The sequence below is a fragment of the Bufo gargarizans genome, chromosome 2 (genome assembly GCF_014858855.1).
Source record: "Bufo gargarizans isolate SCDJY-AF-19 chromosome 2, ASM1485885v1, whole genome shotgun sequence".
Lineage (NCBI taxonomy): Eukaryota > Metazoa > Chordata > Amphibia > Anura > Bufonidae > Bufo > Bufo gargarizans.
The window spans coordinates 11,733,546-11,805,634 of NC_058081.1; the positions used below are offsets into that span (position 1 = coordinate 11,733,546).

A 72,089-nucleotide genomic window follows, 5' to 3' on the forward strand; every position below is an offset into this window, starting at 1 on the left:
GATGGACAGGTCCTGTGGGATCCATGCTTGGTTCATTTTTATGAACGTCAGCTTGTCCACATTGGCTGTAGACAGGCGGCTGTGTTTGTCTGTAATGACGCCCCCTGCCGTGCTGAATACACGTTCAGACAAAACGCTGGCCGCCGGGCAGGCCAGCACCTCCAAGGCATAAAAGGCTAGCTCTGGCCACGTGGACAATTTGGAGACCCAGAAGTTGAATGGGGCCGAACCATCAGTCAGTACGTGGAGGGGTGTGCACATGTACTGTCAGAATATTTATGCTGTCTCCGATTGACAGTCTATATTATTTATGTGAATAAATTAAAATCTGTAATAAAGGAGATTCTAATTTATTATCATAAACATCAAGCTAAAACAAGCTCGTGATCTGCGTTGAATTGAAGACAAAACCCAGTTACAGACAAAATATATAAGTAATTTATTAATACAATTTATAGTGCAAAATAATATATATAATAAAATTGGCGATAATAAAATTCAATCAATGATATGCAAAATAGTGATAAAGTCAAAAATAATTGAGAATATATATATATATATATATATATATATATACACAATTATGCCTTCTTATAATGATACCCCTCAATTATATTTTAAATCAATTAAATACTTGATTTCTCTCAGCCGACAAATGTCCGATTAAACCCAAATCTGGTTTATCTTTTATCTATACAAATATATATATATATATACAGGGAGTGCAGAATTATTAGGCAAGTTGTATTTTTGAGGATTAATTTTATTATTGAACAACAACCATGTTCTCAATGAACCCAAAAACTCATTAATATCAAAGATGAATATTTTTGGAAGTAGTTTTTAGTTTGTTTTTAGTTTTAGCTATTTTAGGGGGATATCTGTGTGTGCAGGTGACTATTACTGTGCATAATTATTAGGCAACTTAACAAAAAACAAATATATACCCATTTCAATTATTTATTTTTACCAGTGAAACCAATATAACATCTCAACATTCACAAATATACATTTCTGACATTCAAAAACAAAACAAAAACAAATCAGTGACCAATATAGCCACCTTTCTTTGCAAGGACACTCAAAAGCCTGCAATCCATGGATTCTGTCAGTGTTTTGATCTGTTCACCATCAACATTGCGTGCAGCAGCAACCACAGCCTCCCAGACACTGTTCAGAGAGGTGTACTGTTTTCCCTCCTTGTAAATCTCACATTTGATGATGGACCACAGGTTCTCAATGGGGTTCAGATCAGGTGAACAAGGAGGCCATGTCATTAGATTTTCTTCTTTTATACCCTTTCTTGCCAGCCACGCTGTGGAGTACTTGTACGCGTGTGATGGAGCATTGTCCTGCATGAAAATCATGTTTTTCTTGAAGGATGCAGACTTCTTCCTGTACCACTGCTGGAAGAAGGTGTCTTCCAGAAACTGGCAGTAGGACTGGGAGTTGAGCTTGACTCCATCCTCAACCCGAAAAGGCCCCACAAGCTCATCTTTGATGATACCAGCCCAAACCAGTACTCCACCTCCACCTTGCTGGCGTCTGAGTCGGACTGGAGCTCTCTGCCCTTTACCAATCCAGCCACGGGCCCATCCATCTGGCCCATTAAGACTCACTCTCATTTCATCAGTCCATAAAACCTTAGAAAAATCAGTCTTGAGATATTTCTTGGCCCAGTCTTGACGTTTCAGCTTGTGTGTCTTGTTCAGTGGTGGTCGTCTTTCAGCCTTTCTTACCTTGGCCATGTCTCTGAGTATTGCACACCTTGTGCTTTTGGGCACTCCAGTGATGTTGCAGCTCTGAAATATGGCCAAACTGGTGGCAAGTGGCATCTTGGCAGCTGCACACTTGACTTTTCTCAGTTCATGGGCAGTTATTTTGCGCCTTGGTTTTTCCACACGCTTCTTGCGACCCTGTTGACTATTTTGAATGAAACGCTTGATTGTTCGATGATCACGCTTCAGAAGCTTTGCAATTTTAAGAGTGCTGCATCCCTCTGCAAGATATCTCACTATTTTTGACTTTTCTGAGCCTGTCAAGTCCTTCTTTTGACCCATTTTGCCAAAGGAAAGGAAGTTGCCTAATAATTATGCACACCTGATATAGGGTGTTGATGTCATTAGACCACACCCCTTCTCATTACAGAGATGCACATCACCTAATATGCTTAATTGGTAGTAGGCTTTCGAGCCTATACAGCTTGGAGTAAGACAACATGCATAAAGAGGATGATGTGGTCAAAATACTCATTTGCCTAATAATTCTGCACTCCCTGTATAATCAACCATACTGGTCTAGAATTGAATTCAATTAATTGGAGATAATACCGTGTTTTCACCAGTATATTTTCAATCTCCCTGTATTGGATTAATTTTAAGTATGATGCTGCAGGTACACCCCAATCTTATTCCAAAACAGATACTATACACAAGGAATGGTTAATTAAATATATATAGATATGTATTATAATAATTAATTATCCTATAAAATATAGGTAAGGTTATACTATACCAAAATGTCAGCTAGCAGAAATCAGTTTCAATGGTTCTAAGATGGCTGCCTCCAATGACTGAAAAGGTGGTCAGGGCTGGATCTGGTCTTTTGAAGATGGTCAGAGAGAGAGCTAGAGAGCTCTAGAGATCGATCCCTTCTGTCAGCCCATACCATCTTTTTATCCTATCTTAGAAAGGGCTTGGCCAAGTTTTATCATTAACTAGTGACCTCACTTTATAATTAATAGAACCTCCCTCTAGTATTTTCCCTCTAGGGGAAAATACACCCTAGATCTTTGTTACCCTAACACTAGATGGCACTAGTATTCCATACAAAAATCGAACCACTCACTTATTTCTCTTATTTATATACTAGCAATGAATGTTATCTAAGGTTTCAGACAAAACCTTGAGAAGATCTTGAATAGACAATGACTTTTATACTTAGTCAACCACCTTGTTTATCCTTAAATCTTTTGACCAGACCTAATTAAATCAAGATAAACAGGGCTATCTCAATTCATTGTTCTTGGAAGCGACAGGGTTTGTTCATGATCACCTGTGTCCACATTTCTCCATACAAGAAAACCTCAAGGAAAGAAATAATTAATTTGTGTGTTACACTGAGGGAGATTCTAAAAATGACAGAGGAGTTTGTACCTCGTTTCTAATCTTAAAACTGAATATAGCTTTAAGGACCATACTCTTTTATATATATATATATATATATATATATATATATATATACTATATATTCAGTACACCTATTAAACTTGATAATATAAAATCAATCTACTCATACATTGATTCATATAAAACCACAAAGAAAGATTTGAGTCTTTCTATTCACTGAAAATCATCAGAACTCAGCACATTTCTAATACATTGTCTTATCTAGGCAATTACATTTCATTAGACCTTGGGACATTTCCTTCTCACAAAAACAGACTTAGGTAAACACTTTGGTACATATCGTAAACCTTAGGTTAGCAATTTCAGAGTAAAATATCCTGAACTCACTCTGCCTTTTAAAATAAGACAAAATGGTTGTCCCTTAGGCTCATGTCCATACTCTTATATAGGCCTTATACTTATGGACTTTATTCATACCCAATAGTTCTGACAGTACTGTTCCACCATGTTAGTGAAATGTTGCCTCCTGCTAACACGTTCCGTATCAGGTGGTGGTGCAGTTAGCTGTGGCGTGGTGACAAAACTTTTCCACATCTCTGCCATACTAACCCTGCCCTCAGAGGAGCTGGCCGTGACACAGCTGCGTTGGCGACCTCTTGCTCCTCCTCTGCCTTCGCCTTTGGCTTCCACTTGTTCCCCTGTGACATTTGGGAATGCTCTCAGTAGCGCGTCTACCAATGTGCGCTTGTACTCGCGCATCTTCCTATCACGCTCCAGTGCAGGAAGTAAGGTGGGCACATTGTCTTTGTACCTGGGATCCAGCAGGGTGGCAACCCAGTAGTCCACAGACGTTAAAATGTGGGCAACTCTGCTGTCGTTGTGCAGGCACTGCAGCATGTAGTCGCTCATGTGTGCCAGGCTTCCGAGAGGTAAGGACAAGCTGTCCTCTGTGGAAGGCGTATCGTCATTGTCCTGCGTTTCCCCCCAGCCACGCACCAGTGATGGGCCCGAGCTGCGTTGGGTGTCACCCCGCTGTGAACATGCTTCATCCTCATCCTCCTACACCTCCTCCTCATCCTCGTCCTCCTCGTCCTCCAGTAGTGGGCCCTGGCTGGCCACATTTGTACCTGGCCTCTGCTGTTGCAAAAAACCTCCCTCTGAGTCACTTCTAATAGACTGGCCTGAAAGTGCTAAAAATGACCCCTCTTCCTCCTCCTCCTCCTCCTCCTGGGCCACCTCCTCTTCCATCATCGCCCTAAGTGTTTTCTCAAGGAGACATAGAAGTGGTATTGTAACGCTGATAACGGCGTCATCGCTACTGGCCATGTTGGTGGAGTACTTTGAAACAGCGCAACAGGGCACACAGGTCTCGCATGGAGGCCCAGTCATTGGTGGTGAAGTGGTGCTGTTCCACAGTGCGACTGACCCGTGCGTGCTGCAGCTGAAACTCCACTATGGCCTGCTGCTGCTCGCACAGTCTGTCCACCATGTGCAAGGTGGAGTTCCACCTGGTGTGCACGTCGCATATGAGGCGGTGAGCGGGAAGGCCGAAGTTACGCTGTAGCGCAGACAGGCGAGCAGCGGCAGGATGTGAACGCCTGGAAGCGCGCACAGACGACCCGCACTTTATGCAGCAGCTCTGACATGTCGGGGTAGTTGTGAATGAACTTCTGCACCACCAAATTCAGCACATGCGCCAGGCAAGGGATGTGCGTCAAACCGGCTAGTCCCAGAGCTGCAACGAGATTTCGCCCATTATCGCACACCACCAGGCCGGGCTTGAGGCTCACCTGCAGCAACCACTCGTCGGTCTTTTGTTCAAGACCCCGCCACAACTCCTGTACGGTGTGGGACCTGTCCCCCAAACATATGAGTTTCAGTATGGCCTGCTGACGTTTACCCCGGGCTGTGCTGAAGTTGGTGGTGAAGGTGTGTGGCTGACTGGATGAGCAGGTGGAAGAAGAGGAGGAGGAAGCCGAGTAGGAGGAGGAGGCTACAGGAGGCAAAGAATGTTGCCCTGCGATCCTTGGCGGCGGAAGGACGTGCGCCAAACAGCTCTCCGCCTGGGGCCAAGCTGCCACTACATTTAGCCAGTTTGCAGTTAGGGAAATATAGCGTCCCTGGCCGTGCTTACTGGTCCACGTATCTGTGATCAGGTGGACCTTGCCACAGATGACGTTGCGCAGTGCACACTTGATTTTATCGGATACTTGGTTGTGCAGGGAAGGCACGGCTCTCTTGGAGAAGTAGTGGCGGCTGGGAACAACATACTGTGGGACAGCAAGCGACATGAGCTGTTTGAAGCTGTCTGTGTCCACCAGCCTGAATGACAGCATTTCATAGGCCAGTAGTTTAGAAATGCTGGCATTCAGGGCCAGGGATCGAGGGTGGCTAGGTGGGAATTTTACGCTTTCTCTTAAATGTTTGTGAGATGGAGAGCTGAACGCTGCCGTGTGACATGGTTGAGATGCTTGGTGACAGAGGTGGTGGTGTTGGTGGTACATCCTCTGTTTGCTGGGCGGCAGGTGCCAACGTTCCTCCAGAGGCGGAGGAAGAGGCCGAGGCGGCAGCATCAGAAGAGGTAGCAGGGGGAGTCTGAGTGAGTTCCTTGTTTTTAAGGTGTTTACTCCACTGCAGTTCATGCTTTGCATGCAGGTGCCTGGTCATGCAGGTTGTGCTAAGTTTCAGAACGTTAATGCCTTGCTTCAGGCTCTGATGGCACAGCGTGCAAACCACTCGGGTCTTGTCATCAGCACATTGTTTGAAGAACTGCCACGCCAGGGAACTTCTTGAAGCTGCCTTTGGGGTGCTCGATCCCAGATGGCGGCGGTCAGAAGCAGGCGGAGTCTCTTGGCGGCGGGTGTTCTGCTTTTGCCCACTGCTCCCTCTTTTGCTACGCTGTTGGCTCGGTCTCACCACTGCCTCTTCCTCCGAACTGTGAAAGTCAGTGGCACAACCTTCATTCCATGTGGGGTCTAGGACCTCATCGTCCCCTGCATCGTCTTCCACCCAGTCTTCCTCCCTGACCTCCTGTTCAGTCTGCACACTGCAGAAAGACGCAGCAGTTGGCACCTGTGTTTCGTCATCATCAGAGACGTGCTGAGGTGGTATTCCCATGTCCTCATCATCAGGAAACATAAGTGGTTGTGCGTCAGTGCATTCTATGTCTTCCACCGCTGGGGAAGGGCTGGGTGGATGTCCTTGGGAAACCCTGCCAGCAGAATCTTCAAACAGCATAAGAGACTGCTGCATAACTTGAGGCTCAGACAGTTTCCCTGATATGCATGGGGGTGATGTGATAGACTGATGGGCTTGGTTTTCAGGCGCCATCTGTGAGCTTTCTGCAGAAGACTGGGTGGGAGATAATTTGAACCTGCTGGATCCACTGTCGGCCACCCAATTGACTAATGCCTGTACCTGCTCAGGCCTTACCATCCTTAGAACGGCATTGGGCCCCACCAAATATCGCTGTAAATTCTGGCGGCTACTGGGACCTGAGGTAGTTGGTACACTAGGACGTGTGGCTGTGGCAGAACGGCCATGTCCTCTCCCAGAACCAGAAGGTCCACTAACACCACCACGACCATGTCCGCGTCCGTGTCCCTTACTAGATGTTTTCCTCATTGTTACCGTTCACAACAATAAGAAAAAAATTATTTGGCCCAATGTATTGAATTCAAATTCAGGCCTTTTTTTTACAGGCACCTAACACTATCTGGCTATCTATTTAGGTACCGTATTACACTAATACAGGCACAGCAGAAACCACAGATTTAGGGAATTGCTAAGTTGGGAATTGTATTTCAACCCAGAACAAAAACTGTGCTTTGACGGACACTAAATAACTTGACAAGTCACAGCAATAACCACAGATTTAGCTGAATATAAATTGTAGGCCTAGTATTTAGGCCCTGGATGACCGGTATACGTTTTCGGACAGAATTAGACTTGGAAATGCACAGTAGTGTGTGTGTGAAGTTATTGAGGATGACACTATCCGCACCTTCAATCTAATATACCCTTTTATGGATAAATTTAAACTTGGCCTGCTACAGCAGGAAACCACTGATTTAGGGAATTGCTAATTTGGGAATTGTATTTCAACCCAGAAAAAAATATATCCTTTGCCAGACAGCAGACAGTATTACAATTGGCTGGCCACAGCTGAAACACCCGATTTAGGGTACTGCTATTTTGGCAATTGTATTTCACCCCTCAATAAAATAGTAAGCACAGCCAAGCCCCTGATATAGGATATAGCAAAAAAAAAAAAAAAAAAACACTATTGGTTAAATGTACTTGGTGGCAGCTTGTGCTGGCGCACCACAAGACACATAATGGCCGCCGATCACCCCAGAAAAAAGTGACAGAAAAACGCTCTGGGCAGCCTAAAAACAGTGAGCATTTAAATAGCAGAGGTTGAATGATTCACAGCTGTAGATCGATCACTTCATTAAGTGTTTTTGCTGAGTAAATCCCTGCCTAATCTCGCCCTAACAGCAGCAGCTGCATCCTCTCCCTACACTGATCAGAGCAGAGTGACGTGCGGCGCTACGTGACTCCAGCTTAAATAGAGGCTGGGTCACATGCTGCACTGGCCAATCACAGCCATGCCAATAGTAGGCATGGCTGTGACGGCCTCTTGGGGCAAGTAGTATGACGCTTGTTGATTGGCTGCTTTGCAGCCTTTCAAAAAGCGCCAAGAAAGCGCCAAACACCGAACCCGGACTTTTACGAAAATGTTCGGGTACGGGTCCGTGTCACGAACACCCCAAAATTCGGTACGAACCCAAACTATACAGTTCGGGTTCGCTCATCCCTACTTGAGACTCATCGAGTTTCTATGCACTAGAGTGATGATCACAGTTATTATATTTTAGCGGTGAGTATTGCATACCACTTTCCTGTGAATCACCCTACTGGATAATATATACATACCTGACCCGTGTTCCATCTTTTTGGCGGGTTACAGAGACACTGGCCGGGGGACTGCGGCATCCGGGTTTTTTGCTGACTCTTCAAACTTTTTTTGTTATCTCTAATAACTTAATAATCAGGATCTGTTTATTATTATGAAATAAAGTATATATTTTTTTGAATACATTGGGCATTCATTTGTTGTTTTTATAACAACACTTTAGGTTTATAACTAAAATTTAATGTTGATAAGTGCAAGATAATGCACCTGGGACGTAAAAACCCAAGAGCAGAATATAAAATCAGTGATACAGTCCTAACCTCAGTATCTGAGGAAAGGGATTTAGGGGTCATTATTTCAGAAGACTTATAGGTAGGCAGACAATGTCATAGAGCAGCAGGAAATGCTAGCAGAATGCTTGGGTGTATAGGGAGAGGCATTACCAGCAGACAGAGGGAGGTGCTCATGCCGCTCTACAGAGCACTAGTGAGACCTCATTTGGAATATTGTGCTCAGTACTGGAGACCATATCTCCAGAAGGATATAGATACTTTGGAGAGAGTTCAGAGAAGAGCTACTAAACTGGTACATGGATTGCAGGATAAAACTTACCAGGAAAGATTAAAGGACCTTAACATGTATAGCTTGGAAGAAAGACGAGACAGAGGGGATATGATAGAAACTTTTAAATACATAAAGGGAATCAACAAAGTAAAAGAGTAGAGAATATTTAAAAGAAGAAAAACTGCTACAAGAGGACATAGTTTTACATTAGAGGGGCAAAGGTTTAATAGTAATATCAGGAAGTATTACTTTACTGAGAGAGTAGTGGATGCATGGAATAGCCTTCCTGCAGAAGTGGTAGCTGCAAATACAGTGGGGGAGTTTAAGCATGCATGGGATAGGCATAAGGCCATCCTTCATATAAGATAGGGCCAGGGGCTATCCATAGGATTCAGTATATTGGGCAGACTAGATGGGCCACATGGTTCTTATCTGCCGACACATTCTATGTTTCTATGTTTCTATATTCAGAGGTGCAGTTATATGTTCTAAAGCCTTCTGTGGTGTGTATAAGTGGTAAAAATAAGGGCCTATTTGGCATTCAGCAGTGCAGTTATATGTTCTTTTTTGCGTGCATTAGTGGGGAAAAAAACGGCTTATTAGCCGATGTGTGGTAAAGTGAGAAAATTATAGACTTTTTTGGGTGTTTTAATTTCCATTTTATTTATTTATTTGATCTAACAGTATGTCAGACATAGAAGTGCCAGGCCCTGCACAGGGGAGTGGCAGAGTCCTAAATGTTTCTGGCTCAGGCACAGGTCGCAGCAGAGTGAGGGGCCGTGGCGCAAGGGGTCACTTCGAAAGGTCTGAGTGTCAGCTAGCGGATGTGTTTTGACCAGCAACCCAGCGGTTCTTGAATGGTTGACTCGATCTTCGACTTAGTCGCAAGTGACATCAGACACCTCTAGCCAAGAGTCGGTGGGTTTGTCAGACCCTTAGTTGGCAAGGCCCGGGAGCAGTCACTGTACTCTCACCTGTCATCAATCTGCCTCTGTCCTATTCTGTGCCCTCAGCCTGAGATGTATTATATGCTGTGGGCTCACATCCAATATACAGCAAGGAGAAGCTGCTAGAGGACAGTCAGCAGCTACTGGCTAGCCAAGATATAGTGGAGACATCCGCCGCTTGCTCCGCTAGGCCAGCAAGTTGTTATGAGGAGAGTGGTGTGGGTGCTGGTGTTGCGTGCAGTGAGGTTCCTGACCCAGAAATGGTTGAGGAGGACATCAGTGACGTGCAGATTATGATGATGTAGCTGATCACACTTGGGATCCGGGAGACGAAGGGGATTCGGCATCGGGAGAAGATAGTGGCAGCTTGCCCGTGAGGCAGCGGCAGAGTCAGCAAGTGGCTAGCGTGGCCGGGAGTCAGCAGGGTGGCAGAAGTGGGAGGTCGGTAGCCAAACGTGCCCAGGATAGACCTCCCACTTCGCAGGAGCCTACCTGCACAAGAAGTAGTGGTGCATGGGTTCACGGAAGCAGCGGAGGTAGCAGTCAGTCAGTGAATAGTGCTGGGAGGTAAAATCACCTACTCAGCGATGTGGCAGGCGCCGGAGGAGGTGAACATGACCATATATAGAATCTGTGGGCAGAAATTAAAGCGGGGCCAGGGTGTCAATGTTGGCACAACCGCCCTGCATTAACACATGCAGCATCACTGTTGAGGGAAGTGTTGGATTTAAATATATATGTATATATGCCCTTACATATATGCATATACACTCACCTAAAGAATTATTAGGAACACCTGTTCTATTTCTCATTAATGCAATTATCTAGTCAACCAATCACATGGCAGTTGCTTCAATGCATGTAGGGTTGTGGTCCTGGTCAAGACAATCTCCTGAACTCCAAATTGAATGTCAGAATGGGAGAGAAAGGTGATTTAAGCAATTTTGAGCGTGGCATGGTTGTTGGTGCCAGACGGGCCGGTCTGAGTATTTCACAATCTGCTCAGTTACTGGGATTTTCACGCACAACCATTTCTAGGGTTTACAAAGAATGGTGTGAAAAGGGAAAAACATCCAGTATGCGGCAGTCCTGTGGGCGAAAATGCCTTGTTGATGCTAGAGGTCAGAGGAGAATGGGCCGACTGATTCAAGCTGATAGAAGAGCAACGTTGACTGAAATAAACACTCGTTACAACCGAGGTATGCAGCAAAGCATTTGTGAAGCCACAACACGCACAACCTTGAGGCGGATGGGCAACAACAGCAGAAGACCCCACCGGGTACCACTCATCTCCACTACAAATAGGAAAAAGAGGCTACAATTTGCACAAACTCACCAAAATTGGACTGTTGAAGACTGGAAAAATGGTTTCTTGAACATGACAATGAGTTCACTGTACTAAAATGGCCCCCACAGTCACCAGATCTCAACCCAATAGAGCATCTTTGGGATGTGGTGGAACGGGAGCTTCGTGCCCTGGATGTGCATCCCTCAAATCTCCATCAACTGCAAGATGCTATCCTATCAATATGGGCCAAGATTTCTAAAGAATGCTATCAGCACCTTGTTGAATCAATGCCACGTAGAATTAAGGCAGTTCTGTAGGCAAAAGGGGGTCAAAATGGTGTTCCTAATAATTTTTTAGGTGAGTGTATATTGGCCCTTTTGCATGGGCCGGTCCAGGTGGTATGGGTGTATACATGGAGATGTATGTATGCCCCCTTGTCAGCATACATCTCTCTGTATAATATATCCATAGGCAGGTGGGCTTAGTACTGCCTATTTATGCCCCAGGATTATATTGTGTATATGTACATGGAGGTAGATGTGCCCCAAACATCTATATGGATGTATATACCTAAATGTGGGCCCAGTATATGGATCTGTCCAGGTTGTGTGTATGTATATACATGTATACCTAAGTGCCCCCAGGTTGAGTGGATATATATGTATATACTGATATGATCCTCAGGTTGTGTAGTGTGTATATGTGTACATATGTATATATTGATCAGCCTGGTTCTGTTATGACGTGGGAGTGTGTGATGTTATGGTGTAGCAGCTGGGGGGGGGGGGGTGCTCTCATTTACAGCTTGGGCAGGAAGTCCTTTGTTTCAGTTCAAGCATTCCGTCACACGCCCACGATGATGTCATCACCCTCCTGTTGAAGCAGGGAGGGACGAGGTCAGTGGAACAGAACAGAACAGAACAGAACTAAACACAAGTCAATTTCTACAGCAGAGAACCTAAAATCTTTTCTGATTTTTGTGTATGAACGATTTTCTAAAATGCCTTGCACGCCCACTGAACACTGGAGATAAGTCGTCACATGCGTGACTGAAGAGAGGACCATCACCGTCGGAGCTGAACAAAGAAGTTCGGCTGGACGGGAGAAGGAAAGGACCTCCTCCACGCAGCACACAAGGGACAACAAAGGACAGCACCAAGGAAGATGGCCTCTCATAAAGACGTAAGTATGAACTTCTCCACACTACACCACCTAGCTAAAAACAGCACATTTAACCCCATCCTCCCCACCACTTACAAGTCAGCAGAAATGCTGTGGTCCTATTTGTTAGCACAGGCTTGTAGTTACGACAAGCTATGTGCTAACAAACGGACGATGTTGAACAAGGCCACCAAACGGCTTCGGATGCTAGCCAAACTTGTGCATACATTTGAGATTAGCATCTGCAAGCCAAAGGATGTTGCGCTGGTGTCAACGGAGACAATTCCTCCAAACATTCACTGCAAATGCTGTGCCAGTAATTCGGACCAGGTTTTGGCATTGCAGACAGAGCTGGCAGAGAATGTGCAGTCTACTGTTGACCGAGATGCGCAGGTGGCTAGGATAGAGTCACAGTTAGTAGAGCTGCAGAGGCAGAAGGAGGAAATTGAGGGTAAGTTGACTCAGCCTTTTACTGATGTCAAGGCCTTCAAGGAGCAGGCTGCCTCTACTGACGTGAAGATAGCCAAATTGAAGGCTGAGGTTGCTATTAGGTCCCAGCTAATGTCTTGCATGCAACAGGTCATCACCAATTTGGTGCTGACCCTTTCTTTTTCCGTAAAGTCAGGGTTGGAATCTCCCAAAACTTTGCCCTGTGCAGGGCAAAAAGGGGGGAGAGTAGTCTGTGACCGGTCAAATCATCAGGCCAAGCTGGTTCAGACTAACAGAGATTTTTCCCTGACTTTGAGAAAAAGAACTGTTGTGAAGAGAGCCTCCCTGAGGATGGAACAATTCAGGAGAAGGGAGCACAGCTGCAGTGGAGACAGACCTAGGCCATGCAGAGCAAACATCAGATGTTTTGCATGTGGTGGCTTAGGTAATATAGCGAGACACTGCAAAACTGATAGGAACATAACACACAGGACAGGAAACCAAGTCACGTGTTTCAGGTGTGGGAACAAAGGACACATTGTACATTGTGCAAATAATTGCAATGTGTCCAACAGTAGTATTAGCCAGGTAACAAATTGTGTAATGGGGTCTAGTCAGCTTGGCCATAAAGGAGTTACCTCTCGGCAGCATCACCAGCTGCTGAGGGGTCAGAATGGCCAAGATAGGCTAGGCAACATTTGACACCCCTGTACTATTTGTTTCACCATTTGTTCCCTGTGTATGTCCATGTGGTGTGTTTTTGTTATCTGTTTGTAAGTTTTCTTGATGTTGAGGGTGGTAGTCCTTGTCTACGAATGTGTTCTACCATGCTGATTTTTGCAGTTTACATTCCTTGCTGTAAGTCCAGTCGCTGCTGTTTTTGATTCATTCTTGTGTCCCCTTTGAGTAGAACTTTGTTATACTGTGGATCGAGAAAATTGTTGGTTTGCGGAACGGGTGACATTGGAACACAGTTAAGTGGGATGTCACGATGAGCAACCAAGGTCTCTGATCGATACAGGTAACACTGTTTTGCTCATGGTTTTCGGTAGGGCTGTATTACACTGGGGACTGGGGCGGACAGACAACTTTGGTGTAATATTGTGCTGCGCACTTAATTCTAGTCCGAGCAGGTAACACAGCTCTGATGGGGATTGGACACAGAATGATTGGCAGCAGAGTGTGGACTGTGTTCTTGTATTGTGGAGTCCTGGAGAGCCAGGGCATGACCCATGCCATTGATTCTGCAGGCCTCCACAAGACAGGATCACAGGGAGAAATCAGCCTGGGTACATATGAGTGGACGGGGATACGGTGACATCAATAACAAGATGGTGCTTTTCCACAGCTCAATTCAGTTATCCTAACCTAGTAGGATGGCCATCCTTATCTGTTGCAGAGGGATGTGTAGCAGAGGACGCAATCCTCTGAAGGTAGGGTGTTCAGACATCAGTGTTTGGAAAACGAGGGGTCCTGTGAGATAAAGGGCAGCCGAATACCTTTCTCTACTCATGGGTCAAAGGTATTGGTGCTGGGATTTTGACATCTAATTGCACCGTGAGGGGAGAAATCCCCCAGGAGCGTCTGGTATTTTCTTCTGTCATAGGTGTGTTCACTATGGAGCAGAGGAAAAACCCAGATGGTGCCACAGAAGAGACACTCTTGTGAGGCTCCAGAGGATCCCACTGGATTTTGGCAATCAAGCGACTTTTGTTCAGAGGTTTTCAAGAGATGGAGGACTGTGCCACAATCCAGCGGGAGCATTATCTCAGGCTCTGGAGAAAGACTTGGAGATGTTCGGGTAGAAGAGCTTATTCAGCTACGATCTCTTGTTTCACCCAGTGAAACTTCTTCTGGTTCTGGTCATCATCATCTACATTAGACTGTGTATCGGAGGGTCAAGGGACTTATTGACCAAACACACCAGAACCAGACAGAAATCTGCCGAACTAACCGGAGGAGGAGGCTCAGGACATAACTCCAACATAGTCCTGTAGCCAAATATCTTATGGACACACTTTGTTTCCTATGAGGATTCAGGACGTATAACTTGTGCTATCCTGAAACCCCATAGCACGTTGTACATATATTGATTTTGTTTGTTGTTGATTGTGTACCCATGGACACTCTAGGTACAAATGTGTGACAGCCTATACCCAGGGAAACTCGCGCAATGCACTGCGGTGAGTTATAACTTGACTGTACACATTTGCATCCTATAGTCGTTTCACATTGACACGTGGGTCTACGACCTACCTGTGTCTTTGGAGGTGTATAGAGATGGGCCAGGTTGCATGAGTCTCTATGGGTACACACAATTAATGGAATTTGGTGGTGTTTGAAGGAATGGGACTTGTTTTTGTGTGAATGGGGAAGAATAGATTCCCTTGGGACAGGCTCCATCTTTTGCCAAGTTAATTTACCACTTTAAACCCAAGAACGGTGACGTTTGAAAGGGTTGGACTGAATGTCAGTGAGTGCGGTGTTCTTTCCCGCAGTTAGAATTTAGGTACCATGACATCACTTCTTACCAGAAATTCTGACCTGCCTTGTAAAGACCTACGTATCCGTCCATGGGAGACCCTCCCCAACAACTGATTCTTCAATCAAGATAGTAGAAGCAGTGTCGAAAGAAAAGTCGTGCCGCTACTAACAGGAAGCCATGCCACGGTTGACCATACTACCTGGAGATCGTGAAGGTGAAGCTATCCCAGAGTCTGACTAAAGAAAGACCAAGATGGGGATGGCGGCAGGTACCTAAAGATCGACATTGACAGCGAAAACTAAAGGAGGCCAGTCCACGGTTGCTACGTGGATCGACCCATAGACTGTGAGGGTGAAGCCATTCCAGAGTCATTGGGAGAGGCTGATACCTGAAGATTGACACTGACAGACCACAGACCAAGAAAGTTCCAGAGAAGAAGACGGTGTGTTCTGCGGATGGAGACGCCTGGTTAGGCTGAAGGGCAGGTCGGAGGTGTTAGTGCGCGATGGGTGATGACTAGGTACCTAAGGGCCATATTACTTCAGTCCTTCCTGAACTGTTACCAAGAGGGGGGTTGAGGGGGCAAAAATATCCCAACCCTTCCCCCAAAAGGTGATTGTCGTATTTCCAACAACAGGGGGATTGTTGAGGGAAGTGTTGGATTTAAATATATATGTATATATGCCCTTACATATATGTGTGTATATTGGCCCTTTTGCATGGGCCGGTCCAGGTGGTATGGGTGTATACATGGAGATGTATGTATGCCCCCTTGTCAGCATACATCTCTCTGTATAATATATCCATAGGCAGGTGGGCTTAGTACTGCCCATTTATGCCCCAGTATTATATTGTGTATATGTACTGTACATGCAGGTAGATGTGCCACAAACATCTACAAACCGGATTCCAGAAAAGTTGGGACACTATACAAATCGTGAATAAAAACTGAATGCAATGATGTGGAGGTGCCAACTTCTAATATTTTTTATTCAGAATAGAACATAAATCACGGAACAAAAGTTTAAACTGAGAAAATGTACCATTTTAACCACTTCCCATCTGGGCCATTTGCCCCCTTCCTGACCAGGCCTAATTTTGCAAAACTGACAAATCTCACTTTATGTGGTAATAACTTTGGAACGCCTTTATTTATCCAAGTCATTCAGAGATTGTTTTCTCGTGACACATTGTACTTCATGATAGTCATAAATTTGAGTCAAAATATTTCACCTTTATTTATGAAAACATCCCAAATTGACCCAAAAATTAGAAAAAATAGCAATTTTTCTAAATTTCAATTTCTATGTTTTTAAAACAGAAAGTGATACCTCATAAAATATTTATTATTTAACATTCCCCATATGTCTACTTTATGTTGGCATCATTTTGGAAATGTCATTTTATTTTTTTAGGACGTTAGAAGGCTTAGAAGTTTAGAAGAAATTCTTCAAATTTTTAAGAAAATTGCCAAAACCCACTTTATAAGGACCAGTTCAGGTCTGAAGTCACTTTGTGGGGCATACATGGTGGATACCCCCATAAATGACCCCATTGTAGAAACTACACCCCTCAAGGTATTCAAAACCGATTTTACAAACTTTGTTAACCCTTTATGCGTTCCACAAGAATTAAAGGAAAATGGAGATCAAATTTTTAAATTTCACTTTTTTGGCAGATTTTCCATTTTAATTCAATTTTTTCTTTAACACATCGATGGTTAACAGCCAAACAAAACTCAATATTTATTACCCAGATTCTGCGGTTTACAGAAACACCCCACATGTGGTCATAAACTGCTGTATGGGCACACGGCAGGGTGCATAAGAAAAGGAGCGCCACATGGTTTTTAGATGCCATGTCCCATTTGAAGCCCCCTGATGCACCCTTACAGTAGAAACTCCCAAGAAGTGACCCCATTTTGGAAATTAGGGGATAAGGTGCCAGTTTTATTAGTACTATTTTTGGGTACATATGATTTTTTGATCATTCATTATAACACTTTATGGGGCAAGGTGACCAAAAAATTGGTTGTTTTAGCACAGTTTCTATTTATTTATTTTTACAACGTTCACCTGAGGGGTTAAGTCAAGTGACATTTTTATAGAGCAGATTGTTACGGACGTGGCGATACCTAATATGTATACTTTTTCTCATTTATTAAAGTTTTACACAATAATAGCATTTTTGAAACAAAAAAATAATGTTTTAATGTGTCCATGTTCTGATAGCTATAGTTTGTTTTTTTTTGAGAGATTTTCTTATGATGGGGCTCATTTTTTGCGGGATGAGGTGACTGTTTTATTGGTACCATTTTGTGGGACATACGCGTTTTTGATCACTTGGTGTTGCACCTTTTGTGATGCAAGGTGACAAAAATTGCTTGTTTTGACACAGTTTTTTTTTTGTTTTTTTTACGGTGTTCATCTGAGGGGTTAGGTCATGTGATATTTTTATAGAGCTGGTTTTTACGGACGCGGCAATACCTAATATGTATACTTTTTTTTATTTGTTTCACTTTAACACAATAATAGCATTTTTGAAACCAAAAAATGATGTTTTAGTGTCTCCATGTTCTAAGAGCTATAGTTTTTTTATTTTTTGAGAGATTTTCTTATGTTGGGGCTCATTTTTTGCGGGATGAGGTGACGGTTTTATTGGTACCATTTTGTGGGACATACGCATTTTTGATCACTTGGTGTTGCACCTCTTGTGATGCAAGGTGACAAAAATTGCTTGTTTTGACACTTTTTTTTTTTTTTTTTTTTACGGTGTTCACCCGAGGGGTTAGCTAATGTGATATTTTTATAAAGTTGGTTTTTACGGACGCGGCAATATCAAATATGTCTATTTTATTTTATTTTTTCTATTTTTAATTTTTTTTTTTATTCCTTACTTGGGGACCTTTTTTTTTTACATGTGAAACTTTTTTTTATTTAATTTTTTTCAACCCTTTATTTTTTTTAATTTTATTTTACACTTTTCGTCCCCCATAAGGTCATACAAGACCTCTGGGGGACATTTGCTTCACTTTTTCTTTTTTTTTCACTGTTGATTTCTCCTGTAACTGGGGCTGACATAGTCGCCCCAGTTACAGAAGAAATGCACCCCCCAGAGAGGCTGTACAGCGTGATTCTGCGCTGTACAGCCTCAGAGCAGGGCTGATCGAGGTCTGTGAGAGACCTCACACAGCTCCTGCACTCTCCGGTCACATGACCGCCGGGCCGGAACAGGAAGCGCATAGCGCTTCCTGCTCTGCATACACAGCGCTCGGTGAGCGCTGTGTCTGCAGCGATCCAGAAGGCAGGGACACCTGGGAACTGTCCCTGCCTTATCTCTGGTTTGCCCTGCTGTCACTGACAGCGGGCAACCCGATCAGCAGCTGCACGATTAGCGTGCAGCTGCTATTTCTGAAAGGACGTTTTTAAACGTGCTTTCAGAAATAGAGGTCCACCCATAGGACGTTTATATCCTATGGGCGGACTTAAAGTGGTTAATGGAAAAATATGTTGAATCAGAATTTCATGGTGTCAACAAATCCCCAAAAAGTTGGGACAAGGCCATTTTCACCACTGTGTGGCATCTCCCCTTCTTCTTACAACACTCAAAAGACGTCTAGGGACCGAGGAGACCAGTTTCTCAAGTTTAGAAATAGGAATGCTCTCCCATTCTTGTCTAATACAGGCCTCTAACTGTTTAATCGTCTTGGGCCTTCTTTGTTGCACCTTCCTCTTTATGATGCGCCAAATGTTCTCTATAGGTGAAAGATCTGTACTGCAGACTGGCCATTTCAGTACCCGGATCCTTCTCCTACGCAGCCATGATGTTGTGATTGATGCAGAATGTGGTCTGGCATTATCTTGTTGAAAAATGCAGGGTCTTCCCTGAAAGAGATGACGTCTGGATGGGAGCATATGTTGTTCTAGAACCTGAATATATTTTTCTGCATTGATGGTGCCTTTCCAGACATGCAAGCTGCCCATGCCACACGCTCTCATGCAACCCCATACCATCAGAGATGCAGGCTTCTGAACTGAACGTTGATAACAACTTGGGTTGTCCTTGTCCTCTTTGGTCCGGATGACATGGCGTCCCAGATTTCCAAAAATAACTTCGAATCGTGGCTCGAATCGTGGATCTTGCTTAGAAATGGCTTCTTCTTTGCACTGTAGAGTTTCAGCTGGCAACGGCGGATGGCACGGTGGATTGTGTTCACTGACAATGGTTTCTGGAAGTATTCCTGAGCCCATTCTGTGATTTCCTTTACAGTAGCATTCCTGTTTGTGGTGCAGTGTCGTTTAAGGGCCCGGAGATCACGGGCATCCAGTATGGTTTTACGGCCTTGACCCTTACGCACAGAGATTGTTCCAGATTCTCTGAATCTTCGGATGATGTTATGCACAGTTGATGATGATAGATGCAAAGTCTTTGCAATTTTTCGCTGGGTAACACCTTTTTGATATTGGTCCACTATCTTTCTGCGCAACATTGTGGGAATTGGTGATCCTCTACCCATCTTGGCTTCTGAGAGACACTGCCACTCTGAGAAGCTCTTTTTATACCCAATCATGTTGCCAATTGACCTAATTAGTGTTAATTGGTCTTCCAGCTCTTCGTTATGCTCAAATTTACTTTTTCCAGCCTCTTATTGCTACTTGTCCCAACTTTTTGGGGATTTGTTGACACCGTGAAAATTTGAATCAACATATTTTTCCTTTAAAATGATACATTTACTCGGATTAAACGTTTGATCTGTCATCTACGTTCTATTAGAAATAAAATATTGACATTTGCCATCTCCACATCATTGCATTCAGTTTTTATTCACAATTTGTTTAGTGTCCCAACTTTTTTGGAATCCGGTTTGTATATGGATGTATATACCTAAATGTGGGCCCAGTATATGGATCTGTCCAGGTTTTGTGTATGTATATACAGTTGCAAGAAAAAGTATGTGAATCCTTTGGAATGATATGGATTTCTGCACAAATTGATCATAAAATGTGATCTGATCTTCATCTAAGTCACAACAATAGACAATCACAGTCTGCTTAAACTAATAACACACAAAGAATTAAATGTTACCATGTTTTTATTGAACACACCATGTAAACATTCACAGTGCAGGTGGAAAAAGTATGTGAACCCCTAGACCAATGACATCTCCAAGAGCTTATTGGAGTGAGGTGTCAGCCAACTGGAGTCCAATCAATGAGATGAGATTGGAGGTGTTGGTTACAGCTGCCCTGCCCTATAAAAAACACACACCAGTTCTGGGTTTGCTTTTCACAAGAAGCATTGCCTGATGTGAATGATGCCTCGCACAAAAGAGCTCTTAGAAGAACTACGATTAAGAATTGTTGACTTGCATAAAGCTGGAAAGGGTTATAAAAGTATCTCCAAAAGCCTTGCTGTTCATCAGTCCACTGTGAGACAAATTGTCTATGAATGGAGAAAGTTCAGCACAGCTGCTACTCTCCCTAGGAGTGACTGTCCTGTAAAGATGACTGCAAGAGCACAGCGCAGACTGCTCAATGAGGTGAAAAATAATCCTAGAGTGTCAGCTAAAGACTTACAGAAGTCTCTGGCATATGCTAACATCCCTGTTAGCGAATCTACGATATGTAAAACACTAATAAAGAATGGATTTCATGGGAGGATACCACAGAGGAAGCCACTGCTGGCCAAAAAAAAAAACATTGCTGCAGGTTTACAGTTTGCACAAGAGCACCTGGATGTTCCACAGCAGTAATGGCAAAATATTCTGTGGACAAATGAAACCAAAGTTGAGTTGTTTGGAAAAAACAGACAACACTATGTGTGGGGAAAAAGAGGCACAGCACACCAACATCAAAACCTCATCCCAACTGTGAAGTATGGTGGTGGGGGCATCATGGTTTGGGGCTGCTTTGCTGCGTCAGGGCCTGGAGGGATTGCTATCATTAAAGGAAAAATGAATTCCCAAGTTTATCAAGATATTTTGCAGGAGAACTTAAGGCCATCTGTCCACCAGCTGAAGCTCAACAGAAGATGGGTGTTGCAACAAGACAACGACGACCCAAAGCATAGAAGTAAATCAACAACAGAATGGCTTAAACAGAAGAAAATACACCTTCTGGAGTGGCCCAGTCAGAGTCCTGACCTCAACCCGATTGAGATGCTGTGGCATGACCTGAAGAAATCGATTCACACCAGACATCCCAAGAATATTGCTGAACTGAAACAGTTTTGTAAAGAGGAATGGCCAAGAATTACTCCTGACCGTTGTGCACGTCTGATCTGCAACTACAGGAAACGTTTGGTTGACGTTATTGCTGCCAAAGGAGGTTCAAACAGTTATTTAATCCAAGGGTTCACATACTTTTTCCACCTGCACTGTGAATGTTTACATGGTGTGTTCAATAAAAACATGGTAACATTTAATTCTTTGTGTGTTATTAGTTTAAGCAGACTGTGATTGTCTATTGTTGTGACTTAGATGAAGATCAGATCACATTGTATGACCAATTTGTGCAGAAATCCATATAATTCCAAAGGGTTCACATACTTTTTCTTGCAACTGTACATGTATACCTAAGTGCCCCCAGGTTGGGTGGATATATATGTATATACTGATATGATCCCCAGGTTGTGTAGTGTGTATATGTGTACATATGTATATATTGATCAGCCTGGTTCTGTTATGACGTGGGAGTGTGTGATGTTATGGTGTAGCAGCTGGGGGGGGGATGCTCTCATTTACAGCTTGGGCAGGAAGTCCTTTGTTTCAGTTCAAGCATTCCGTCACATGCCCACGATGATGTCATCACCCTCTTGTTGAAGGAGGAGGGGGCTGCTTTTGGGCTATATTAGCCCAAGCAGGACAAAGGCACGGTCTCTTGGAATTGGACTACAAACAGACATCCTCCGCCGTGTCCTCAACCTCCATTGCAGGGACAATTCGCAGTTTCCCTCGAGCATACCATATATGCAGGGCATGGCAGTGTCACGCTGTTCTGCACCTCGTTTGCATGGGCAAATGGAGTCACACAGGGGAGGAACTCCTCAGTGTCTTTCATAAAGAAATCGAATTCTGGCTTTGTCCTCGAACAAATGAAAATCGGAACCACGGTGACCGACAATGGGAAGAACATGGTGTCGGCGCTGAGTCAAGGAGGGCTGAGCCATGTGCCCTGCATGACACATGTTCAATCTGGTTGTCAAGCGGTTCCTGAAGTCTTCCACCCATCTGCAAGACATCCTATAAATGGCCATGAAACTTTGCATGCACTTCAGCTACTCTTACACCGCAGAGCACACCCTCCTTGAGCTGTAGCGGCAGAACGGCATCCCCCAAAATAAGCTGATATGCAACGTTTCCACCCATTGGAATTCCATCCTCCATATTTTGTACGAACAGAGAAAGTCCATTAACAATTTCTTGATGATCCAAGCGGACAAGAGTACTACCCTGTGTAACTTCGATGTCATCCAGTGGCAGCTCATGCGTGACACCTGCCATTTGCTAAGGCCATTTGAGGAGGTCACGTTGTTTGTCAGTCGCCAGGACCGCAGAATTAACAATGTCATTCCACTGCTTCATGTCCTGTAACAGATGCTGGTAAATCTGGCTGGTCAGGGGACTGGAGACGTGGCACATAGATCTCACGGCCACATGAGCCCTGTGGGGGCTGAACTGGAGCAGGAGGACATTGGACCACAAGCAATGTGTAGCGAAATGGGTGGTTTTTACACACAGGTGACAGGAGAGGAGGAGCAGGAGGAGCTAGAGGAGCTACAGGGCGATGAGAAAGACAAGGCAGAGGACCCAGACACCGTGGCAGTATGCACTGGAGATAGAGGCAGGGAGTCACTCCAAGTCACTTGCACAAATGGCCAGATGCATGCTCACTTGCTTGTGAAGTGACAGCGGAATTGATCCCATTCAGCAGAGGGATGACTTCTGGCTCTCCACCTTGTTGAACCCTCGCTACCCGTCCAAAATGGGGGACTTTTTTACACCCGCTGAGAGGGAGGACAAACTGATTTGCTATAGAGACAACCTATGTAGTGAGTTGGCCGTCGCCTATCTGCACCTTCGTCCAACCTCTCGCACGTCTGACCGGGGGCCCTCTGCGCTCACGTTCCACTGCCATGGATGCTGTGGATGGATGGGTTGGCAGGGGCCATACCAGCTCCATCAGCAGCAGCATAAGTCCAGAGTCCCTAATGAGCAGCTTTCTTAACCCGCCTAGTGAAGAAACTACTCACCAGAAGCAGCATCTAGACCTGGAGCAGAACCTGAACCAGCAGCTGGTGGCATACTTGGACTAGCTGGACTACTGGGCAGCCAAACTGGATTTGTGGCCACAACTGGCAGAGTTTGCCCTGAAAAGTTGTCCTGCCCGGCCAATAGTGTGGCATCAGAGCAGGTGTTTAGTGCGGTGGGGACCATAGTTACCCCAAGAAGAACTCGCCTGTTCACCCAAAATGTGGAGAGACTGACATTTTTCAAGATGAATAAGGCGTGAATCAGCCAGGATTTCCACCCACCAATGCCTGATGCATCAGACTAGATCATTCATGGTGCCACACCAACACTTTGACAAAAGAGACCGGTTTCTTCTGGCTACCTGCCTCAGCTAATATTCTAATGTATCCACCTGCCTGATGCCACACATCTGATGCCAAGTGCTCCTTCTTTCACCCACCATCTTCAGCTGGAACTCGTATTACCACCCACCTCCACACTATAAACAACCAAAAATTAAATGCCAATAGGATAATATGTGTGTTAATTTAACAGAACACCCATTAAGTCTCACACATATAGTATAACTCAATCTTTATGAATTAAAAGAAGATAATACATAAATAGTACAAACGTGATTTCTTATAGTGGTAATGATGCAGGAGGATAATGTGACAAGAACAAAAAGAGCCACCATCCATCCTCAAAATGTAAATGCCTATGGTAAAATTAGGCTGAGTCACAGAGTTGCACACCTGTAATGATGTGATATAATTGTAAAAGTACATATATATATATATATACCCACATAGGAGATAAGCAACTATATACCAGACCACATGTCACCAAATCATCATTTTCAATGGATTAATGTTGCAAAGAGGTCAGCGCAAGATATGCACAGGTACCAATGTGTCAATAATATACTGACCCACATGCAACAAACAATGAATGAAAAATTAGACAAGAAAACAGCCAATACTAACTAGGAAGAGGAGAGAGGATGATGGCACCTAACCCAACGCGCGTTTCGCCTCACTTCTTCAGGGGGGTGTCACTTCTCCTCACCCACCAGCTTGATATAAATATCTCCCTCCTCCCTATAGACTCAGTGAGCGGCCCAGAAATCTCAATGCCACACACCTGTATATCAACCCTCCAATCTACAGTACTCCAAACATGGCCACCGGTGCGTCCCAGTATCCTGACTAACCGCGGCAATTGGTAGTATCTGCTCACAGGTCATGCTGCCCCGCCCACATTCCCGCGAGAGTTCAACACAATCGCGTGACTAAAATCATCTGGCCATTCCCGTCACTACGGCGGATGCGCACACTCAGCGGCGCGTGATCGGTCACTCATGTGGGGGGGGGAATCACATGACCCTGCACATAAGGGTAAGGATAGGAGGCCGCCTCGATGTGATCCCCGACCCACCCATAACAACAGACGTGTCATTTGATCCACCGGGAGAGGACGCCGGCGCCATCTTGAATAGGGGCAATACCCCTCCCATGCCCATGTCGAGGTAAGTCTGGAATACTTCACAACCTATCATCACGGTTACATCAAAGAACACACGTTAGTGCAAACTATTGACTCCTTAAACGCCTTAAGAATAAAATAACATCAATATGTAATATTTAAAAGGACAATTAGTGTTACTTACATTGTGTGTAATTGAAGTTCATCAATACATTCTTTACAAGGCGACAGATATGGCCCACTAGTCCAACCATCAACAAAAATCGTTTAGACATATAAATACCAGCATGATATTAAAAACTGTTCATAAAGGGTCCGTTGAGATGTTAGCCAACAACAGTTTATAGTGAAATATACAATAATGTAGGGTGAGCACAGTTAACCCTACTTCAAGGGCCAAAAGCACTCACAATAGTAATGGTATTCGATCAAGTGAACAGTTTGACATGATAGTTTGTAAAAAAAACAATATCTGTGCAATTACAACTTATTATAATTGTCCTGATTAAAAACAAGTGATTAGTGCATAATAGTGGTGATGAAACAAAAAAACTAATAAAGTGAGAGTGCAAGTGAGGTGAAGGTGGTGCAAACCAGTGACATGCAGTGCATAAAGTCATAATGATATATATGTGAACCCTGAACACAACCAATAGAGGCCCATCCAGGGCCCTATTGGAACCAAAGTTGTAGATGTTGTATGGCAGCAGACCTAATAAAAATGTGTAAGCAATGTTATCCAAGACAACAAACAAATCAGGCTTGTCCATTCTCTTGTAGACCGGCGGATCCACTCTGTTGTCTCCTGATTCTGCTGCCACCTCCACACTCTGTCCTTGTGCTGCTCTGTGGCCTCCTGATGCTGCTGCCACCTCCACACTGTCATTATGCAACTCTGTAACCTCTACCTGATGCTGCCGCCACCTCCACACTCTATCATTGTGCCGCTCTGTGGCCTCCTGATGTTGCTGATGTTGCTGCCACCTCCACACTGTCATTGTGCCACTGTGTGGCCTTCTCCTGCTGCTGCCACCTCTAGACTCTGTAATTGGGCAGCTCTGTGGCCTCCTCATGTTGCTTCCACCTCACCACTATGTCATAGGTGCAGTCTGTGGACTTCTCATGCTGTTCCCACCCTCCCCACTTCATGACTGGGCCACTATTTTACCTTTCGGCCTGGCTGACATCATCATTTATTTGACCCTTCTTCTGATTTGTCAAATGTGATGCACAACGGATCCTGTCTGTGTAGCAGCTGTAAGGCCTGTATGGTCCCATCAGAATTGGCTTATGATTTGGTAGCCAAAGGCAGGAGTGAGTACAAAACACAGAAGACATGCAAATATTCCATTCACGTGTCATCTCTGTTTTGGATCCACTCCTGTTTTTTTGGGCATTAGCAATACTGATGGATTACTGACCAAATGCTGACCGAGTGAAGGCGGATGCTCCACAGACAGGATCCGTTTTTCGGGGGTTACTGTTCTGACAGAACAGAGGAAGGGCAAAATAATCAGTGACGTCAACACAAACTTACTGCTGACACCATCTCCACTCTGTCGGGGGCTCTACTTGTATAAGCGTTTAATAGAACAGGTTCTGTAGACATCTATGTGGAATCAGCTGACGATGGTGTTAAAGGAGTGCACTTCTTCTTGGTGCTAACATCGACCTGTAAGGCTGAGTTTATACTTGAGTTATTTAGTCAGTTTTGGCCCCGTGACTGCCCAAATAAATGTAGTGTGCAGTGATTCTAAGAGCTACGCCTGTCATCTGCATGTCATACTGACTCAGAGTATTGTATCACTACCACAGCAGACTCCCTATGCGTGTTATTGCAAGGCACAGTGTTCTACTCTCACGTTTCGGTGTGGGAGGGAAACCCACCCACCCTGAACGTAGAAGGGAAAGGGGTGAGGGGAAAAGGCCTAGAAACTAGGGAAAGAAGCTGGTCTCCTAGAGAAACCCTAGTCAAAGTCCTGACTGACTGTAAATATGAACTGACCCCAGAGGTAGGTGAGTTTATACACAGGATCCTAAAGGAGTCTCCCTCTGGCCTAAACACAAATGACAGGGAAAAGAGTAAAACAAGATATTCCAAACAATCAACAAAAGGGGAGTTTTACTTAAAGACACTTAACTTCAAATAGCAATGGAAGCACAGGAACTCCGCTGAGACCCAAACACCAGCAATCCAAAACCAGACTGAAGCTATAAACCGCACAGCATGGTGGGGATAGCCACAATAAATAGAGAAGGATATATGATCACATAGCAAGACCTAAAGGCAAGGGGTGTGGCCATCACCAGAAACAACACTGACGTGAATTGATCCACAAGGAACCTCTCAGATCAAATCACATGTTGCCAGTCTCACTGATCTCCTGGCACCTGTCACAGGAGCATCTGTGACATCTACACCACTATAAAATCTCTCTGCAGACAGGAAATGGCCATTCTTTTATGTAATTCACCGCAAAAAAATTTAGATCAAGCCAAATTTTTTCTAAAAATTCTGCAAACCGTCCGAATCAAATTTTTGAAAAATTTGCTTATCTATAGTCTGTATTGGTCAGGGGAGCCCAGAATTGTACACTATACTCCATGTTTATCTCTGTCCCTTTTGATGCACCGCACAATCTTACTAGTGTTGGCAGCAGCCGCTTGACACTGGTTACTGCAGTTAAAGAGGTTTTCCATTTACTTTTAATTTGCATTCCAGCCTGTGATACCTGTGGAAAAATACATACTCACCTGCTGATTGGTACTCAGTTCTGCCTCCCTGGCTCTATTCGCTGGTATTTCAGACCCTGTTGGTAAACTTCAGGAAGAACTTGGTCATGTGTGCTGCTGCAGGATATTATTGGTCTCATCAGTGAAGTGTCCTCAAATGGCAAAAAACTGTGTAGAGAGCTAGGTAGCCGGAGTGGTGTAGATCAGGTGAGTATGGATTTTCTACAGGAATCATTGGCTGAAGTGACAGTTAAAAATGAAAATTTTGAAAATCCCACTTCTCCTCTGTACACCCGAGGAAATGACTACAGCCGAGAAGATCACTGTGGAGAATGAGGAATTATGATTTAATGCCAGCAATGATCAAATTCCAGCCATTTGCTGTGAGATAGCAGAGGGATTGAACTTCGCAGGGATCCTGGCTTCAAACAGGCCACATGTGTACAAATTCACACCTCACTCAGCCAGAACGTAGGCCAACTCATCCTAAAGGAAAAACCCCCTGTAGGGGGTTGCAGCTATTAACCAAATCACTCAAAACTATCAGACATCACAGAACCGGGTTCATAAGGAACTATGACTTGCCCGTCCATCACAGGCATAAACCAGTTATGTAACTGAGACGCAGGGGCCCAGACAGACCTTTCCCTGGTCATAATTTGGTGGTAGGATGCCAGGAAGAGGAGATACAGAGATCTCCTAGCAGAAACCTAATAACGGCACTATTTTTGGTCTTCACCTGTAGATGGAACCTAGGTGGACCCTTTGGTCCGAGAACCATCTCCCTGTGACCTTCTGGTCTGGAGCTATGGGCCCTAATGCGATTTGTAGGTCATTTTGCTGCCAGGACAAGGAAGGAAGGGTGGACTCCTCCCAGAGGGAGGGGAGTGACCGACTACAGGTGAAAAGGCCCATGCAGGCCAGAGACCGGTGTATTTCTCTGAAGGGGGGCAACTCGAGTAACATGTTTGTAGGGACTGTGGACAAACTGCTGACATTACTCCCCCCAGGTGACTACAGCCAAGCCTTACAGTATCCGAGAACTCATCACAACCCAAATGACTACTCATCCATCTAGTAACTGACCCTTGCTCTGTTTAACTCTGTTGTATCCACCACCTGTATTTGCACATCCGACCACTGTATATATTCTCTGTGTATATTGTGTATTGTCTTGTGCGCCCTTAAGGCAATTAAATATATAATTTAATCTTGTGCTGTCCTTGTATCTCGATCATGAATCCCCACGTCCGTGTTTCGACATAGTTATATGCTACTGTGGGTTGGTTTCTCACCCTATATAATCCTGTTAGTGGATCGGGCTTATATCAAATGAGGAACTAGTGTCAGTCTTTCGGGCTGAGAAAGCTCTGTTGCACTGGGGCGGTGAAAAGGCTCTCTCAGCTCTCTCAGGGTTATGAGCGAGTGTGCATTCTCTCATCTCACTGCCACTCTGTGCCCGCGTGGACAGGAGGCGTCTGTGTAAACTGTATCAAGCTGACCTTACGTACTCCCAGGGAGGACATAACGTCACATCTTGGAAACCAGTGAGCTTGACGTAGTTGTCGTCAGGCGGGGCTGTGAGGTGCGGTATTCGTCACATATTTGTGGAAACAAAGTGGGATCAAGATACTAGTGTGTGTGAGTGTGGGACCCATACTCCCAGACACTAAAGACTACCAGCAGTAGCTTTTGCCGCCGGAGTCTTAAGATCAGCTCAACACTAGACAGTCTGGGTGCAAATACAATAAGGTGTGTGCATACATCAGGTTGCAGTCTGTGTCAGTGATCATCGGTGGCAATGAAGGCCAGTATCACAAGCAACAAAGCTAAGGAGATGGCCAATGCTATGAATGGTGGCAGGGAGGACGCAGTCTAGATGAGGCGCCAAAAGGAGGTAGAAGGCAACTTTCTTCTAGGCGAGGGGGAGCCCAGCAAAAGCTTCCCAAGGAGCCAGTTGCCAGTGGTCAGGCCCACTGTGGGCCGCTCTCCACCTGCCCATCTTCCCAGCCAGGCAGGCTCGGCTGCTCTCCTACAAGCTGCCCTGAACCGTCTCCAGGCTGGAGACCAGGTGGCATATCAGATCCTCATGGCAGCTGCAGAACATCGTGAGCAGGCCGAAAGCGAGTACCTGCTGCACATGCTCCAGCTGCCCTCCCCAGCCCGATGTGAGTCTCCAGAGATCCGGATTCCAAAATTACGCGCTGAGGACTTTCCCCTGCTGGACAAAGATGGGGACTTAGACACCTTCTTGTTGGTGTTGGAGACAGCCTGCCTCCCTTTCCTCAGATACTGAGGTTAGGACTGTATCACTGATTTTATATTTTGCTCTTGGGTTTTTACGTCCCAGGTGCATTATCTTGCACTTATCAACATTAAAATTTAGTTGCCAGATTTTTGACCATTCCCCTAGTTTTCCTAAATCCTTTTCCATTTGGTGTATCCCTCCAGGAACATCAACCCTGTTACAAATCTTTGTGTCATCAGCAAAAAGACACACCTTACCATCGAGGCCTTCTTCAATTTCGCTGATAAAGATATCTAACAATATGGGTCCCAGAACAGATCCCTGAGGTACCCCAGTGGTAACAGGACCATGGTCTGAATATACTCCATTGACTACAACCCTCTGTTGTCTGTCCCTCAGCCACTGCCTAATCCATTCAACAATATGGGAGTCCAAGCACAAAGGCTGCAATTTATTCATAAGCCTTCTATGTGGGACAGTATCAAAATCCTTACTAAAGTCTAGATAAGCGATGTCTACTGCACATCCGCCATCTATTATTTTAGTCACCCAATCAAAAAAATCTATAAGATTAGTTTGACATGATCTCCCTGAAGTAAACCCATGCTGTTCTTCATCTTTCAATCCATGCGATTTTAGATGTTCCACAATCCTCTCCTTAAGTATGGTTTCTATTAATTTCCACACTATTGATGTCAGGCTTACTGGCCTATAGTCGCCCGATCCCTCCCTACTACCTTTCTTGTGAATTGGCACAACATTTGCTAATTTCCTATCTTTTGGGACGACTCCTGTTACCAATGATTGGTTAAATAAATCTGTTAATGGTTTTGCTAGTTTACCGCTAAGCTCTTTTAATAGCTTTTGGTGTATCCCTGCAGAACGTCGTGAGCAGGCCGAAAGCGAGTACCTGCTGCACATGCTCCAGCTGCCCTCCCCAGCCCGATGTGAGTCTCCAGAGATCCGGATTCCAAAATTACGCGCGGAGGACTTTCCCCTGCTGGACAAAGATGGGGACTTGGACATCTTCTTGCTGGCGTTTGAGACGGCCTTCCATCAGTACCAGCTGCTGGAGGACCAGTGGGTCCGATTCCTAATGCCACGTCTCAGGGGAAAAGGCCTGGAAATCTTTGGGTACCTGCCCAGCAAGACCATCTTAAGCTATGAGGACATCAAGCAGGCTCTGGTCCGGCAGTACAACTTGACCCCTGAAACATACCGGAAGAAGCCCTGGAGTTTGCAGCAGGGTCCTACCCAGAGCTGGGCTGATCACATGCGGGTCTTGCTGAGAGCATTCGACCAATGGACCATGGGATTGGAGCTCACCACAGTCCAGCAGCTGAAGGAGCTCATTGCCACAGAGCAGTTTTTGTGGAATTGCCTGGAAGACCTCCAGCAGTACCTCTGTGACCGGAAGCCAAAGGGCGCCTCCGCAACAGCAACTCTAGCAAATGAGTACACCAACAACAGTACTTCAGAGGCCCGGAAACCTGTCAGCTGGAAAGGGTGTAAGATGTACGCTGCACCTGCTGCCCCTGCCCCTAGGCCCAAGTGGGCACCGGCCCCTGCTTCACAAAGTCGGTGGGGGAACCCTGACTTTGCCACCTGTGTAAGCAGCCAGGACACTTCAAGGCCATGTGTCCCCAGCGCCCGAGAGACCCATCCCAATAATCAACCCGGAAACCGGGTCCCTTGACAATTTTAAACCAGTCACCGTGGACCAGGCCGTGGCCATGGGACTTAGAGACACAGGCGCTGAGATAGAAACATAGAATGTGTCGGCAGATAAGAACCATTTGGCCCATCTAGTCTGCCCAATATACTGAATACTATGGATAGCCCCTGGCCCTATCTTATATGAAGGATAGCCTTATGCCTATCCCATGCATGCTTAAACTCCTTCACTGTATTTGCAGCTACCACTTCTGCAGGAAGGCTATTCCATGCATCCACTACTCTCTCAGTAAAGTAATACTTCCTGATATTACTTTTAAACCTTTGCCCCTCTAATTTAAAACAATGTCCTCTTGTAGCAGTTTTTCTTCTTTTAAATATTCTCTCCTCTTTTACCGAGTTGATTCCCTTTATGTATTTAAAAGTTTCTCTCATCTCCCCTCTGCCTCGTCTTTCTTCCAAGCTATACATGTTAAGGTCCTTTAATCTTTCCTGGTAAGTTTTATCCTGCAATCCATGTACCAGTTTAGTAGCTCTTCTCTGAACTCTCTCCAAAGTATCAATATCCTTCTGGAGATATGGTCTCCAGTACTGAGCACAATAGTCACTGATAGTTATCAGTCACTGATGTTTTGTCCCCTACCCTGCTCATTTTACATGGTTTTTAAAATGTAAACAAAAAATAACATTTACTGTACAATGTGAGATTCCCTGACACAGTGATCGAACTAGTATTCCACATATTTTCACTGAGATTAAAAATGTTACATCAATGGTAAAACATGTGCTGTACAGGTTAGCACTTATTTCACCCCCACATCCCCGCCCCCCCCCCCCCAAAAAAAAAAAAAATAATAAAAAACAACACATTTCTGTTAAAATGGGAAAAATGAAAGAAAAGTCTTTGCAGGCAGCTGCTTTTGAGGTTTGCAGCAGCTGCATTTGTGCCAAGAGGCACAACTTAGCCTCAGCTCCACACTTTTCACTACCTGACTGACAGCTTTCCCTGCTTGTCTCTATTCTACACACACAATTCTTGCCTTTCCCTTCACTCTTCCTGGCAGTAGAATACAAGCTTGATTGACTTATGACTGTCCCTGACTTCCTAAGATTGCGTTTCTGTCAGACACTGTAAGACCCATCCATCCTCATTTACAGCCCGGCGCAGAATGGCGTTCTGCTCGTCCTGCTAGGGTACCCTGCTTGTCTGCTGCAGCACTGATTGGCCCATTTAGGCTGTCTGTCGGCCTGTGAGCCAATCAGGGCAAGCACTTCCCCCACTTCCTCACAGTGTCATGTGAGCATCCTTCCTCTTCCTCCCTAGTGCTTTTTCCCGCCATGTGCAGTAAAATGGCACTGCGTGATATTTTAGTGGATTTGTCGAAAACAAACTTGAAAAGGTTGGGGTTCATTTGTCATCCAAAAAAATTGCAAAGTTCATAACGAACCCAGTGTGTTACGAATTGGATCACTCATCTTCAATTTATGGCATTTCCTTACCTATGGTGCATAAATACCATTCTTCCTAATTCTGTCCTCCAAAAGTGAAATTATGCTTATTCCATTATAAATAGAGATGAGCGAATTGAATTCGATCCAAATTTCAGGATAAATCGATTTAATCTGAAATAGTATAAAAAACAAACTTTCTCCTCCATTTGCTCCCGACTGGCCTCCAGCCTCCATCTTGCTTAAAGATCTCGGCCAAAATACCGTGCGGCGGGAGATTACATCAACACGCCGGCTGGCGTAATGACGTCATACGTCGCCTTGCCAGCCGACGCGATGACGTAATCTCGCGCCGCACGGGATTTCGGCCGAGATCTTCCAGCAAGATGGAGGCGGCCGTCCCGTTGCGAGCAAATGGAGGCGGTAAGTTTGATTTAATTTCATTGTGGGGCACCATTACAGTGATCTATTTGCTCCTATATTTTAATCTACATACTATTTCATCTTGTGTAAGATGTTTTTGTGGTACATGCAGTCCACTGCCGGCATTCTCCATTGTATGCATTTGTGCTGGGAATTGCCGTCTGCAGTGGATCAAATGTAGAGGATCTGCTCCCCCGGTTATAAATACACTTCTGTATTTGGGGTTTGAGCATTTTCTCCCAGTAAGGCCACTCTATTCTGTGATGTATTGAATGTGTGGACACTTATAGTTGGCAACATTCTAGTGCACCTGGTAGCCTGTGTCACATGGCCTGCTATAGGTGGGGCTCGCAGCCTCCTCCCTCCTACCATTGCATTAGTGATCTTACTATGGAGGTATGTGGGAGTTTGGCTGGGAGTCGGACCTGGGCACCTATCGGACAGTGTTCACACACTATAGGTAGGTTAGCGTTAGGTCCCGCACTACACTGAGATACCTTCGCAGGGTGCACGGGCTCAGATATGTTCCTGACTGGAATATATTGACTAAAATCTCATTTTTTTACATTTTTTTTATCAGTGTGAGGGTTAGCCTTGTATTGTCAGTTACATGTTCATTGTGGTGCACCATTTGCAGTGATCTATTTACTCTTATATTTTCATCCACACATTTTTTAATCTTGTGTAGGATGTTTTTGTGGTACATGTGGTCCACTGCCGGCATCCTGTCACGAAGGTGTCGAGAGCCACGCCTGACTCCGTTGTACCCGGGGTCAGGAGGTCGCAGCGGTTGGCTGCACGCTCTATGTCAGATAGGGAAGTTTCCTTATTGTAGCTTTCTGGGTTTGCTTTACAAACCCTTTTGGCTCACTCAGGGATCCGTAGCTCCTTCTCTCAGCTGTTCCTTGTCCAGCACTCCCAATCCTCCTTATATTCCCCTCTCACACTTCTCTGGTTGCCAGATATAGAGCTTCCTGCCTGGACATCTATTCTGACCCACTGGAGCTGTGTTGCTGCGTTCTCTGAGTGTTGCCTTAGAACGCTACCCTCCGGATCCCTGTTGGACCTTTGTGGACAATTGTTGCCGTCCACCTGGGTGTTTGTGTTTGTCTGTGTTTGTCTGTCCTCTCCCTGGTGTTTCCCTCTTAGTGCAGTGGTGCGGACTAGCGATCCCACCGGCCCGTTCATTATCTAGGGCTCATTTCAGGGAAAGCCAGGGTTTAGGCACGTGATCGCCGCACGGGTGAGGAACCCGTCTAGGGACGACAGGGCAGGCAGGTACCAGCTGCAAGGTGAGTTAGGGGTCACCACCTTTCCCTCTCCCTTGGGCAGGACTTTCCCTTTTTCCTCCCTGTGTGTGTTGCCGGTCATTACATTATATCTGGCCCTTATTTTTGTGTAGGTAAAAAAAAAAAAAAAAAAAAATTTTTTTACCTACTTAGAATCCAGTATGGATCCAATTGCTGCTCTGTCCGAACAATTTCATGGCCTGTCTTTGGAGGTGGCAGGATTGAAGGCGTCGGTCCTCCAGCAACAGCAGCAATTACAACAGACCGCAAGCCCAGCGGTTGCTACTGGTAACCAGGTTGTTGCGGAACCCAAGGTCCCTCTCCCTGACAGATTTTCTGGGGGAAGGGACAAGTTTTTGACGTTCCGTGAGGCCTGTAAACTATACTTTAAACTGCGTCCTTACTCCTCTGGTAATGAAGAACGGGTGGGTGTTGTTATTTCCCTGCTGCAGGGGGACCCGCAGTCCTGGGCGTTCTCTTTACCTACTGATTCCCAGGCTCTTCGGTCAGTGGATGAGTTTTTCGGGGCCTTGGGTCTCATATATGACGACCCTGACCGAGTCGCACTGGCTGAATCAAAATTACGGAGACTCCTACAAGGAGAGCGGCCGGTAGAGGAGTATTGCTCTGACTTCCGTAGGTGGGCTACGGATACCCAATGGAACGACCCGGCTCTCAGGAGTCAGTTCTGCTCTGGGTTATCCGAAAGGGTTAAGGATGCGCTTGCATTGTATGAAACCCCCTTTTCTCTTGATGCAGTTATGTCCCTTTCTATCCGTATAGATAGACGCCTTAGGGACAGGTTGAAAAAACCGGAGCCATTGATAACCCCTCCCAAGCAGCAGTTAGTCTGTACGGACATAGACGAGCCTATGCAGCTAGGAGGAACTACTCGTCAGGTCCGTCCTCCTGAGGTTCGCCGTAGGCGTGGGGGTTGTTTTTTTTGTGGGGAGAGGGGTCATTTCATTAACGTCTGTCCTTCTTTCCTCAGAAACAAAAAAAACGTCGGAAAACTACTAACCCCAGGCTGTGTGGAGGATGTCAGCCGGGGGGTATACGTCTCCTCCATACGTACATCGCAATTTTTGTTGCCAGCGGTTATTGTTTTTGGTGATAAGACAGAGACTGTTTCTTTCTTTCTAGACAGTGGAGCAGGGGTAAATTTGATAGATGCCAATTTTGCCTGCACTATGGGTTTGTCTCTCTGTACGTTACAGAGACCTATTCCCATATTTGCTATAGATTCTGCTCCTCTGTCTCAGAGAAACCTCACCCACATCGTTCATAATTTACACCTTCGGGTAGGGGACCACCATAACGAGATGCTTTCATGTTATGTTCTGGAGGGGCTTCCCACTCCGGTGGTGCTGGGCCTACCCTGGTTGGTAGCGCACAATCCAGTGGTGGATTGGCAGGCCAGGGAGATATTGGAGTGGAGTGAGCCGTGCAGAGAAAATTGCTTAAATAGCAATTGCTTAGTCGCCTCCATAACTACCCTACCTACATTTGTTTCGGACTTTGAGGACGTTTTTTCTGAAAAGGGTTGTCAGAAGTTACCACCTCATCGTCCTTATGATTGCCCGGTTAACCTCATTCCCGGCGCAAAATTACCCAAGACCAGGTTATATAATCTTTCAGGTCCAGAGAGACAAGCCATGAAGGATTATATCTCCGAGAGTTTGGCTAAGGGACACATCAGACCCTCTTCTTCACCCGTGGCTGCAGGGTTTTTCTTTGTTAAAAAGAAAGATGGGGGCCTGCGTCCTTGCCTAGATTTTCGTGAATTAAATCGGATAACCATCCGAGACCCATACCCTCTTCCTCTCATTCCTGACCTGTTTAACCAGATTGCGGGTGCTAGGTGGTTCTCCAAACTCGATCTTAGGGGGGCCTACAATCTGATTCGTATCAAGGAGGGGGATGAGTGGAAGACAGCTTTTAACACCCCTGAGGGGCATTATGAAAATCTAGTTATGCCTTTCGGCCTGACCAATGCTCCTGCCGTCTTTCAACATTTCGTTAATGACATTTTTAGTCATCTAATCGGCAGGTTTGTGGTAATATACCTAGATGATATCTTAATTTATTCGTCTGATCTGAAAACACATGAGGTGCATGTCAGACAAGTACTGCAGGTCCTACGGACGAATGAATTATATGCTAAAATTGAAAAATGTGTTTTTGCCGTTCAGGAGATACAATTCCTAGGTTATTATTTATCTGCGTCAGGTTTCCGTATGGATCCTAGGAAGGTCCAGGCAATTTTGGATTGGGATCTTCCTGAGAACCTCAAAGCACTACAACGGTTCTTGGGCTTTGCGAATTTCTATAGGAAATTCATTAAAAATTATTCGGTGATCGTAAAACCCCTTACTGACATGACTAGGAAGGGGACTGATTTTTCTAAATGGTCTGACGCCACTAAAGTTGCTTTTTCCTCTCTAAAAGAGAGGTTTACCTCAGCACCTGTACTAGTCCAACCTGATGTCTCTCAGCCTTTTATTGTTGAAGTCGATGCATCAGAGGTGGGAGTGGGGGCGGTGCTGTCTCAGGGTCCGTCTCCTGGCAAATGGCGTCCTTGTGCTTTCTTTTCTAAAAAACTATCTGCAGCGGAAAAGAACTACGATATTGGCAATAGGGAACTGTTAGCTATTAAACTTGCGTTTGAGGAGTGGCGTCACTTTTTAGAGGGGGCAGTCCACCCCGTCACTGTGTTTACGGACCACAAAAATCTGCTGTACCTCGAATCAGCTAAGCGTCTCACCCCTAGACAGGCTAGGTGGTCGCTATTTTTACCAGGTTTAACTTTGTGATTACCTATCGTCCTGGGGTAAAGAATACCAAGGCTGATGCACTATCTCGTTGTTTCCCTGGAGGGGGTAATGTGAGTGATCCGGTACCCATTCTACAAAGAGGAGTTGTTGTTTCTGCGGTACACTCTGCTTTGGAGGGGAAGGTGTTAGAGGCCCAGGGGGACGCCCCGGTCTCTTGCCCTTCAGAGAAGTTGTTTGTACCGTTGAACCTACGTCTCGAATTATTAAAGGAACATCATAATTCGGCACTTGCTGGGCACCCGGGTAGTAAAGCAACCTTAGAGCTATTGTCTCGTCGTTTTTGGTGGCCAAGGTTGCGTCAGGATGTATTGGATTTTGTGTCTTCTTGTTCTACCTGTGCGCGCGCAAAAGTTTCACATACACGTCCTGCAGGGTCTCTATTACCACTCGTCATTCCCAATAGACCATGGACACATCTGTCTATGGATTTTATCACTGACTTACCTTTGTCTGCGGGTAAAACAGTGATTTTGGTAGTAGTGGACAGGTTTAGCAAAATGGCACACTTTATTGCGTTACCCGCACTACCTAATGCTAAAACTCTTGCTCAGGTATTCGTCAGTGAGATCGTGAAGCTTCACGGGGTCCCCTCCGATGTTGTTTCGGACCGGGGAACCCAGTTTATTTCTAAATTTTGGAAAGCTTTTTGTTCCCGTTTAGGGGTTCACTTGTCCTTTTCCTCAGCTTTCCATCCTCAGTCGAATGGACAGACTGAGCGTACCAACCAAAACCTGGAGACATATCTAAGATGTTTTGTGTCTGAAAACCAAGAGTTGTGGTCGTCATATTTACCGTTAGCTGAGTTTGCCATAAATAATCACCGTCAGGAATCCACTGGCAAGTCACCTTTTCTTGGTGCATATGGTTTTCATCCCCAATTCTGTACTTTCAAAGAGGGGGGGTCTTCTGGGGTTCCCGAAGAGGAACGGTTTTCGTCATCTCTTTCATCAGTATGGCAGAAGGTGCAAGCTAACTTGAAAAATATGGGAGGTAAATACAAATGCATGGCTGATAAGAGACGGTCGCCAGGTCCGGACCTAGGAGTGAATGACTATGTGTGGCTGTCTACAAGGAATATCAAGTTGAAGGTTCCCTCTTGGAAACTGGGTCCTAGGTTTATTGGTCCTTACAAGATTGTAGCCATCATCAACCCCGTGGCTTTTCGCCTGGAGTTACCTCAGACTTTTAAAATCCATAATGTCTTTCATAAGTCGTTACTCAAAAAATATGTTCCACCTCTAGAACCGTCACCGCTGCCACCCCCTCCTGTTGTCGTGGATGGTAGTTTGGAATTTCAGATATCCAAAATTGTTAATTCTCGTCGGGTCCGCCGCTCTCTCCAATATCTGGTGCACTGGAGAGGTTACGGTCCCGAGGAAAGAATGTGGGTTCCTGCGTCTGAGGTAAACGCCGACAGGCTAGTCCGGATTTTTCATGCCTCTCATCCTGAGAGACCTGGTCCTGAGTGTCCGGAGGCCCCTCGTAGAGAGGGGGGTACTGTCACGAGGGTGTCGAGAGCCACGCCTGACTCCGTTGTACCCGGGGTCAGGAGGTCGCAGCGGTTGGCTGCACGCTCTATGTCAGATAGGGAAGTTTCCTTATTGTAGCTTTCTGGGTTTGCTTTACAAACCCTTTTGGCTCACTCAGGGATCCGTAGCTCCTTCTCTCAGCTGTTCCTTGTCCAGCACTCCCAATCCTCCTTATATTCCCCTCTCACACTTCTCTGGTTGCCAGATATAGAGCTTCCTGCCTGGACATCTATTCTGACCCACTGGAGCTGTGTTGCTGCGTTCTCTGAGTGTTGCCTTAGAACGCTACCCTCCGGATCCCTGTTGGACCTTTGTGGACAATTGTTGCCGTCCACCTGGGTGTTTGTGTTTGTCTGTGTTTGTCTGTCCTCTCCCTGGTGTTTCCCTCTTAGTGCAGTGGTGAGGACTAGCGATCCCACCGGCCCGTTCATTATCTAGGGCTCATTTCAGGGAAAGCCAGGGTTTAGGCACGTGATCGCCGCACGGGTGAGGAACCCGTCTAGGGACGACAGGGCAGGCAGGTACCAGCTGCAAGGTGAGTTAGGGGTCACCACCTTTCCCTCTCCCTTGTGCAGGGCTTTCCCTGTTTTCCTCCCTGTGTGTGTTGCTGGTCATTACACATCCTCCATTGTATGCATTTGTGCTGGGGATTGCCGTCTGCAGCGGATCACATGTTGAGGATCTGATCCCCGGTTATAAATACACTTCAGTATTTGGGGTTTGAGCCTTTCCTCCCAGTAAGGCCACTCTATCCGTAATTTTACTCTCAGATGCCGCGATCGTGTATGAATGCGGCATCTGAAGGGCACAATGACAGGGGCGGCGCTATCGCAGCTCCCTGTCATTGCACCCGCTACTTACAAAAAAAATGTGCTTCGTGGCGAAGTAACTCGTCGCAAAGCAAATTTTTGGGTAAAATTCGGCAAAGCAACCAAAACTAATTTTCAAGAAAATCGCTAATTATGAACCATGTGGTGTGCCCATAGTGTAGTTTACAACCACAAATGGGGTGCTGCTGTATTCAGGAGAAAACACATTTTGGGTGCATTTCTCCTGTTACCCCTTGTGAAAATTAAACAATTGGGGCTTGTAACTTATTGGAAAAAGATGTAATTTTTCATTTTCCCAACCAAGTGTTTCTAAATTCTATGAAATATCTGTTGGGTATAAGGGCTCACCAGACACTTTCAAAAATTCCTTTAGGGTTGTAGTTTTCAATATGTGGTCACTTTTTGGGGATTTCCACTGTTGGAGAGCCCCAGGAGGTCTTTAAATGAGACATGGCACCCCCCAAAACGTTTCTAGCTAAATCTTCCATCCAAAAACATATGGTGCTCCTTCCCTTCTGAGCCCTGTGTTGTGCCCATACAGCAGTTTTTGAACAAATATGAGGTATTTCTGTAAACTGCAGAGTAAGCATAATAAATGTTTTTGTTTGTTTCGCTGTTAACCTGTGCTGTGTTACAAATAGATTAAAATGGAAAATCTATAAAAAAAATTGAAATTTAAAATGCAACCTTCATTTTGCTTTGATTTGTTAATTTTCTAAAATGAATTTTGAAATATTTGAGGGGTGCAGTTGCTAAAATGCAGTCATTTCTGGTTTTTTTTTGTTTTGTTTTTTCTATTATGTAAGCCTGTCAAAATAATTCCATAACTTAACTGGTCCTTAAGAGTCAGTTTTGAATTATTTCTTTTATTTATCTTTGAAAAATTGCTGCTAAAATGCCAAGCCTTCTAACGTCCTAAATAGAGTTGAGTGAACACCTGGATGTTCGGGTTCGAGAAGTTCGGCCGAACTTCCCGGAAATGTTCGGGTTCGGGATCCGAACCCGATCCGAACTTCGTCCCGAACCCGAACCCCATTGAAGTCAATGGGGACCCGAACTTTTCGGCACTAAAACGGCTGTAAAACAGCCCAGGAAAGGGCTAGAGGGCTGCAAAAGGCAGCAACATGTAGGTAAATCCCCTGCAAACAAATGTGGATAGGGAAATGAATTAAAATAAAAATTAAATAAATAAAAATTAACCAAAATCAATTGGAGAGAGGTCCCATAGCAGAGAATCTGGCTTCCCGTCACCCACCACTGGAACAGTCCATTCTCAGATATTTAGGCCCCGGAACCCAGACAGAGGAGAGAGGTCCCGTAACAGAGAATCTGGCTTCATGTCAGCAGAGAATTAGTCTGCATGTCATAGCAGAGAATGAGGCTTCACGTCAGCCACCACTGCAACAGTCCATTGTCAGATATTTAGGCCCAGTACCCAGGCAGAGGAGAGAGGTCCCGTAACAGACAATCTGGCTTCATGTCAGCAGAGAATTAGTCTGCATGTCATAGCAGAGAATGAGGCTTCACGTCAGCCACCACTGCAACAGTCCATTGTCAGATATTTAGGCCCAGTACCCAGGCAGAGGAGAGAGGTCCCGTAACAGACAATCTGGCTTCATGTCAGCAGAGAATTAGTCTGCATGTCATAGCAGAGAATCAGGCTTCACGTCAGCCACCACTGCAACAGTCCATTGGCATATATTTAGGCCCAGCACCCAGGCAGAGGAGAGAGGTCCCGTAAGAGACAATCTGGCTTCATGTCAGCAGAGAATTAGTCTGCATGTCATAGCAGAGAATGAGGCTTCACGTCAGCCACCATTGCAACAGTCCATTGGCATATATTTAGGCCCAGCACCCAGGCAGAGGAGAGAGGTCCCGTAACAGACAATCTGGCTTCATGTCAGCAGAGAATCAGTCTGCATGTCATAGCAGAGAATCAGGCTTCACGTCAGCCACCACTGCAACAGTCCATTGGCATATATTTAGGCCCAGCACACAGGCAGAGGAGAGAGGTCCCGTAACAGACAATCTGGCTTCATGTCAGCAGAGAATTAGTCTGCATGTCATAGCAAAGAATAAGGCTTCACGTCAGCCACCACTGCAACAGTCCATTGGCATATATTTAGGCCCAGCACACAGGCAGAGGAGAGAGGTCCCGTAACAGACAATCTGGCTTCATGTCAGTAGAGAATCAGTCTGCATGTCATAGCAGAGAATCAGGCTTCATGTAACCCACCACTGCAACAGTCCATTGTCATAAATTTAGGCCCAGCACCCAGGCAGAGGAGAGAGGTCCCGTAACAGACAATCTGGCTTCATGTCAGCAGAGAATCAGTCTGCATGTCATAGCAGAGAATCAGGCTTCACGTCACCCACCACTGCAACAGTCCATTGTCATAAATTTAGGCCCAGCACACAGGCAGAGGAGAGAGGTCCCGTAACAGAGGATCTGGCTTCATGTCAGCAGAGAATCAGTCTTCATATCATAGCAGAGAATCAGGCTTCACGTCACCCACCACTGTAAGAGTCCATTTTCATAAATTTAGGCCCAGCACCCAGGCAGAGGAGAGAGGTCCCGTAACAGAGGATCTGGCTTCATGTCAGCAGAGAATCATTCTGCATGTCATAGCAGAGAATCAGGCTTCACGTCACCCAACATTGGAACAGTCCATTGGCATATATTTAGGCCCCGGCACCCAGACAGAGGAGAGGTTCATTCAACTTTGGGTAGCCTCGCAATATAATGGTAAAATGAAAATAAAAATAGGATTGAATGAGGAAGTGCCCTGGAGTCCAATAATATATGGTTAAGGGGAGGTAGTTAATGTCTAATCTGGACAAGGGACGGACAGATCCTGTGGGATCCATGCCTGGTTCATTTTTATGAACGTCAGCTTGTCCACATTGGCTGTAGACAGGCGGCTGAGTTTGTCTGTAATGACGCCCCCCGCCGTGCTGAATACACGGTCAGACAAAACGCTTGCCGCCGGGCAGGCCAGCACCTCCAAGGCATAAAAGGCTAGCTCTGGCCACGTGGACAATTTAGAGACCCAGAAGTTGAATGGGGCCGAACCATCAGTCAGTACGTGGAGGGGTGTGCACATGTACTGTTCCACCATGTTAGTGAAATGTTGCCTCCTGCTAACACGTTGCGTATCAGGTGGTGGTGCAGTTAGCTGTGGCGTGTTGACAAAACTTTTCCACATCTCTGCCATGCTAACCCTGCCCTCAGAGGAGCTGGCCGTGACACAGCTGCCTTTGCGACCTCTTGCTCCTCCTCTGCCTTGGCCTTGGGCTTCCACTTGTTCCCCTGTGACATTTGGGAATGCTCTCAGTAGCGCGTCTACCAACGTGTGCTTGTACTCGCGCATCTTCCTATCACGCTCCAGTGCAGGAACTAAGGTGGGCACATTGTCTTTGTACCGTGGATCCAGCAGGGTGGCAACCCAGTAGTCCGCACAGGTTAAAATGTGGGCAACTCTGCTGTCGTTGCGCAGGCACTGCAGCATGTAGTCGTTCATGTGTGCCAGGCTGCCCAGGGGTAAGGACAAGCTGTCCTCTGTGGGAGGCGTATCGTCATCGTCCTGCCTTTCCCCCCAGCCACGCACCAGTGATGGACCCGAGCTGCGTTGGGTGCCACCCTGCTGTGACCATGCTTCATCCTCATCCTCCTCCACCTCCTCCTCATCCTCGTCCTCCTCGTCCTCCAGTAGTGGGCCCTGGCTAGCCACATTTGTACCTGGCCTCTGCTGTTGCCAAAAACCTCCCTCTGAGTCACTTCGAAGAGACTGGCCTGAAAGTGCTAAAAATGACCCCTCTTCCTCCTCCTCCTCCTTCTGGGCCACCTCCTCTTCCATCATCGCCCTATGTGTTTTCTCAAGGAGACATAGAAGTGGTATTGTAACGCTGATAACGGCGTCATCGCCACTGGCCATGTTGGTGGAGTACTCGAAACAGCGCAACAGGGCACACAGGTCTCGCATGGAGGCCCAGTCATTGGTGGTGAAGTGGTGCTGTTCTGTAGTGCGACTGACCCGTGCGTGCTGCAGCTGAAACTCCACTATGGCCTGCTGCTGCTCGCACAGTCTGTCCAGCATGTGCAAGGTGGAGTTCCACCTGGTGGGCACGTCGCATATGAGGCGGTGAGCGGGAAGGCCGAAGTTACGCTGTAGCGCAGACAGGCGAGCAGCAGCAGGATGTGAACGCCGGAAGCGCGAACAGACGGCCCGCACTTTATGCAGCAGCTCTGACATGTCGGGGTAGTTGTGAATGAACTTCTGCACCACCAATTTCAGCACATGCGCCAAGCAAGGGATGTGCGTCAAACCGGCTAGTCTCAGAGCTGCAACGAGATTTCGCCCATTATCGCACACCACCAGGCCGGGCTTGAGGCTCACCGGCAGCAACCACTCGTCGGTCTGTTGTTCTATACCCCGCCACAACTCCTGTGCGGTGTGGGGCCTGTCCCCCAAACATATGAGTTTCAGAATGGCCTGCTGACGTTTACCCCGGGCTGTGCTGAAGTTGGTGGTGAAGGTGTGTGGCTGACTGGATGAGCAGGTGGAGGAAGCCGAGAAGGAGGAGGTGGCAACAGGAGGCAAAGAATGTTGCCCTGCGATCCTTGGCGGCGGAAGGACGTGCGCCAAACAGCTCTCCGCCTGGGGCCCAGCTGCCACTACATTTACCCAGTGTGCAGTTAGGGAGATATAGCGTCCCTGGCCGTGCTTACTGGTCCACGTATCTGTGGTTAGGTGGACCTTGCTACAGATGGCGTTGCGCAGTGCACACTTGATTTTATCGGATACTTGGTTGTGCAGGGAAGGCACGGCTCTCTTGGAGAAGTAGTGGCGGCTGGGAACAACATACTGTGGGACAGCAAGCGACATGAGCTGTTTGAAGCTGTCTGTGTCCACCAGCCTAAATGACAGCATTTCATAGGCCAGTAGTTTAGAAATGCTGGCATTCAGGGCCAGGGATCGAGGGTGGCTAGGTGGGAATTTACGCTTTCTCTCAAATGTTTGTGAGATGGAGAGCTGAACGCTGGTGTGTGACATGGTTGAGACGCTTGGTGACGGAGGTGGTGGTGGTGGTGTTGGTGGTACATCCCCTGTTTGCTGGGCGGCAGGTGCCAACGTTCCTCCAGAGGCGGAGGAAGAGGCCGAGGCGGCAGCAGCAGAAGAGGCCGAGGCGGCAGCAGCAGAAGAGGTAGCAGGGGGATCCTGAGTGACTTCCTTGGTTTTAAGGTGTTTACTCCACTGCAGTTCATGCTTTGCATGCAGGTGCCTGGTCATGCAGGTTGTGCTCAGGTTCAGAACGTTAATGCCTCGCTTCAGGCTCTGATGGCACAGCGTGCAAACCACTCGGGTCTTGTCGTCAGCACATTGTTTGAAGAAGTGCCATGCCAGGGAACTCCTTGAAGCTGCTTTTGGGGTGCTCGGTCCCAGATGGCGGCGGTCAGTAGCAGGCGGAGTCTCTTGGCGGCGGGTGTTCTGCTTTTGCCCACTGCTCCCTCTTTTGCTACGCTGTTGGCTCGGTCTCACCACTGCCTCTTCCTCCGAACTGTGAAAGTCAGTGGCACGACCTTCATTCCATGTGGGGTCTAGGACCTCATCGTCCCCTGCATCGTCTTCCACCCAGTCTTGATCCCTGACCTCCTGTTCAGTCTGCACACTGCAGAAAGACGCAGCAGTTGGCACCTGTGTTTCGTCATCATCAGAGACATGCTGAGGTGGTATTCCCATGTCCTCATCATCAGGAAACATAAGTGGTTGTGCGTCAGTGCATTCTATGTCTTTCACCGCTGGGGAAGGGCTAGGTGGATGCCCTTGGGAAACCCTGCCAGCGGAGTCTTCAAACAGCATAAGAGACTGCTGCATAACTTGAGGCTGAGACAGTTTCCCTGGTATGCATGGGGGTGATGTGACAGACTGATGGGGTTGGTTTTCAGGCGCCATCTGTGCGCTTTCTGCAGAAGACTGGGTGGGAGATAATGTGAACGTGCTGGATCCACTGTCGGCCACCCAATTGACTAATGCCTGTACCTGCTCAGGCCTTACCATCCTTAGAACGGCATTGGGCCCCACCATATATCGCTGTAAATTCTGGCGGCTATTGGGACCTGAGGTAGTTGGTACACTAGGACGTGTGGATGTGGCAGAACTGCCACGTCCTCTCCCAGCACCAGAGGGTCCACTAACACCACCACGACCATGTCCACGTCCGCGTCCCTTACTAGATGTTTTTCTCATTGTTATCGTTCACCACAACAACAAAAATATTATTTGGCCCAATGTATTGTATTCAAATTCAGCGGGATATAAATTTGAGGCCTAGTATTTAGGCGCTGGGTGACCGGTATGGATTTAGTGACAGAATTAGACTGGGAAATGCACAGTAGCGTGTGTGTGAAGTTATTCTGAATGACCCTATGTGCACCTTGAATATTATATACCCTTTTAGGGATAGATTTCAAATAGCTCTGATACAGCAGAAACCACTAAATTATGAAATTGCTAAATTGGGAATTGTATTTCAACCCAGAACAAAAAATGTGCTTTGACGGACACTAAATAACTTTCCCAGCCACAACAGGACAGCGGTAACGAGAGATTTAGCGGGATATAAATTTGAGGCCTAGTATTTAGGCGCTGGGTGACCGGTATGGATTTACTGACAGAATTAGATTGGGATATGGCCAAAAAATAACCACACTATTGCTGGTTAAATGCACTTGGTGTGACAGCTTGACCAACCACACTACCGAGGGTTAAATGCACTTGGTGACGGGCGCAGCTTGCCCCTGATGTAGTATATGGCCAAAAAATGAACAGACTATTGCTGGTTAAATGCACTTGGTGACGGGCGCAGCTTGCCCCTGATTTAGTATATGGCCAAAAAATGAACAGACTATTGCTGGTTAAATGCACTTGGTGTGACAGCTTGACCAACCACACTACTGAGGGTTAAATGCACTTGGTGACAGGCGCAGCTTCCCCCTGATGTAGTATATGGCCAAAAAATGAACAGACTATTGCTGGTTAAATGCACTTGGTGTGACAGCTTGACCAACCACACTACTGAGGGTTAAATGCACTTGGTGACGGGCGCAGCTTGCCCCTGATGTAGTATATGGCCAAAAAATGAACAGACTATTGCTGGTTAAATGCACTTGGTGTCACAGCTTGACCAACCACACCACTGAGGGTTAAATGCACTTGGTGACGGGCGCAGCTTGCCCCTGATGTAGTATATGGCCAAAAAATAAACAGACTATTGCTGGTTAAATGCACTTGGTGACGGGCGCAGCTTGCCCCTGATGTAGTATATGGCCAAAAAATGAACAGACTATTGCTGGTTAAATGCACTTGGTGTGACAGCTTCACCCTGATGTAGGCTTTAGCCAAAAAACAACCACACCATTGAGGATTAAATGCACTTGGTCGCAGCTTGTGCTGGCGCACCACAAGACACAAAATGGCCGCCGATCACCCCAGAAAAATGTGACTGACAAACGGTCTGGGCAGCCTAAAAACAGTGAGCAATTGAGGATCAGCAGCTCAATGATCCACAGCTGCAGATCGATCAGTTAATCAAGTCTTTTGGAGGAGTTAATCTGCCTAATCTCGCCCTACTGTCGCAGCCGCAACCTCTCCCTACGCTAATCAGAGCAGAGTGATGGGCGGCGCTATGTGACTCCAGCTTAAATAGAGGCTGGGTCACATGGTGCTCTGGCCAATCACAGCCATGCCAATAGTAGGCATGGCTGTGATGGCCTCTTGGGGCAAGTAGTATGACGCTTGTTGATTGGCTGCTTTGCAGCCTTTCAAAAAGCGCCAAGAAAGCGTCACAAAAGCGCCAAGAAAGTGACGAACACCGAACCCGAACCCGGACTTTTACGAAAATGTCCGGGTTCGGGTCCGTGTCACGGACACCCCAAAATTCGGTACGAACCCGAACTATACAGTTCGGGTTCGCTCATCCCTAGTCCTAAAAATAAAAAAAAATATATACATTTACAAAATGATGCCAACATAAAGTAGACATATGGGGAATGTTTATAACTATTGTATGAGGCATCACTATCACTATAACTATTGTATGAGGCCTTAAAAGCTATTTTGGAAAATAGCAAATTTTGAAAATAGCAAATTCCCCACAATCGGGGGAGTCATTGGTTGAAATTGAAAGCTCTAGTCTTGATAAAGAAATTAAGGCTTTCAGAATTGTTAGTGGTAGAGCGCCAGAACATAAAACATAGCAATGAAGTACTGACTTGCTTTTCCAACTGTATGCAATCAATGGTATAAGCAATTTAATTATTGCTACTTATAGTTACCTATGATGTTTTAATACATGCAAATGAGCCTCTAGGAGCACAGGGCCCAAAAAAATATTTGCCAAATTTAGTATAGAGGCTCAGGCTGGATGATACATTTGGTGCATAGCTAGACATTTTTGTTTAAAGTTATACTATCTATTGACATATTAAGAGTTGCCTATTAAACTGTTTTCTGTTCTTTCTTTCTTTTTTTCTTTTTTGAAGCCATGACTCATTGATGGATGATGTTTAATGGACTATTCATTTTTTTTCTTACTTGATTCATAAATATTTCTAAAAAAACAGGCTCCAAATTGCATCAAAATTTTACCAAATTTGTGTACTATTTATTTTTTATGTCTCCTTCTAAATATCCTCTCCATGATCACTCTCATCTCTTGATTCCTCAAGCAATATATAATCGGATTGAACAGGGGAGTCACTACAATGTATAAAAATGAAATGAATTTGTTTATAGGCAAGGTGTATCCATTAGCTGGAACTGTGTAGATAGTAATTAGAGTTCCATAGAACATGGTGACCACAGCAAGATGGGAACTACAGGTGGAGAAGGTTTTCTTCCTCCCTGTTGCAGAGGAGATGCCAAAAATTGCTAAACAGACGCAGGTGTAGCTCATAATAACTAAAATAAAAGGTATGACAATGATAGGGACAGAGATGATCATGATCTCCAACTTTAAGGCAAACTTGTAAGAGCAGGAAAGGTCAACAAAAGGAATAGCATCACAGAAAAAATGGTCAATCACTGGGGGGCCACAGAACTCAAGCTGACAAAGAAGAGCAAGAGTGATCTGGGTCAGGAGGAAGCCGAAAACCCAACAATAGACAACCATATGATGCTGAAGTCTCAAATCCATAATGACGTTGTAACGAAGAGGGTTACAAATGGCCAAGTACCGGTCATAAGCCATGACAGTGAGGAGGTGACATTCTGTGCACCCTATGGCACAATATATATAAGTTTGGGTTATACATCCAATAATGGAGATGGTAGCTCCTTCTAACCAGACAACATGAAGCATTTTAGGGACAATTACAGTCAGGAGTATGGACTCAACCAATGAAAACTGCTGGAGGAAGAAGTACATGGGGGAATGGAGCTGCGGCTTGATGGATACTAACACAATGACCATAATATTTGTCATGAGTGTGAGGATATAAACAATCAGGATAAAAATGAAGAAAGCAACGGCCTTGTAGCCAGTAACATTTGGGAACCCAAGTAACAAGAGCTCGGTGACTGATGACTGGTTTTCTTTATCCATAGGTGTTTTGTAAGTTTTCTAAAAATATAAAAAATAATATACATTACAGGTTTTCAAATGTCTTTGACAATGGATCTACTGTATACTCTATGTACTCCTGTGAAGTCTTTCTTCTGTCCTAACAGTTTCAGAATATCATTGCTATATTACTTATAATACTGATGTCATTTGACATTTTGTAGAATTAGATTCATAATTTAGAAATGTATGCCACTGTTAATCTATCTTAACACAAAATTATAAAACTGCACATCATGGATTGCCATAGGCTCATTTGCATATATTAAAACATAATTTTTCTCAGCAATGTAGGCACATATGAACCAACACAGATACCTTCAGCTGCCATGAGCACATGTAACAAGTCAGCCAGTGTCATAGGTACAAATCTGCTGACAGGTGCCCTTTAAGTACTGGAGAGAACCTTGAACCTTACCGGAGTCAAGGATTCTCTCCACCTCGTACTATATCTCATCCAGGATGACCTGTGGATCAACAGGTTTTTGTGGAAGAATTGCAGGGGGAACATATTTTTGAGCAAGGACTTGTGAAACACATCATGGATTCTGAATGATGAAGTCAGCTGGAGACAAAAAGATACTGGATTAATAACAAACAAGATTGTATGTGGTCCAATAAATTTAGGCACAAGCTTACTAGATGGCACTCTGAGACGTAAATTATTGGTAGAAAGCTATACCAAATCACCCAATAGAAAGTTTGGGCTTATAGACCACATGTTCACATTGGATGCTTTGGGCTTTTTCCAGCCTTTTGCGAGCCTGGGCCCAAACTGTGCACAGATCTTCAAAGATAGCATCCACAGCAGGATTTATAGAGCTGGACACCAATAAAGAAGAAAACCGGGGCTAAAAACACATACCACTAGAGGAGCTGATATAATATAGCGAACTCCGCTAGAGACAAAAACCTTCTCCACTTATTTTTGCAGTCTGAAACAAAGCACCTTAAAGAAGTTTTGTCACTTCAGCAACATTTATTATGTAGAGAAAGTTAATACAACGCACTTACTAATGTATTGCTGCTATTCATATTACTACCTTTGCTGGCTGGATTCATTTCCCATCACATTATACACTATTAATTTCCTTGGTTACGATCACCTTTCAATCCATCAGCAATGGCCGTGCTTGTACACTATCTTCTGTAATAATTGGTGAAGCCAAGAAACTGTTGAAGGACCTTGAGGGAGGTAGGCCTGGCCCAGTTGACAAGGGAATGCACCTTAGCAGGACCCATGCAAAATATTTGAGGTGAGATGATGTAACCCTGGAAGGAGACCTCTCTTACCCCAAATTCACACTTGATCAGTTTTACAAACAGTTTATAGTCCCTCAGTTTCTGAAAGACCTAAGAGCTACACCATTAACGGAACTCAGGACTGTACTCCTCCACCGGTCGCTTGCCCTGACTCACAGACAGACGCTGAATCTCTGCATAGGCTGCCCATAATATAGGAGACCTTATGAGGAGAAAAAGCAATCAACAGAAAACAGTTCAGGTGAGTTGTGCGACAGGGAAAATGCCCACTCTGGTGAGTCTCCCTGAAGTAGGGACATAATGAAGCCCACCATCTGGTCCCTGATGAGTGAGGTCTGAGATGAAAGTACAATTTACATCTCTCCCTAAAGGAAGTAAAAAAGTTACGGTCCTCAGAGAACCGGTCAGGGAGCTGTACCTTGGGCTCTACAGGTGAGGGAGCCAGACTGACAGAGAGACCAGACTCCTGCTGCTGTAACTTGGCTTGGGCTAGCTGGGCAATAGCTTCCAGCTGGGTAGCTAGTGCTGCCATGGCGTCCATAACACTAAATCACCCGAGAATAATGTACCAGCCATTATACTGACAGACATTGAGCCCTGACTGGAACCAGGCCAACCTTCCCTGACTACTTTAACTGCAAGCCCTAAGAGGCAAGTCTGCAAATAGTCAACGTTCCCTGTTCTGCTAATGAAAAGAGGGTGGTCAGAATAGCCAAGCTGAAGTCAGAACCAGATGGAAGTTACAGTACCAAATCACGAGAGAGTTGTCAAAGGCAAGCCAAGGTCAAGACAAATAGCAATCCAATACATACAGAACGGAGCCGGGAGCACAATAAGGGAGCAAACCTATAACTGGCAAGGGTATATTGCCAGCAGGGGATTTAAATAGAGCACCAAGTCCCTGGATCAGAATTGATAGGTCCAGGGACTCAGCGGCCCATTAGACCAGAACACCGGTTGCCTTTATGATTGGTAGGCTGAGCAGTCACACACCTAGTAAACAAACACACCTAAACCATCAATTGCTCAATCTTCCCCCAGAGTGCATGTGTTGTGGAGAGAAATAGAGTGAGTGTTCCATATCTATAAACGCCTTCGCCTTACCAGGGGGTGTGGCTTAGACAGCACGGCACAGGGGACGCGGCCCAGCTCCTCATCTCACGTAGCTGCACCCCAACTCTAGAGCACATTGCTGGAGACCGGACAGATACGTTGGTGACAGATGCTCTAACAGTTCCTGAAATATTGTTAAGTATGTGAGAGCATAGTTATGGCATACACTTGGTCACTATAGTTATAATTTGTGATGTAAAACATGCAGAAATGTGTTATTCTGCTATAGCATACTCACAAACCATATGGATATTGTCTTAAATCGTTCAAAAGTAAACACATGAAATACTGTATCTAATGGTGCTGTATTCAGTGCTATAATACAAGAAAGTAAATTGATATAATCACATTTACTGTAAGGCGATATAAGGTTGGATAGTTCTCCAATTGGATTGCGTGGGTGTTAGGAGATGGTTCCCAAACCAGATACATGCAATTTAGTAAGACTCCGGTACTCCACTTGGGTTTCAGTATAAAGCTTTTTATTTTATTTTTATTTTGTGCGGTTCCAGTTAAAAGAGCGTTTTCGGCTGAATAGCCTTCTTCAGTACAACCGGATTGTGGCCGCATATAGTGTAAAGCTGAGTAGAAGATGGGGTTCCCTCAGTGGGTGGCAGGATGCTGCGTTTCACGTGGGCTCTATGGCCCTGTTTGGCATGCGATCCGGGAGGCTGAGGCCTGTATGCCTCCCGGATCGCATGCCAAACAGGGCCATAGAGCCCACGTGAAACGCAGCATCCTGCCACCCACTGAGGGAACCCCATCTTCTACTCAGCTTTACACTATATGCGGCCACAATCCGGTTGTACTGAAGAAGGTTATTCAGCCGAAAACGTTCTTTTGACTGGAACCGCACAAAATACAAAGCTTTATACTGAAACCCAAGTGGAGTACAGGAGTCTTACTAAATCACATTTACTGTAATGCAGAGAAAACACAATAAAGTTGTAGGCTCGGACAGCATCTGTTTTGATACCTTTCCAATACCACCTTGATATCCTGATCCCGTCTCTACAATGGAAACATAAATACATCAGGCAGAAGCCTTAACATATGTCATCATTTTTTGTGTGAAATTTATACGTTTACAAATTTGAGGACCATCAACAATTTCAGTTTTTACTTTTTCATTATTCAGAGTTAAAAAGACAGACCAAACCCTCCTTTATATCTCAGGGTCTACCAAAACAAAACCGTGCAACAGCACTCTGCAGAAATTGGATTATCATTATCACTAATGCTATATTCAGTAGAAAAATGAATATGTGATGTTTAGCAAGTATATTTTGATCAAAATATGTGTCCAATCACTATGGCAAGGTGACCTCTTTTAGATGGCACCCTACTCTATACGGATTCCTCTCCTAGCTGGAGCCTACTGTCCTTAAATTCATTTGAAGCCTGCTGATACAAGGAAAGCAAAGGCAGCATTAAAATCAGATGAGAAATACTTTTTTGGGGACCATGCTTTGTTTTATAGAGAGGACACTGATGACAGACTCCCTTTAAGGACTCTAATTTTTCAATATACAAATTTAATACAAAATTTTAACATGTTAAACAAAACCCATGATAGGACACTACTCACAAACACTGAGTGCTGGCCATTATGCACACTGGCCACTAAGCACAAAGACACATATACCATAGACATCTCTCGGCAGAGTATCCCAATTGTTTTTCAAAGCTGGTCATCTTAACATATGTGGAGCCAAGGAAAGACACTTTAGTAATATAAGGTGTTATGGATTAGTGAGTATTACCCCAATGTGCCATCTAACCAGTCTGGTGTAGGACTAACCCAAAGTGTGTTTTTTAGGTGCTTCCCCAGTATTCATTCTTGACCATCTATATAGGGATCTGGACTTTGCTGAGGGTTAGCCACCAGACCACTACCTCTTGAAATAGCCCTGTTGTAGCTGGCTCAGGGACTCTGTTGTAAGTACCTGGAGTTCTGGATATAGAAAATACACCACAAACACAGGAAAATTGAAGGTACAGTCCGAACAGGCACAGAGGCCATAATGTTGGTTTCAGAGATCTAGACAGTGCATAGATACATAGTTGATACGGTTGCAAAAAAGAAAAACAGGTTACCTTAAACAAGAATTGAACTGAACTTTGACTTGAAATTGTAGGAGCACACGTAAAGGATGGAAAGAAAACTTGGAGAATGGGAGGAACACAGGCAGAAAATAACAAAGGCTAAATGCAAGTAAATCGCAATGGCAAGTAAATCACAATGGCACTGGACTATCAAACACCTTTGATGGTGACCAGGGGACATGAAGCTCAGACACCCTTTACCTGGAGATTGTGCCTTAAATGCTTATTGTAGGTAACATAAAACCATTGGCTGGGGAAGGATTTGGGAGTACATACAATGGCCATTTAAGTGGCCAGAGGTAAACATGTGCATTAAGGGAGCAGGACCATGGAGGCAGCAGAATGGACATGACACCGGCAACCAGGATGCCGGATGGCATTGTGAGTGGCGCAACAGGGACAGGAGGAGGGAGGTAAGCACAGACCGCAGATCTAACATTAGGAATTCTTAGTTAATAGAGAGGAGGTTTCTGTTAAAGGTCCTCATACTATGGCCAGAGTAAAAAGCAATAACATAGAACATCTCATGCTCTGGAAAAGCTGTCTTGACCTCTTTATAACAAGTAGAGATTGTCCAATCAAGAGAACACAATGAAAAGTCTTAATGATCAAATGTTTTCTACAAATAAAACAGTTAAAAGTACAGTTCCATCCTAACACCCTTTGTCCATATATTCTACTTGGGCATATGGGCATTATGGCAGGGATCTTCTGCTCAGAACTTCTCTATTAGCCAAGGTAAATAGAAGCTGCAAAGAGTAGATCCACCTATGGTGTTACCCAAGAGAAAAGAATGATCATTTTTGTATGCAAATGGTGATTATGGTAACTATGGTGATTTAGTACCTACCCGGCCTCCATGTTTCTCAACCTCATATCATTATAAAGTATTTTTATAGGAACACATATTATACAGATAAAAAAAAAAAGATAAATAAAGGAATGGGGGAAATACCATACCCATTAATGGGAAACATTTATAAAAAGCTGATTCTTGCTATGGGGCCCTTATTTCTCTATGTACACCACTGCCTACAGTACTTGAGGTGTACGCATTGGTTAACCTGGGTCCATAGGCTTGCAGATAACATGGACACAACTTTGATAGACTGAGGTCTATAAAAAGTACAATACAATACAAAAATAAAATGGGTGGCCCTCAAGAAGCCGTTATACATACATTCAGACCATGATAGGTAACATGAGGCCTAAACAATGTCCAATAATGAAGTTTACAAAGGGTTTCATAAAATCTGTAAAAAGGAGATAAAATTTGAAAAAAATACAAAACGAACAGCAACAGAAAAGAGCAAATCTCAAAAAAGTATTTTAATATATAAATGTTAAAAAACAAGGTCTGATCAGGTAGGTCCCTAAATAATAGTAAAGTGGGGGGGGGGGGGGGGTAGTAACTGAAGATAATGAAAATGCAGATTTAATAAAAAAAAAATTTTTGCTTTGTATATACAAAAGAAGAGAAAGGAGCTGATATCTGTGGCGCCGGGGTTGTTAGTACATTCAGTTATATAGTCAATTGGCTAACTGTAGATATGGTCCAAGAGAAGTTAAATAGGGTAAATGTGAACAAGACTCCGGGTCAAGATGGATTACACCCAAGAGTGTTTAAAGAGCTCTGTTCAGTCATTGCTGTGTCCCTGTTTATAATTTTTAAAAGCTTATCTAGGTACTGGTACAGTGCCAAGTGATCGGCGCAAGGCGAACATGGTGCCCATATTCAAAAAAGGTTCTAGGTCCTTCACAGGTAATTATAGGCCAGTTAGTTTAACTTCTGTTGTCGGAAAAATGTTTGAAGGACTCTTAAGGGACTATATGCAGGAATATGTGACTGTAAATAATATTATAAATTATAACCAATTTGGATTTTGCAAAGGCTTTTGATCCTGTCCCTCATAGATGTTTAATAGGTAAAGTAAGGTTGGAAAGTATAGTTTGAAATTGGATTGAAAACTGACTGAAGGATCGTGTCCAGAGAGTTGTGGTCAATGATTCCTATTCAGAATGGCCCCGGCTTATAAGTGGTGACCCCAAGGTTCAGTGCTGGGTCCTCTATTATTTAATTTATTTATTAATGATATTGAGGACAGGATTAATAGCACCAGATCTATTTTTTCAGATGAAACTAAGCTATGTAGAACTGTACAGTCCATGGAAGATGTCCATAAAATACAAGCTGACTTGAACACTCCGAGTGATTGGGCATCAACTTGGCAAATCAGGTTCAATGTGGATAAATGTAAAGTTCTGCATCTTGGTAGTAAAAACCCCTGTGCTTCATATGTCCTAGGGGAGGTAACACTGGGAGAGTCACTTATAGAGAAGGATTTGGGTATCCTTGTAAATGATAGATTAAATAACAGCATACAATGACAATAAGTAAACGAGGCATGGACTCACGGGGCAGGGATGTAATACTACCACTTTACAAAGCGTTGGTGCGGCCTCATCTGGAATACACAGTCCAGTTCTGGGCACCAGTCCATAGAAAGGACGCTCTGCAGCTGGAAAAAGTACAGAGGAGAGCGACTAAACTGATAAGGGGCATGGAGGGTCTTAGTTATGAAGAAAGATTAAAATAATAAAATGTATTTAGTCTTGAGAAGAGAATAATATATAAATGGGCCATACAAAAAATACAGTGAAAAATTATTCCATGTAAAATCCTCTCAGAAGACAAGGGGCACTGCCTCCAACTGGAGAAGAAAAAGTTCAGTCTCCAGAAGCGTGAAAGCTTCTTTACTGTAACAACTGTGAATCTGTGGAATAGACTTCCTAAGGACGTGGTCACAGGAACAGTGGACAGTTTTAAAAAGGTTTTAAATGAATTCTTAATAGTAAATTACATGAATGCTTTTGAAAACGTGTAGAAATCTGAGTCTCACTACATTCTGGGATTTGCGTTTCCACCTATTCCTTGATTGAACTTGATGGACTTACAGTGTGTCTTTTTTCAACTGTATTAACCATGTAACTATGTATGTCTAGGAAAAGTAATCACTACAGTTTTTGATGCTGCTACTCTGGACCATCACCAATTTGTTTGTATTGGGGTCTCCTCCAGTTTCCGCTGTACGCCTATGCATCTTTCATACTAGACATAAGGATCAATCTGTAGTATATAATTGCAAACCTAATGTGGCTAATACAATCCAATACATCTTCTTACCATACGTCTCTTGTTCGTAATCCAGCCATAGAGGTATCTGCTTGGACCTGAGGAGGAGAACTTGTGAAGAATAACAGGAAATAAATGGACCAGATTGAGTTCTCTGAGCTTTTTATGTATTGCAAGTGGCCATCTGGGGACACTTCATATCTGTGTAAACATAGAACAGCAAATGGCTTCTTGAGAATTGTAATTGTCCCTCATCCATTAATGTATCTAAGATTATTATTTCAGTAAGATAATAAAAAAAAAACATAAAGGGGATTTTCTTTTTTAGATGCCTAATAGACAAAAAGAGGTAAAACAAAGAAGTGTAATAAAACAACAAAAATGATGATAAGCAGTTTTCATGAGGGTATCTACACAAAATTGTGCATGAAACCTAAACGACTGCTCAGAGTCAATACAGTGCTCCAGTACCAAGATATATGGAGCCCGGGTACTACCATGGCACCTAAGGGAGTAAAACACATAAAGATTCAGATGCAACAAGTCCAAACATCTGTCATGTGCATGTGAAATTGGACAGAAAAAAAAATCAAAAACATAGAGATGGAATTTGGAGGGGTGTAGATGAGTGGCATCAGGAGGGCTATGGGGGGGGGGTGTTAAAGTCAATTCAGTAGCAGCAAGCAGAAAGGGGCCCATCATGCAGACTTAGTCCAGAATCTAGTTGGGCCCACCATTCAACTTAGTGGTTGTAAGAAGTCATAGCAACCTTTAGCCAGTATTCGCATGTTGGGTTTTATTGTAGTTTTATTATAGTATTTTTTCTCAGTAAGTTTTAAAAATAGTAAAATAACTAATCAATAAAGAAGCAAATAAAAAATGGCAAATTGGCAATATTTCATATTTTTTATATATTTTTAATATTTTTTTTTTTTTACTTTTTTGCTATGATTTTGAAGCTCAGATTTGAGCATACAAAATCCAGTTATTTTATTTTTTTTATTCTGAACAATCATGGATTTTTAAAATCCATTTATTACTCAGAATTGGTCGTTTTGTATATCGCATTCACAGTTTGAACATAATCCTGTTCAGGGGAATCAATAGTAGAATGAGGTTATATACCAGGGAATCACAGAATTACCACCATTCTAAAATATAACCTTTAATTGTATTTAAATAAAAGTAAATACACCCTTATCTATACAGAGATTAGAAAATGCATAAGTGCAAAAAATAATAAATCAGAAAAATCAAAAAATAGGTCTAATGGTATGACCCATCTAAGGCTGATAGGGAGGTGGTAGAGCAGTAGTTGTGTTGGGCCTATAGGGAAGAATGTCCCTGATGCTGGCCCTGATGTAGATAATCCTGCCTATATACGGAATAGCCGCCCTGATAAGAGCGATCCCGTCTCTCGTACCTCCTAATAACCCTAAAGATATAGATAAGGGTGTATTTACTTTTATTTAAATACAATTAAAGGTTATATTTTAGAATGGTGGTAATTCTGTGATTCCCCGTTTTGTATATCGAACTGCTGGCCAAAATAAGAATTGCAGCTTTAATGCCCTGGGTCTCTTCAGCGAGACTCAGCTTATTAAGATCAATTGCCGCAGAGGATGCCGGTAAGAAGCCTGGAAATTCTGGGTTTTTCACCCTTTAGATGCCGTGTCTCACTTGATAACGACATCTAAAGGCTTTCATTACCGCTAATGGCATTATTGCCGGTTGTGGTTATTAGCCATGGGTCTCTGCTGTTTGAAACAGCGGAGACCCAGCGGCCATGGCGCCCTCAGCACGTGCAAGCGAGAACCATGTTTTCCTATCGCTCCAGTGCCGTACATGTACAGCGCTGGTAGCGAAGGGGTTAAGATCCTCTGTCAACATGATATACTCTACGAAACCAGGCACATAACCTGGTAGGGTTGATCACGCTGAAGAAAACAATCGGGGTCATTCTTCAAACTGGTCTAAAGTAGAACTGGCTTAGGTGCCCATAGCAACCAATCAGATTTCACCTTTTATTTTTCACAGCTCCTTTGGAAAATGAAAGGTGGAATCTGATTGGTTGCTATGGGCAACTAAGTCCTGCTCATAGTCTTGGAAAGCTTGCTTACAGCCATTTTAAATGACTCCTGGAGAACCCCTTTATGGTTCTTTCCATTGACTGATCCTAGTCCATCATTTTTATGACATCTAACTATAAAGCCTGTATTAGACCTGCTGATTTTTCGCCAGATGGTCGCTAACGAGCATCCGTATTAACGTTTTTTTTTTTTTTTTTGTTTTTTTTTTAATTTTTCAAAAATTTATTGGGAAAACTACAAAACATTTACAGTACAAATTTTTACAATCTCACAATTCTTAGTGACCCGACTAATTATATATAGATATAACTATAATCAACTCATCCTTTCATTACATTTAGAAAACCCTCCCCTCCCTCCCCCCTAGTCTGTGGTGCGTCAAAGTAGGACCCTTATAAATGAAACAATTTGACCTCAGCTAGTCAATCCTCCAACCACCCCATATCCTATTCCACTGGTCCTCAACTTCCCTCCGTTTGTATATAATTTTCTCATAATTTTTTACCTTATCAGTTAAATTTATCCATGTATTTATGTCTGGAGTGGATCGGGCAAACCAGGTCCGACTGATCAAAACTCTAGCCAACATCAGTATTCTGCTCAGGAAGATCTTTTGATACTTGTGATTATTTAATTTGGAAAGATCATTAAGCACAAATACTTGTGGTTCAAAAGGAATTCGAATTTTTAGTTTATACATAATACAATTATTAATACTATTCCAGTAGTTTATAAGTTCTGGACAAGTCCATATCATATGGAGAAAGTCCGCTCCTGCAGTGTCACATTTGGGGCAGTTGGACGTGTCTCTTAACCCACATTTATTCATCCATAGGGGAGTAATATATAATCTATGGCAAATATAAAATTGTATTAGAACATGGTTGAAGTTCTGGGATAGTGAAACCAAATTCCCAAAAATATTCTCCCACCCTTCTATTTGTAAATTCGGACAATCCGCCTCCCACGCTTTTTGTCCTGGTGACTGTGTATCACTAAACCGTGCCTTAAGTAATAACTTATATATATTTGAAATTTTTGTTCTAGAAGGTGTACCCCCTACCCAATCATTCAAAAAAGATAAATTATCTATATCCAACAGCCGCTTATCATCCAAACTGGATAGTACAGATCGCAATTGAAAATACCTAAACCATGAAAGGTTTCTTATATTATGTGTCATTTCTATAAAAGATTTAATTTCTCTATCTTTAACTACCTGTGAGATATATAAAATTTTATTCTTCTGCCAAAATGTGTCAGCTGCAATATCATCTAGCCTTTGTAAATACAAATTATGCCAGAGGGGCGTAAATGTAAGTGAACCCTTAACCTTCAACCATGTCCTAGTTATAGCCCACACTTTCAGGAGTAATTTTATAGTCTCTCTGTAGCCTTGCTCATAACTCTTCAATAGGCCAGATTCCAACAAGGTAAAAATATTATTGTGGGCATGGCTAGTTACCAACTTCCCCAGCAGTGCGCTGTTCTCTGATTCATAGCACATCAATAACTGGGCTGCAATAAAGTACCCTTTAAAGTAGGGGAGATTTAAACCCCCACACTCCACTGATTTATACAAATATTCCAGCTTAATTCGAACTCGCTTTCTTCCCCATATTAAATCATTAATTATTCTTTCCATAAGTTTAAAATATTTATCTTGTATCCAAATAGGTGTATTCCTGAGCACATAAAGAAATTGTGGTAATATCACCATTTTAACTAGTGAAACTCGATCAGCTCTGGATAGGGGAAGTTTCAGCCAGATCCCTATTTTAGCTCTAATCTTTACCATTATGGGGATCAAATTAAGTTGTACAAAATTTTCAACCCGAGGCGATATAGTCAAACCCAAGTATTGAAAAGTATCAACAATATCCAACTGTGTCACAGGAACCTCTTTCTGTGGCAGGGGGTCTATTGGCAGCAGACTGGTCTTGGCCCAGTTTATAAGAAGACCAGACACCTCACCAAATACTTTAACCATTTGAATAATCCTAGGAAGAGTAATTTCCGTATGGTCTATAAAAAACAGAACATCATCTGCATATAATGAGATACGGTCTTGTGTTCCTAACGTACCGAATCCTTTAACCTGATCATCCTGCCTGATGGCCATCGCAAGGGGTTCGATATAAATATCGAATAACAAGGGAGATAATGGGCAGCCCTGCCGCGTGCCTCTATTTAAATAAATACTACTACTCAGAATTCCATTAAGACTCAATTTTGCCCTTGGAGATCTATACAGTAGCTTAAGAGTACGTATAAACCTTTCTCCAAAGCCCATCCTGGCAAGAACCTTCCAGAGGAAACGCCACTCCACCCTGTCAAAGGCCTTGGAGGCATCCAATGACAGGATGGAGCGGGCGGTCCCCCCAGGGGCCTGAATATTAGAAAAAAGCCGATGTAAATTATGATGTGTACCCTTGTTTTGGATAAAACCGCTCTGATCCGGATGGACAATGGAGGAAATGACCCTAGAAAGCCTTGTAGCCAGGACCCTCGCAAGAAGCTTTACATCTGCATTGAGCAGTGAAATTGGTCTATAAGATTCTAAATCTAAAGGGTCGTTGCCTTTTTTTGGAATTAATATTATTGTAGCCTCCATCATTGAATCTGGCAGCATCCCATCCTCCATTGATTCAGCAAAGACCTCCAACAGTCAGGGAAGAATACAGTCCCCATATTTACTATAAAATTAATATGGAAGCCCGTCTGAACCAGGAGTGGAGTTAGCTGAACATAGTTTAATAGCTCCCTCAAGTTCCTGAATTGAGACCTCCAATTCTAGTGCTTTCTTTTGCGTCTCAGTAATAGTTGGAAAATTGATCCTGTCTAGATAGAAATCTATCTTATCATCTGTGATGTTAGAGTCGGCTTTATACAGATCAAGGAAGTAATCAACAAAGGCCTTCTCCACCGGGCCCTGTCTGGTGACTATCCTACCATCACTCAATCGAACCTTATCTATATGTTTTTTGGGTTGTTGATTGGAGATTACTCTGGACAGGAGTTTACCAGGTCGCCCTGACTCGGTAAAGTATTTTTGCCCTTTAAAGAAAAGGTTCTGTTGGGCCTTATCCAATAAAAACTTAGCATATATTTGTGTGGCCCTTTGCATATTTTCCCTGTTCTTCTCCGTCTTGTTCATGTGAAAGGATTCTGTCGCCAACACTACATGTTCTTCTAGATTTTTCTGTTTTTTTCCATATTCCCTTCTAAGGTTCGCGATATTACTAACCATCAATCCCCTCATATACGCCTTAAAGGTATCCCATACCACTTGAATTTTTGCTGAGCCATAATTAATATCCCAGAATCGGCCTATTTCATTTCGAATTATTTCATGTGTCTTTATAACTGATAGCCAATAAGGATTTAGTCTAAAGGGAGGTTTTGGTGTATATCTTTCCTGAGATAAGCAAAATTCAAGTAATAGCGGAGAGTGATCCGATATTGACCTCGTTTCATATTTCATTCGCTTTATCAGTTTCACATGTTTACTACTTATCAATACAAGATCTATTCCGGACATCGATTTACCTGCTTTACTAAAACATGAAAAAACCCTTTTCCCCTGTCCCAGATGTTCCCAAGCATCCTCAAATCCAGCCTCCAGGCAAAACCGTGCCAGGGGAGACCCCTGGACCGGACTGTCACTCCTGACACTCGTAGAAACCCTGTCACGTAGAGGATCGATGACACAGTTAAAGTCGCCAATAATCAATGTTGGACATTCTGGCCATTTATCCATGAATAATAACAGAGAGTTAAGAACCGAAAAGGAAAATGGCGGTGGAATATAGACAAAGGCCAAAATACATATCTTCCCCCCTAACCTACAATATAAAAAAATAAATCTCCCCTGTTGGTCGACAGAGGATGCCTCACAAACGAAATCAATAAGTCTATGTATCAACACCGTAACACCTCTCGAGTAATTAGAGAAGGTAGAATGATACGTGTGCGCAGCCCATCCCCTGTCGACCACTCTAGAGGTCTCCTCAGTGAGGTGGGTCTCCAACAGGCATACTATTGCTGGTAAATGGGCCTGAGTCAAGTCAAAAACCGCTTGTCTCTTACCTCTATCCCCCAAACCACGTATATTCCAAGCAATAATTCTAGTCAGCATCATCAACAATGGTTAAATTGAGAAAAAAGGAGAGAGAGAAAAAAAAAACGTATTAACGTTTGTTAGCAATCATCTGGCAGTGTAATACTGCCGCTGATTGCCAGATGAATAGCAAATGCTCATTCATCGACATGTTAAAAGATCATCATTTGCAGGCGTCAGAAAGAGCTTCAATTTTCACCACAGTTTTGGAACTGGACCTCTGCTGATTGGAACAGGGTTGTCTTCTCTGATGAGTCACATTTTCTGCTTCATTGAATGGATGGACATTGACGTGTCAGACGAGATACATTCCTCCCAATCTCTCTGCGACTATTGCTGGAAGAACACAAGCTGGTGATGGCAGCGTTATGGTCTGGGGAAGGTTTTTATGATGTTCTCTGGGCCCACCCATCCATGTGGAAGGCACTCCTCTCAACCAATTTTTTGGGGCATGAAGAATTCATCCTAGCAGATCATGAACACCTATTCATGCTTATTGTCTTCCCTGGGGCAGATGGGATCTTCCAGCAAGACAATGCAACATGAAACATGGTTAGAAATTTCCGACATTGGTTTGAAGAGTATGACAAAGACTTTTAACTTAACTATTACTTTGTCCCACTAATTCCCCAGACTTGAACCCAATTGAGGATCTGTGGGGCCACTTTGCTGTTCATGTTTGCTCTATGGTTCCTCCTCTATGCCCCTTCCAGCAGCTGTGGGATGCACTGCAGTCAGCATGGCTCCAGGTACCTGTGACAACCTAACAGGACCTTATTGAGTCACTCCCAGACAGTCTAGGTCCTTTCTGTGCTACACACAGTGGTTACTCCAATATTAGCTGGTGCTCAGAATAATATGACTGGACTGTGTACAAGTCAAAATCTAATTAAAGCCAGTCTATTCTGTCACAAGGGCAAACATATCCGGTCCCTTTTCAAGACCTGTATTTATTAGAGTTTAGAATTGATAAATAAGAAGAAATGTGTCTCCAGTCCCTTGTCCCTCACAATCTTTATTTTCAGATTGTGAGGTCTCATTTTTCTGAGGTTCCTTTTTCTTCCTTTATCTACTGTATGTTACTTCTAGCCTCTGCTCCATGTTGGTTTTCATTGTTTGTGTTCAATCAAAGTGTAGCCTCTAAGATATTTCAACTCAAGTGTACTGAACTACGACATCCATCTTCTTGTTAGGATTATCCCTTGTTCATCTATTCTAGGATCCAAAGTGTTCTGTTCCCAATTGCAACTGTAGAAATATTCCCTTCTGGTTTAAAAGTACATAAGATCACTGAGACATGTATGTATGTTGGTTTCCAGGACTTTTATTCTAAATTAAAATAAAAATCTATTAAAGGGGTTGTGTCAATGTACAAGGGGTTGTATCTCTAGGATCCGCATCATCTCAATAACTGAGCCTTCAACATGAAGGAGAGAGGGCTGCGCATGTGCAGCTGCCCTCCATTCATTTCTATAGGAGTACCAAAAATAGCTGAGCACTGGTTTGGCTATTTCCATAAGCCCCATAGAAGTGAATACAGCGGTCACACACTTGCATGGACGCACTTGCATGGTACGCTGTCCATTCATTTCTATGGGACTTCTGAAAATAGCCCAGCGCGCTGCTCGACTATTTTTAGCACTCCCATAGAAATGAATGGAGAGTGACTGTGCATGCATGGTCCATTCTAGAGATACCTGTGGGTGCTGCACCTTTCAGACATTGGTGTAATATCCTAATTAGTGTTGAGTGAGCATCGTGATGCTCAGCACATCCCAACGTTTGGCTGAACAGCCCGTGTGCTCAAGCACAATGCTCGAGTCTCCTCCCCACACTGGCTGCTACTGCAGCCAATAAACGTGCGGGGAAGTATGTTTTGAGCGTGAATATTCTAATCTTGCATCTGTATTATGCTAGCTATCTTCTGTACTATTTTTTTTTTCTTTTATAGTTTTTATTTTACCTATCATTAGCAAACTTTTTTTAAATATTATTTTACCTACCATTAATAATTTATTTTTATAGATGCTATATCATTACCTATAACATACAATCACACAAAGGCTGTATGCCAAAAACCAGGTATGTGCAAGCCAACAACCTCTACATAAGACAGGTTTTTGATTGAAACACCTTAATTACAATCAGTCGTCATACATGCATACTTTAGTACTGTGACGCAGCACAGGCCACGTGTCAGCACTTAATAAATTACTTACAATCGTCTTTGCGAACATGGTATTGTTATGTAAAGCACAGGCTACCCTACACTATACATCGCAATGAATGCTACACTAGCATACCTATTCAATCACAAAACCTTCCAACAAAGCATTTAGACAGTGATAAGGGAAGGGGAAGTGGGAAGGAGGGGGTAGGGAGGGGGAATCACATGCCCAAAGCTTTATTGAGAGGACAAATACAAACGGGGGGAGAGGGGGGAAGGAGAGGGGTTTAGTCCTCTTCTTCTTCGTCGACGTCCAAGATGTTGTAATCCTGCAACAGACTATGGATAAGTCTGCAGCAGTCCAGGACAGACTTGTTCTCCCTCCTGAGTATGAGCCGGTTCCTAGTAAACCAAATAGCGTCCTTAAAACAGTTCATAAGGCGCCAGGCCTCCTGGATGGCTCCAACAGTATGAATCCCAGGAAATAGTCCATACAGCACCGAAGTGCATTGCAGGCTGTTCCTGGGTACAGTCTTTGAGTTCATGTTCCAGGGTGTCCAACAGGCGCTGTGCAAAGGGGCACTCCCAAAACAGGTGATAAGATGTTTCCTTCATGAAAGGGCACCTGGGGCAGTACCTGGTTTTGCACAGATTGCGGGCATGCATGAATGACCGGATGGGCAGTCCGCCCTGAATAGCCATCCATGACAGGTCCTTATGCCCGTTGGTCAACCTGTTTGACAACACATTAGTCCAAACTGTCTCTACTGTGTCGTCCTGGATCCCTGGAATTGACTCCACCATGTCCTTTGCTCTCATCTGACTGAGAGCTGGTAAGCCTCAAAGATGCTTGATCGGAGTTGGATGGCTTGGGGGACCTGCACACCTAGACCATTATGATTATGGTGACAAAAATTGAAAATTTTATTTGGGATGCCAGCTAACTCTTCTCTCACTGCTTAGGAGGGCTGCATAAAAAAAAAATCAGTTTTCTAATTGTCCTAACAATATATTCAATGACCTTTCTATACTGTTTTGTCATGTAAACTCATTTGCATAAACATGGGCATTTGGGAAAGACATGCAAATTAGCAGAATCTGTTTTTCAGCTGAAACACTATTTGCATGTCTTTCCCATATGCCCATGTTTATGCAAATGAGCTTACATGACAAAACATTGCACACAAGGCTGCCATTGTAAGGTATGCTGACTACCTGTCTTATAGATAGATTGTTGGCTTGCACATACCCAGCTTTTGGCATACAGCCTTTGTGTGATTATATGTTATATGTTGTCTATTGTATGTTATAGGTAATGATATAGCATCTATAAAAAATATATATATTAATGGTAGGTAAAATTATACTTATAATATGTTTATTAAATGATAAATAACATAAAAATTGTTGTGCTCAACACTATTTATCACTATTCTCACTATTCTTGAACCATTTTGGTGGTGTTTCCATCAATTTTTGACCTTTTCCTATGAACCAGGCACCCTCCCCTCTACCAAGCAGGGGGTGCCTGGTTTAATGCGCCGGTTCTCCAATTGACTTCCATTGTGCTTGGGTGCTCTGTAGAGCACACGAGCATCCCAAAGTGTTCTACTCGAGCACCCGAGCACTTTGGTGCTCAATCCACACTTATCCTAACGATATGCCACCAATGCTTGAGATGACTCAGCCCCTTTAAGGAACATCTATTGGATTTCCTGACATGTCTGTTTTAGTAAATACATGTTTTTCCCTTTACATAACATTTCTGAATCACGCTCTTCTAAACTGTCACATTGTGATCTGTTTCTTCTCCTAGAGATATATGAATATATTGACAACTGGATGTTAACATTCACCTTGTGAAACATCATATCCCGGCATAATCTGAGAGTGTCAGTACTCTTTCAAATGTCCATGTTTGCTCAATAATTTTCATGAGTGATTGTGAGCCAAAACCTGGAATGAAGCCTCCAAAGAGATAAGGTATAATGGAAAGATTTGCACCAATTCTGAGTATTTGATAAAAAGTGGGACTTTCACCCATAGGGAGCCACTTTCAAAAGATGTCACTATGGCAATTGTTCTCTTTCCCTGTGAGATACCACTTTGCTTATTATTTTCTCATGGAGCATGCCAATAGGTCTCCATATAAAGCTGGTCTCTTTAACCACCTCAGCCCCCCTAGCTTAAACACCCTTAATGACCAGACCACTTTTTACTATTCTGCATTACACTACTTTCACCGTTTATCGCTCGGTCATGCAACTTACCACCCAAATGAATTTTACCTCCTTTTCTTCTCACTAATAGAGCTTTCATTTGGTGGTATTTCATTGCTGCTGACATTTTAACTTTTTTGTAATTAATCAAAATGTAACTCTTTTCAACTCTTTTCAAATATCCAGGCCCCTGGGGGGACCGCCCGCTCCATCCTGTCATTGGATGCCTCTAAGGCCTTTGACAGGGTGGAGTGGCGTTTCCTTTGGAAGGTTCTTGCTAGGATGGGCTTTGGAGAAAGGTTTATACGCACTCTTAGGGTATTGTATGGATCTCCAAGGGCTAAATTGAGTCTTAATGGAATTTTGAGTAGTAGTATCGAGTTAAACAGAGGCACCCGTCAGGGTTGCCCATTATCTCCCTTACTATTCGATATATATATTGAACCCCTTGCGATGGCCATCAGGCACGACGATCAGGTCAAAGGATTTGGTACGCTAGGAATACAAGATCGCATCTCATTATACGCAGATGATGTTCTGTTTTTTATAGATCATACGGAAACTACTCTCCCTAGGATTATTCAAATGGTTAAAGTATTTGGTGAGGTGTCTGGTCTTCTTATAAACTGGGCCAAGACTAGTCTGCTCCCAATAGACCCCCTGCCACAGAAAGAGGTCCCTGTTACTCAGTTGGATATTGTTGATACTTTTCAATATTTGGGTTTGACTATATCATCTAGGGTTGAAAACTTTGTAGAACTTAATTTGATCCCCATCATGGTAAAGATTAGAGCTAAAATAGGGATCTGGTTGAAACTTCCCCTATCCAGAGCTGATCGAGTTTCCCTGGTTAAAATGGTGATATTACCACAATTTCTTTATGTGCTCAGGAATACACCTATTTGGATACAAGACAAATATTTTAAACTTATGGAAAGAATAATAAATGACCTAATATGGGGAAGAAAGCGAGTGCGAATTAAGTTGGAATATTTGTATAAATCAGTGGATTGCGGGGGTTTAAATCTCCCCTATTTTAAGGGGTATTTTATTGCAGCCCAGTTATTGAAGTGCTATGAAATAGAGAACAGTGCATTGTTGGGGAAGTTGGTAGCTAGCTATGCTCACAATAACATCTTTACTTTGTTGGAATCTGGTTTATTGAAGAGGTATGAGCAAGGCTATAGAGAGACTATAAAATTACTCCTTAGAGTGTGGGCTACAATTAGGACATGGTTGAAGGTTAAGGGTTCACTCACATTTACGCCTCTTTGGCACAATTTATATTTACAAAGGCTGGATGAAATTGCAGCCGACAAATTTTGGCAGAAGAACAAAATTTTATATATTTCACAGGTAGTTAAAAATAGAGAAATTAAACCTTATATAGAAATGGCACATAATATAAAAAATCTTTCATGGTTTAGGTACTTTCAACTGAGATCTGTACTATCCAGTCTGGATGATAAGCGGCTGTTGGATATAGATAATTTATCCTTTCTGAATGATTGGGTAGGGGGCACACTTTCTAGAATAAAAATTTCAAATATATATAAGTTATTAGTTAAGGCACGGTTTAGTGATATACATTCACCAGGACAAAAACTTTGGGAGGTGGACTGTCCGAATTTACAGGGAGAAGGGTGGGAGAATATTTTTGGGAATTTATCTTTATTGTCCCAGAACTTTAACCATGTTCTAATACAATTCTATATTTGTCATAGATTATATATCACTCCCCTTTGGATGAATAAATGTGGGTTAAGAGCTACGTCCAATTGTCCCAAATGTGATACTGTGGGAGCGGATTTTTTCCATATGATATGGACCTGTCCAAAACGTATAAATTATTGGAATGGTATCAATAATTATATTGTGTGTAAACTAAAAATTAGAATTCCCTTTGAACCACAAGTATTTGTTCTTAATGATTTTTCCAAACTAAAAAATCATAAGTACCAAAAGATCTTCCTGAGTAGAATACTGATGCTGGCTAGAGTTCTGATCAGTCGGACCTGGTTTGCCCGATCCATTCCAGATATAAATACATGGTCAAAATTAATTGATAAGGTAAAGAACTACGAGAAAATAATATACAGACGGAGGGAAATTGAATATCAGTGGAGTAGGATATGGAATGGTTGGAGGTCTGACTAGCTGAGGTCAGGTCGAATTATGTATAGGGGTCCTACTTTGACTTTGACGCACCACAAATTGGGGGGGGAGGGGGGGGGAGGGTTTTCTAAATGCTATGAAAAGATTAGCTGAATATATTTATAATCACATCTATTTATAAATAGTTGGGTCACTAGGAACTGAGAGATTGTAAAAACTGTTTTCTTTACTGTAAATGTTTTGTAGTTTTCCCAATAAAAAAAAAAAAGGAAAAAAAAAAAAAAAAAGGAAAAAAAAAAAAAACTTTCAGTTATAAATTTTTTTTAAAAAAAAGACATCTATATATACATTTTTCGCTAAATTTATTGTTCTACGACATGTAAAAAAATGTTTGGGTAAAAAAAAATGGTTTGGGTAAAAGTTATAGCATTTACAAACTATGGTACAAAAATGTGAATTTCCGCTTTTTGAAGCAGCTCTGACTTTCTGAGCACCTGTCATGTTTCCTGAGGTTCTACAATGCCCAGACAGTAGAAAAAAAACACAAATGACCCCATTTCGGAAAGTAGACACCCTAAGGTATTCGCTGCTGGGCATAGTGAGTTCATAGAACTATTTATTTTTTGTCACAAGTTAGCGGTAAGTGATGGGTTTTTTTTATGATTTTTTTTCTTACAAAGTCTCATATTCCACTAACTTGTGACAATATACCCATGCTGGGTGAGATAAATATCTTGGTCAAATGTCAACTTTGTATAAAAAAATGAGAAAAGCTTTCTTTTGCCGAGATATTTATCTCACCCAGCATGGGTATATGTAAAATGACACCCCAAAACACATTGCCCAACTTCTCCTGAGTACGGCGATACCACATCTGTGACACTTTTTGGCAGCCTAGATGGGCAAAGGGGCACACATTCCAAAGAGCACCTTTTGGATTTCACAGGCCATTTTTTACACATTTTGATTTCAAACTACTTCTCACGCATTTAGGCCCCTAAAATGCCAGGGCACTGTAACTACCCCACAAGTGACCTTATTTTGGAAAGAAGACACCCCAAGGTATTTCGTGATGGGCATAGTGAGTTCATGGAAGTTTTTATTTTATGTCACAAGTTAGTGGAATATGAGACTTTGTAAGAAAAAAAAATAAAAAGAATCATCATTTTCTGCTAACTTGTGACAAAAAATTAAAAATTCTAGGAACTCGCCATGCCCCTCACGGGATACCTTGGGGTGTCTTCTTTCCAAAATGGGGCCACTTGTGGGGTAGTTATACCCCACAAGTGCACATCAGTGCTGCAGCTAGTCGATCGGTTGGTCCACCTGGAAGGTAAAAAAAAAACAAAAACAGGCCGCAACGCAATAAATTTATTAACTTTATAATAACATTTGAACGGAACATATAAACTTTATTTAACTTTTCGAACACAACGTTAACTTTTTTGCTTACTGGTGATTATTTTTTTTTTTTACCTTTATAGGACAAATCTCTCCTTCCCCATGGGACAATGTGCAAAGCGCAAAGCGCCCAAAGATGTGGCAAAGTACATTATGCACTTTGTCCCAGGTGAAAGGAGAGGTTTGCAGCAGCTGTGTGTGAATGGGCCCTAATAGCCCTGTGTACCTGTCCTGTGAGATGTGATCCCTATGCTAAGTGTACCTGTGTGTGGTACTTCCGGAAACACTCCCCTAAGCATAGGGCAGGGCGGACAGGGCAGTCAGGACAGAAATAGTGGGTGTCACGCCTTATTCAACTCCTGCTACAGACACAACATCTTTTTCTGGGTGACGGTTGGGTTGAGGTACCAGCAACGACATTGGGGAAATGTCGCTCGTGTAGACGGCTCACTACACTGGTGGATGGGGCCACGGAACCTCCTGGATACAGGAGGTTCTCGATGATCTCTTCCTGAAATTTGAGGAATAATCCTGTTCTCCCAGCCTTACTGTAGAGAACAAAACTATTATATACAGCTAATTGAATTAAATATACAGACACCTTCTTATACCAGCGTCTGGTGCATCAGGAATCTAAATAGGGAGCCAACATCTGGTCATTGAAGTCCACCCCTCCCATAACCGAATTATAGTCGTGGACACAGAGGGGCTTTTCAATGACACTGGTTGCTCGTTCAATTTGTATTGTTGTGTCTGCGTGAATGGAGGAGAGCATGTAAACGTCACGCTTGTCTCTCCATTTCACCGCGAGCAGTTCTTCATTACACAAGGCAGCCCTCTCCCCCCTTGCAAGACGGGGGGTAACGAGCCGTTGGGGGAAGCCCCGGCTACTAGGTCGCGCGGTGCCACAGCAGCCAATCTGTTCTAGGAACAAATGCCTGAAGAGGGGCACACTTGTGTAGAAATTGTCCACATAAAGATGGTACCCCTTGCCAAATAAGGGTGACACCAAGTCCCAGACTGCCTTCCCACTGCTCCCCAGGTAATCAGGGCAACCGACCGGCTCCAGGGTCTGATCTTTACCCTCATAGATCCGA

General features: G+C 43.9%; 1 protein-coding gene across 1 annotated transcript; it reads right to left on the minus strand.

The window, feature by feature from the left end:
• Positions 1–48,308: 48,308 nt before the first annotated feature.
• On the minus strand, positions 48,309–51,060 carry LOC122925431 (olfactory receptor 10A3-like). Its single transcript, XM_044276790.1, has 2 exons — positions 50,947–51,060; positions 48,309–49,265 (listed from the first exon to the last, which is right to left on the minus strand). The coding sequence occupies exons 1-2, from the start codon at positions 51,058–51,060 to the stop codon at positions 48,309–48,311; spliced, it is 1,071 nt and encodes a 356-aa protein (XP_044132725.1).
• Between the last annotated feature and the right edge of the window lie 21,029 nt (positions 51,061–72,089).

Bases quoted from the DNA above. Each gene is read 5' to 3' on its own strand.
- LOC122925431 (XM_044276790.1), bottom strand. From the start codon at position 51,060: ATGGCAGCACTAGCTACCCAGCTGGAAGCTATTGCCCAGCTAGCCCAA. The intron at 49,266-50,946 runs GTACAGCTCCCT...TTATATTTTTAG, and splicing joins CCTCACCTGTAGAGCCCAAG to AAAACTTACAAAACACCTAT.